The sequence below is a fragment of the Stenella coeruleoalba genome (assembly GCF_951394435.1).
Source record: "Stenella coeruleoalba genome assembly, contig: scaffold_156, whole genome shotgun sequence".
Lineage (NCBI taxonomy): Eukaryota > Metazoa > Chordata > Mammalia > Artiodactyla > Delphinidae > Stenella > Stenella coeruleoalba.
The window spans coordinates 223,834-295,922 of NW_027646422.1; positions in this window are offsets into that span (position 1 = coordinate 223,834).

The following is a 72,089-nucleotide window of genomic DNA, read 5'->3' on the forward strand; positions in this document are numbered from 1 at the left end:
CCCCACTTGGAGAGTCAGTCCCTTTAACCTCCTGTTTGGCCCAGTTTGCAATTTCTGCGGAAGATGAACAGGAATAGCGAGAACCAATGACAGGCTAGCTGGAGGTGTCTGGACGGGCAAATTTAACTCTCATTTCCCAACAGGAAGAGGAATTAACCAAAGGCTCAGCATGCCGGGCCGGAACCAGATTAGGGCCTGAAGCCATCCTGCGGTGTTGCGGCCAGGTCACAAGAAAGTGAGTTGAAGAAAGGAGCTCAGGGGCACTGTAATTCACAAACCTGCAGAGTTATAAATGACAGCTATCGTCCAAAAATAGACTGAAGTAAGGCTGCCAAGAGGACTTGAAAGCGGGGCAGAATTGCAGGAAACCGATTTCAGGAGGTAGACTGGAATTGCATTGAAAGCATAGGAAAAGAGGCAGAACGTCCACAATGATGCACTTGGCCAAAAAGGGCCTATGTGTTTTTTCCTAAATATATTCAGGAAAAAACGCATACGCCCTTTTTGGCCAACCAAGCAAGCTTGCAAAAGAAATCTGCACTACAATGAAGTCTCACTTCCCCCCGGTCAAAAGGGCCATCTGAAAAAAGTGTAAAATCCAGAAAGGCAGGACAGGCCATGGAGAACTGGGAGCCTTGTTATGCTGATGGGCGGGATGTAAATTGCCAACAGACAATTGGGAGAAGTGTATGGTGTTTCCTGAAACATCTAAAAAACAAAGCAACAGAGCCTAGGGCACTGCCACTTATGGTCCTATAGCTTAGGGAAATTAAAATAAAAAAGACACAGCCACCCCAAAGTTTGGAACGGCTCTGTTTACAAGAACCTCGTTTACAGTACAAGTTCAACATCGCAGAAAGTGAAAAATGGATAAAGAAGTTGTGGTATTTACTTACAAAGCAATATCACTCAGCAATGAAATCTATGTCATCAGGCCCTTAGCAGCACAATGAGTGGATTCAGGTATGATGATTCTAACTGAAGTAAGTCACACAGAAAAAGAAACATCATAAGATATCAGTAATACACGGAATGTAAACTTGGCTACACAGGAACTGAATTACAGAACAGAACAGGGTCTCAAATTTAGAAAACCAACTTATTCTTGCTTAAAGGTAAAGGTGAGTTGGGGTGCTGCATAAAACCAGAGATTGAAATGAGCACAGATAAAGTTCCTTAAGCCAAATATGGAATAGACAAGAGCTACTTCTTGCTCAACGATATGGACTCAACACCCCATATTAAACGCCTAAGAATGTACCTGACTAGTAAGTATCTTAAAACCTATGGATTGCTATGTCTCCGAAAGAGAATCAAGCATGTGTACAGGGGCATAAACACAGCAGTGATAGGATTGGAGAGGTTCGGTGAGCAAATGAAGACCCTTTGAAGTCATATTGCATGGTACCCATTACACGGGTCTTAACTTTCCAGGTTTAAGATATTCTTCCTTCAGCTAAAACATGCATGTGGAACCCAAGTATGATCAACCATGTGAACGGGAGACGTGTTCAAATATGTCTCAGTTTTCCTCCCCTGGTACTCGGGTGCAACATTCCAGACGCTTTACTAACACTCTCCCCACTTGGAGAGTCAGCGCCTTTAACCTCCTGTTTGGCCCAGTTTGCAATTTCTGCGGAAGATGAACAGGAATAGCGAGAACCAATGAGAGACTAGCTGGAGGTGTCTGGACGGGCAAATTTAACTCTCATTTCCCACCAGGAAGAGGAAATAACCAAAGGCTCAGCGTGCCGTGCCGGAACCAGATTAGAGCCTGAAGCCATCCTGCGGTGTTGCGGCCAGGTCACAAGAAAGCGAGTTGAAGAAAGGAGCTCAGGGGCACTGTAATTCACAAACCTGCAGAGTTATAAATGACAGCTATCATCAAAAATAGACTGAAGTAAGGCTGCCAAGAGGACTTGAAAGCGGGGCAGAATTGCAGGAAACCGATTTCAGGAGGTAGACTGGAATTGCATTGAAAGCATAGGAAAAGAGGCAGAACGTCCACAATGATGCACTTGGCCAAAAAGGGCGTATGCGTTTTTTCCTGAATATATTCAGGAAAAAACGCATACGCACTTTTTGGCCAACCAAGCAAGCTTGCAAAGGAAATCTGCACTACAATGAAGTCTCACTTCCCCCCGGTCAAAAGGGCCATCTGAAAAAAGTGTAAAATCCAGAAAGGCAGGACAGGCCATGGAGAACTGGGAGCCTTGTTATGCTGATGGGCGGGATGTAAATTGCCAACAGACACTCGGGAGAAGTGTATGATGTTTCCTGAAACATCTAAAAAACAAAGCAACAGAGCCTAGGGCACTGCCACTTATGGTCCTATAGCTTAGGGAAATTAAAATCAAAAAGACACAGCCACCCCAAAGTTTGGGACGCCTCTGTTTACAAGAACCTCGTTTACAGTACAAGTTCAACATCGCAGAAAGTGAAAAATGGATAAAGAAGTTGTGGTATTTACTTACAAAGCAATATCACTCAGCAATGAAATCTATGTCATCAGGCCCTTAGCATCACAATGAGTGGATTCAGGTATGATGATTCTAACTGAAATAAGTCAGACGGAAAAAGAAACATCATAAGATATCAGTAATACACGGAATGTAAACTTGGCTACACAGGAACTGAATTACAGAACAGAAGAGGGTCTCAAATTTAGAAAACCAACTTATGCTTGCTTAAGGGTAAAGGTGAGTTGGGGTGCTGCATAAAACCAGAGATTGAAATGAGCACAGATAAAGTTCCTTAAGCCACATATGGAATAGACAAGAGCTCCTTCTTGCTCAACGATATGGACTCAACACCACATATTAAACGCCTAAGAATGTACCTGACTAGTAAGTATCTTAAAACCTATGGATTGCTATGTCTCCGAAAGAGAATCAAGCATGTGTACAGGGGCATAAACACAGCAGTGATAGGATTGGAGAGGTTCGGTGAGCAAATGAAGACCCTTTGAAGTCATATTGCATGGTACCCATTACACGGGTCTTAACTTTCCAGGTTTAAGATATTCTTCCTTCAGCTAAAACATGCATGTGGAACCCAAGTATGATCAACCATGTGAACGGGAGACGTGTTCAAATATGTCTCAGTTTTCCTCCCCTGGTACTCGGGTGCAATATTCCAGACGCTTTACTAACACTCTCCCCACTTGGAGAGTCAGCGCCTTTAACCTCCTGTTTGGCCCAGTTTGCAATTTCTGCGGAAGATGAACAGGAATAGCGAGAACCAATGAGAGACTAGCTGGAGGTGTCTGGACGGGCAAATTTAACTCTCATTTCCCACCAGGAAGAGGAAATAACCAAAGGCTCAGCGTGCCGTGCCGGAACCAGATTAGAGCCTGAAGCCATCCTGCGGTGTTGCGGCCAGGTCACAAGAAAGCGAGTTGAAGAAAGGAGCTCAGGGGCACTGTAATTCACAAACCTGCAGAGTTATAAATGACAGCTATCATCCAAAAATAGACTGAAGTAAGGCTGCCAAGAGGACTTGAAAGCGGGGCAGAATTGCAGGAAACCGATTTCAGGAGGTAGACTGGAATTGCATTGAAAGCATAGGAAAAGAGGCAGAACGTCCACAATGATGCACTTGGCCAAAAAGGGCGTATGCGTTTTTTCCTGAATATATTCAGGAAAAAACGCATACGCACTTTTTGGCCAACCAAGCAAGCTTGCAAAGGAAATCTGCACTACAATGAAGTCTCACTTCCCCCCGGTCAAAAGGGCCATCTGAAAAAAGTGTAAAATCCAGAAAGGCAGGACAGGCCATGGAGAACTGGGAGCCTTGTTATGCTGATGGGCGGGATGTAAATTGCCAACAGACACTCGGGAGAAGTGTATGGTGTTTCCTGAAACATCTAAAAAACAAAGCAACAGAGCCTAGGGCACTGCCACTTATGGTCGTATAGCTTAGGGAAATTAAAATCAAAAAGACACAGCCACCCCAAAGTTTGGAATGGCTCTGTTTACAAGAACCTCGTTTACAGTACAAGTTCAACATCGCAGAAAGTGAAAAATGGATAAAGAAGTTGTGGTATTTACTTACAAAGCAATATCACTCAGCAATGAAATTTGTGTCATCAGGCCCTTAGCAGCACAATGAGTGCATTCAGGTGTGATGATTCTAACTGAAATAAGTCACACAGAAAAAGAAACATCATAAGATATCAGTAATACACGGAATGTAAACTTGGCTACACAGGAACTGAATTACAGAACAGAACAGGGTCTCAAATTTAGAAAACCAACTTATGCTTGCTTAAGGGTAAAGGTGAGTTGGGGTGCTGCATAAAACCAGAGATTGAAATGAGCACAGATAAAGTTCCTTAAGTCAAATATGGAATAGACAAGAGCTACTCCTTGCTCAACGAAATGGACTCAACACCGCATATTAAACGCCTAAGAATGTACCTGACTAGTAAGTATCGTAAAACCTATGGATTGCTATGTCTCCAAAAGAGAATCAAGCATGTGTACAGGGGCATAAACGCAGCAGTGATAGGATTGGAGAGGTTCGGTGAGCAAATGAAGACCCTTTGAAGTCATATTGCATGGTACCCATTACACGGGTCTCAACTCTCCAGGTTTAAGGTATTCTTCCTTCAGCTAAAACATGCATGTGGAACCCAAGTATGATCAACCATGTGAACGGGAGACGTGTTCAAATATGTCTCAGTTTTCCTTCCCTGGTACTCGGGTGCAACATTCCAGACGCTTTACTAACACTCTCCCCACTTGGAGAGTCAGCGCCTTTAACCTCCTGTTTGGCCCAGTTTGCAATTTCTGCGGAAGATGAACAGGAATAGCGAGAACCAATGAGAGGCTAGCTGGAGGTGTCTGGACGGGCAAATTTAACTCTCATTTCCCACCAGGAAGAGGAATTAACCAAAGGCTCAACATGTCGGGCCGGAACCAGATTAGGGCCTGAAGCCATCCTGCGGTGTTGCGGCCAGGTCACAAGAAAGCGAGTTGAAGAAAGGAGCTCAGGGGCACTGTAATTCACAAACCTGCAGAGTTATAAATGACAGCTATCGTCCAAAAATAGACTGAAGTAAGGCTGCCAAGAGGACTTGAAAGCGGGGCAGAATTGCAGGAAACCGATTTCAGGAGGTAGACTGGAATTGCATTGAAAGCATAGGAAAAGAGGCAGAACGTCCACAATGATGCACTTGGCCAAAAAGGGCGTATGCGTTTTTTCCTGAATATATTCAGGAAAAAACGCATACGCCCTTTTTGGCCAACCAAGCAAGCTTGCAAAGGAAATCTGCACTACAATGAAGTCTCACTTCCCCCCGGTCAAAACGGCCATCTGAAAAAAGTGTAAAATCCAGAAAGGCAACAGGCAATTGAGAACTGGGAGCCTTGTTATGCTGATGGGCGGGATGTAAATTGCCAACAGACACTTGGGAGAAGTGTATGGTGTTTCCTGAAACATCTAAAAAACAAAGCAACAGAGCCTAGGGCACTGCCACTTATGGTCCTATAGCTTAGGGAAATTAAAATCAAAAAGACACAGCCACCCTAAAGTTTGGGACGGCTCTGTTTACAAGAACCTCGTTTACAGTACAAGTTCAACATCGCAGAAAGTGAAAAATGGATAAAGAAGTTGTGGTATTTACTTACAAAGCAATATCACTCAGCAATGAAATCTGTGTCATCAGGCCCTTAGCAGCACAATGAGTGGATTCAGGTATGATGATTCTAACTGAAATAAGTCACACAGAAAAAGAAACATCATAAGATATCAGTAATACACGGAATGTAAACTTGGCTACACAGGAACTGAATTACAGAACAGAACAGGGTCTCAAATTTAGAAAACCAACTTATGCTTGCTTAAGGGGAAAGGTGAGTTGGGGTGCTGCATAAAACCAGAGATTGAAATGAGCACAGATAAAGTTCCTTAAGTCAAATATGGAATAGACAAGAGCTACTCCTTGCTCAACGAAATGGACTCAACACCCCATATTAAACGCCTAAGAATGTACCTGACTAGTAAGTATCTTAAAACCTATGGATTGCTATGTCTCCGAAAGAGAATCAAGCATGTGTACAGGGGCGTAAATGCAGCAGTGATAGGATTGGAGAGGTTCGGTGAGCAAATGAAGACCCTTTGAAGTCATATTGCATGGTACCCATTCCACGGGTTTCAACTACCCAGGTTTAAGGTATTCTTCCTTCAGCTAAAACATGCATGTGGAACCTAGAGTATGATCAACCATGTGATCGGGAGACGTGTTCAAATATGTCTCAGTTTTCCTCCCCTGGTACTCGGGTGCAACATTCCAGACGCTTTACTAACACTCTCCCCACTTGGAGAGTCAGTCCCTTTAACCTCCTGTTTGGCCCAGTTTGCAATTTCTGCGGAAGATGAACAGGAATAGCGAGAACCAATGAGAGGCTAGCTGGAGGTGTCTGGACGGGCAAATTTAACTCTCATTTCCCACCAGGAAGAGGAATTAACCAAAGGCTCAGCATGCCGGGCCGGAACCAGATTAGGGCCTGAAGCCATCCTGCGGTGTTGCGGCCAGCTCAAAAGAAAGCGAGTTGAAGAAAGGAGCTCAGGGGCACTGTAATTCACAAACCTGCAGAGTTATAAATGACAGCTATCATCCAAAAATAGACTGAAGTAAGGCTGCCAAGAGGACTTGAAAGCGGGGCAGAATTGCAGGAAACCGATTTCAGGAGGTAGACTGGAATTGCATTGAAAGCATAGGAAAAGAGGCAGAACGTCCACAATGATGCACTTGGCCAAAAAGGACGTATGCGTTTTTTCCTGAATATATTCAGGAAAAAACGCATACGCCCTTTTTGGCCAACCAAGCAAGCTTGCAAAGGAAATCTGCACTACAATGAAGTCTCACTTCCCCCCGGTCAAAAGGGCCATCTGAAAAAAGTGTAAAATCCAGAAAGGCAGGACAGGCCATGGAGAACTGGGAGCCTTGTTATGCTGATGGGCGGGATGTAAATTGCCAACAGACACTCGGGAGAAGTGTATGGTGTTTCCTGAAACATCTAAAAAACAAAGCAACAGAGCCTAGGGCACTGCCACTTATGGTCGTATAGCTTAGGGAAATTAAAATCAAAAAGACACAGCCACCCCAAAGTTTGGAATGGCTCTGTTTACAAGAACCTCGTTTACAGTACAAGTTCAACATCGCAGAAAGTGAAAAATGGATAAAGAAGTTGTGGTATTTACTTACAAAGCAATATCACTCAGCAATGAAATTTGTGTCATCAGGCCCTTAGCAGCACAATGAGTGCATTCAGGTGTGATGATTCTAACTGAAATAAGTCACACAGAAAAAGAAACATCATAAGATATCAGTAATACACGGAATGTAAACTTGGCTACACAGGAACTGAATTACAGAACAGAACAGGGTCTCAAATTTAGAAAACCAACTTATGCTTGCTTAAGGGTAAAGGTGAGTTGGGGTGCTGCATAAAACCAGAGATTGAAATGAGCACAGATAAAGTTCCTTAAGTCAAATATGGAATAGACAAGAGCTACTCCTTGCTCAACGAAATGGACTCAACACCGCATATTAAACGCCTAAGAATGTACCTGACTAGTAAGTATCGTAAAACCTATGGATTGCTATGTCTCCAAAAGAGAATCAAGCATGTGTACAGGGGCATAAACGCAGCAGTGATAGGATTGGAGAGGTTCGGTGAGCAAATGAAGACCCTTTGAAGTCATATTGCATGGTACCCATTACACGGGTCTCAACTCTCCAGGTTTAAGGTATTCTTCCTTCAGCTAAAACATGCATGTGGAACCCAAGTATGATCAACCATGTGAACGGGAGACGTGTTCAAATATGTCTCAGTTTTCCTTCCCTGGTACTCGGGTGCAACATTCCAGACGCTTTACTAACACTCTCCCCACTTGGAGAGTCAGCGCCTTTAACCTCCTGTTTGGCCCAGTTTGCAATTTCTGCGGAAGATGAACAGGAATAGCGAGAACCAATGAGAGGCTAGCTGGAGGTGTCTGGACGGGCAAATTTAACTCTCATTTCCCACCAGGAAGAGGAATTAACCAAAGGCTCAACATGTCGGGCCGGAACCAGATTAGGGCCTGAAGCCATCCTGCGGTGTTGCGGCCAGGTCACAAGAAAGCGAGTTGAAGAAAGGAGCTCAGGGGCACTGTAATTCACAAACCTGCAGAGTTATAAATGACAGCTATCGTCCAAAAATAGACTGAAGTAAGGCTGCCAAGAGGACTTGAAAGCGGGGCAGAATTGCAGGAAACCGATTTCAGGAGGTAGACTGGAATTGCATTGAAAGCATAGGAAAAGAGGCAGAACGTCCACAATGATGCACTTGGCCAAAAAGGGCGTATGCGTTTTTTCCTGAATATATTCAGGAAAAAACGCATACGCCCTTTTTGGCCAACCAAGCAAGCTTGCAAAGGAAATCTGCACTACAATGAAGTCTCACTTCCCCCCGGTCAAAACGGCCATCTGAAAAAAGTGTAAAATCCAGAAAGGCAACAGGCAATTGAGAACTGGGAGCCTTGTTATGCTGATGGGCGGGATGTAAGTTGCCAACAGACACTTGGGAGAAGTGTATGGTGTTTCCTGAAACATCTAAAAAACAAAGCAACAGAGCCTAGGGCACTGCCACTTATGGTCCTATAGCTTAGGGAAATTAAAATCAAAAAGACACAGCCACCCCAAAGTTTGGGACGCCTCTGTTTACAAGAACCTCGTTTACAGTACAAGTTCAACATCGCAGAAAGTGAAAAATGGATAAAGAAGTTGTGGTATTTACTTACAAAGCAATATCACTCAGCAATGAAATCTGTGTCATCAGGCCCTTAGCAGCACAATGAGTGGATTCAGGTATGATGATTCTAACTGAAATAAGTCACACAGAAAAAGAAACATCATAAGATATCAGTAATACACGGAATGTAAACTTGGCTACACAGGAACTGAATTACAGAACAGAACAGGGTCTCAAATTTAGAAAACCAACTTATGCTTGCTTAAGGGGAAAGGTGAGTTGGGGTGCTGCATAAAACCAGAGATTGAAATGAGCACAGATAAAGTTCCTTAAGCCAAATATGGAATAGACAAGAGCTACTCCTTGCTCAACGAAATGGACTCAACACCGCATATTAAACGCCTAAGAATGTACCTGACTAGTAAGTATCTTAAAACCTATGGATTGCTATGTCTCCGAAAGAGAATCAAGCATGTGTACAGGGGCATAAACGCAGCAGTGATAGGATTGGAGAGGTTCGGTGAGCAAATGAAGACCCTTTGAAGTCATATTGCATGGTACCCATTCCACGGGTCTCAACTACCCAGGTTTAAGGTATTCTTCCTTCAGCTAAAACATGCATGTGGAATCCAAGTATGATCAACCATGTGAACGGGAGACGTGTTCAAATATGTCTCAGTTTTCCTCCCCTGGTACTCGGGTGCAACATTCCAGACGCTTTACTAACACTCTCCCCACTTGGAGAGTCAGCGCCTTTAACCTCCTGTTTGGCCCAGTTTGCAATTTCTGCGGAAGATGAACAGGAATAGCGAGAACCAATGAGAGACTAGCTGGAGGTGTCTGGACGGGCAAATTTAACTCTCATTTCCCACCAGGAAGAGGAAATAACCAAAGGCTCAGCGTGCCGTGCCGGAACCAGATTAGGGCCTGAAGCCATCCTGCGGTGTTGCGGCCAGGTCAAAAGAAAGCAAGTTGAAGAAAGGAGCTCAGGGGCACTGTAATTCACAAACCTGCAGAGTTATAAATGACAGCTATCGTCCAAAAATAGACTGAAGTCAGGCTGCCAAGAGGACTTGAAAGCGGGGCAGAATTGCAGGAAACCGATTTCAGGAGGTAGACTGGAATTGCATTGCAAGCATAGGAAAAGAGGCAGAACGTCCACAATGATGCACTTGGCCAAAAAGGACGTATGCGTTTTTTCCAGAATATATTCAGGAAAAAACGCATACGTCCTTTTTGGCCAACCAAGCAAGCTTGCAAAGGAAATCTGCACTACAATGAAGTCTCACTTCCCCCCGGTCAAAAGGGCCATCTGAAAAAAGTGTAAAATCCAGAAAGGCAGGACAGGCCATGGAGAACTGGGAGCCTTGTTATGCTGATGGGCGGGATGTAAATTGCCAACAGACACTTGGGAGAAGTGTATGGTGTTTCCTGAAACATCTAAAAAACAAAGCAACAGAGCCTAGGGCACTGCCACTTATGGTCCTATAGCTTAGGGAAATTAAAATCAAAAAGACACAGCCACCCCAAAGTTTGGAACGGCTCTGTTTACAAGAACCTCGTTTACAGTACAAGTTCAACATCGCAGAAAGTGAAAAATGGATAAAGAAGTTGTGGTATTTACTTACAAAGCAATATCACTCAGCAATGAAATCTGTGTCATCAGGCCCGTAGCAGCACAATGAGTGGATTCAGGTATGATGATTCTAACTGAAATAAGTCACACAGAAAAGAAACATCATAAGATATCAGTAATACACGGAATGTAAACTTGGCTACACAGGAACTGAATTACAGAACAGAACAGGGTCTCAAATTTAGAAAACCAACTTATGCTTGCTTAAGGGTAAAGGTGAGTTGGGGTGCTGCATAAAACCAGAGATTGAAATGAGCACAGATAAAGTTCCTTAAGCCAAATATGGAATAGACAAGAGCTACTCCTTGCTCAACGAAATGGACTCAACACCCCATATTAAACGCCTAAGAATGTACCTGACTAGTAAGTATCTTAAAACCTATGGATTGCTATGTCTCCAAAAGAGAATCAAGCGTGTGTACAGGGGCATAAACGCAGCAGTGATAGGATTGGAGAGGTGCGGTGAGCAAACGAAGACCCTTTGAAGTCATATTGCATGGTACCCATTCCACGGGTCTCAACTACCCAGGTTTAAGGTATTCTTCCTTCAGCTAAAACATGCATGTGGAACCTAGAGTATGATCAACCATGTGATCGGGAGACGTGTTCAAATATGTCTCAGTTTTCCTCCCCTGGTACTCGGGTGCAACATTCCAGACGCTTTACTAACACTCTCCCCACTTGGAGAGTCAGCGCCTTTAACCTCCTGTTTGGCCCAGTTTGCAATTTCTGCGGAAGATGAACAGGAATAGCGAGAACCAATGAGAGACTAGCTGGAGGTGTCTGGACGGGCAAATTTAACTCTCATTTCCCACCAGGAAGAGGAAATAACCAAAGGCTCAGCGTGCCGTGCCGGAACCAGATTAGGGCCTGAAGCCATCCTGCGGTGTTGCGGCCAGCTCAAAAGAAAGCAAGTTGAAGAAAGGAGCTCAGGGGCACTGTAATTCACAAACCTGCAGAGTTATAAATGACAGCTATCGTCCAAAAATAGACTGAAGTAAGGCTGCCAAGAGGACTTGAAAGCGGGGCAGAATTGCAGGAAACCGATTTCAGGAGGTAGACTGGAATTACATTGAAAGCATAGGAAAAGAGGCAGAACGTCCACAATGATGCACTTGGCCAAAAAGGGCGTATGCGTTTTTTCCTGAATATATTCAGGAAAAAACGCATACGCCCTTTTTGGCCAACCAAGCAAGCTTGCAAAGGAAATCTGCACTACAATGAAGTCTCACTTCCCCCCGGTCAAAAGGGCCATCTGAAAAAAGTGTAAAATCCAGAAAGGCAGGACAGGCCATGGAGAACTGGGAGCCTTGTTATGCTGATGGGCGGGATGTAAATTGCCAACAACCACTCGGGAGAAGTGTATGGTGTTTCCTGAAACATCTAAAAAACAAAGCAACAGAACCTAGGGCACTGCCACTTATGGTCCTATAGCTTAGGGAAATTAAAATAAAAAAGACACAGCCACCCCAAAGTTTGGGACGCCTCTGTTTACAAGAACCTCGTTTACAGTACAAGTTCAACATCGCAGAAAGTGAAAAATGGATAAAGAAGTTGTGGTATTTACTTACAAAGCAATATCACTCAGCAATGAAATCTGTGTCATCAGGCCCGTAGCAGCACAATGAGTGGATTCAGGTATGATGATTCTAACTGAAATAAGTCACACAGAAAAGAAACATCATAAGATATCAGTAATACACGGAATGTAAACTTGGCTACACAGGAACTGAATTACAGAACAGAACAGGGTCTCAAATTTAGAAAACCAACTTATGCTTGCTTAAGGGTAAAGGTGAGTTGGGGTGCTGCATAAAACCAGAGATTGAAATGAGCACAGATAAAGTTCCTTAAGCCAAATATGGAATAGACAAGAGCTACTCCTTGCTCAACGAAATGGACTCAACACCCCATATTAAACGCCTAAGAATGTACCTGACTAGTAAGTATCTTAAAACCTATGGATTGCTATGTCTCCAAAAGAGAATCAAGCGTGTGTACAGGGGCATAAACGCAGCAGTGATAGGATTGGAGAGGTGCGGTGAGCAAACGAAGACCCTTTGAAGTCATATTGCATGGTACCCATTCCACGGGTTTCAACTACCCAGGTTTAAGGTATTCTTCCTTCAGCTAAAACATGCATGTGGAACCTAGAGTATGATCAACCATGTGATCGGGAGACGTGTTCAAATATGTCTCAGTTTTCCTCCCCTGGTACTCGGGTGCAACATTCCAGACGCTTTACTAACACTCTCCCCACTTGGAGAGTCAGTCCCTTTAACCTCCTGTTTGGCCCAGTTTGCAATTTCTGTGGAAGATGAACAGGAATAGCGAGAACCAATGAGAGGCTAGCTGGAGGTGTCTGGACAGGCAAATTTAACTCTCATTTCCCACCAGGAAGAGGAATTAACCAAAGGCTCAGCATGCCGGGCTGGAACCAGATTAGGGCCTGAAGCCATCCTGCGGTGTTGCGGCCAGGTCACAAGAAAGCGAGTTGAAGAAAGGAGCTCAGGGGCACTGTAATTCACAAACCTGCAGAGTTATAAATGACAGCTATCGTCCAAAAATAGACTGAAGTAAGGCTGCCAAGAGGACTTGAAAGCGGGGCAGAATTGCAGGAAACCGATTTCAGGAGGTAGACTGGAATTGCATTGAAAGCATAGGAAAAGAGGCAGAACGTCCACAATGATGCACTTGGCCAAAAAGGGCGTATGCGTTTTTTCCTGAATATATTCAGGAAAAAACGCATATGCCCTTTTTGGCCAACCAAGCAAGCTTGCAAAGGAAATCTGCACTACAATGAAGTCTCACTTCCCCCCGGTCAAAAGGGCCATCTGAAAAAAGTGTAAAATCCAGAAAGGCAGGACTGGCCATGGAGAACTGGGAGCCTTGTTATGCTGATGGGCGGGATGTAAATTGCCAACAGACACTGGGGAGAAGTGTATGGTGTTTCCTGAAACATCTAAAAAACAAAGCAACAGAGCCTAGGGCACTGCCACTTATGGTCCTATAGCTTAGGGAAATTAAAATCAAAAAGACACAGCCACCCCAAAGTTTGGGACGCCTCTGTTTACAAGAACCTCGTTTACAGTACAAGTTCAACATCACAGAAAGTGAAAAATGGATAAAGAAGTTGTGGTATTTACTTACAAAGCAATATCACTCAGCAATGAATTCTATGTCATCAGGCCCTTAGCATCACAATGAGTGGATTCAGGTATGATGATTCTAACTGAAATAAGTCACACAGAAAAAGAAACATCATAAGATATCAGTAATACACGGAATGTAAACTTGGCTACACAGGAACTGAATTACAGAACAGAACAGGGTCTCAAATTTAGAAAACCAACTTATGCTTGCTTAAGGGGAAAGGTGAGTTGGGGTGCTGCATAAAACCAGAGATTGAAATGAGCACAGATAAAGTTCCTTAAGCCAAATATGGAATAGACAAGAGCTACTCCTTGCTCAACGAAATGGACTCAAAACCCCATATTAAACCCCTAAGAATGTACCTGACTAGTAAGTATCTTAAAACCTATGGATTGCTATGTCTCCAAAAGAGAATCAAGCGTGTGTACAGGGGAATAAACACAGCAGTGATAGGATTGGAGAGGTTCGGTGAGCAAATGAAGACCCTTTGAAGTTATATTGCATGGTACCCATTACACGGGTCTCAACTCTCCAGGTTTAAGGTATTCTTCCTTCAGCTAAAACATGCATGTGGAACCCAGAGTATGATCAACCATGTGAACGGGAGACGTGTTCAAATATGTCTCAGTTTTCCTCCCCTGGTACTCGGGTGCAACATTCCAGACGCTTTACTAACACTCTCCCGACTTGGAGAGTCAGTCCCTTTAACCTCCTGTTTGGCCCAGTTTGCAATTTCTGCGGAAGATGAACAGGAATAGCGAGAACCAATGAGAGGCTAGCTGGAGGTGTCTGGACGGGCAAATTTAACTCTCATTTCCCACCAGGAAGAGGAATTAACCAAAGGCTCAGCATGCCGGGCCGGAACCAGATTAGGGCCTGAAGCCATCCTGCGGTGTTGCGGCCAGGTCACAAGAAAGCGAGTTGAAGAAAGGAGCTCAGGGGCACTGTAATTCACAAACCTGCAGAGTTATAAATGACAGCTATCGTCCAAAAATAGACTGAAGTAAGGCTGCCAAGAGGACTTGAAAGCGGGGCAGAATTGCAGGAAACCGATTTCAGGAGGTAGACTGGAATTGCATTGAAAGCATAGGAAAAGAGGCAGAACGTCCACAATGATGCACTTGGCCAAAAAGGGCGTATGCGTTTTTTCCTGAATATATTCAGGAAAAAACGCATACGCCCTTTTTGGCCAACCAAGCAAGCTTGCAAAGGAAATCTGCACTACAATGAAGTCTCACTTCCCCCCGGTCAAAAGGGCCATCTGAAAAAAGTGTAAAATCCAGAAAGGCAACAGGCCATTGAGAACTGGGAGCCTTGTTATGCTGATGGGCGGGATGTAAATTGCCAACAGACACTTGGGAGAAGTGTATGGTGTTTCCTGAAACATCTAAAAAACAAAGCAACAGAGCCTAGGGCACTTCCACTTATGGTCCTATAGCTTAGGGAAATTAAAATCAAAAAGACACAGCCACCCCAAAGTTTGGAACGGCTCTGTTTACAAGAACCTCGTTTACAGTACAAGTTCAACATCGCAGAAAGTGAAAAATGGATAAAGAAGTTGTGGTATTCACTTACAAAGCAATATCACTCAGCAATGAAATCTATGTCATCAGGCCCTTAGAATCGCAATGAGTGGATTCAGGTATGATGATTCTAACTGAAATAAGTCACACAGAAAAAGAAACATCATAAGTTATCAGTAATACACGGAATGTAAACTTGGCTACACAGGAACTGAATTCCAATACAGAACAGGGTCTCAAATTTAGAAAACCAACTTATGCTTGCTTAAGGGTAAAGGTGAGTTGGGTTGCTGCATAAAACCAGAGATTGAAATGAGCACAGATAAAGTTCCTTAAGCCAAATATGGAATAGACAAGAGCTACTCCTTGCTCAACGAAATGGACTCAACACCGCATATTAAACGCCTAAGAATGTACCTGACTAGTAAGTATCTTAAAACCTATGGATTGCTATGTCTCCAAAAGAGAATCAAGCATGTGTACAGGGGCATAAACGCAGCAGTGATAGGATTGGAGAGGTTCGGTGAGCAAATGAAGACCCTTTGAAGTCATATTGCATGGTACCCATTCCACGGGTTTCAACTACCCAGGTTTTAGGTATTCTTCCTTCAGCTAAAACATGCATGTGGAACCCAAGTATGATCAACCATGTGAACGGGAGACGTGTTCAAATATGTCTCAGTTTTCCTCCCCTGGTACTTGGGTGCAACATTCCAGACGCTTTACTAACACTCTCCCCACTTGGAGAGTCAGCGCCTTTAACCTCCTGTTTGGCCCAGTTTGCAATTTCTGCGGAAGATGAACAGGAATAGCGAGAACCAATGAGAGGCTAGCTGGAGGTGTCTGGACGGGCAAATTCAACTCTCATTTCCCACCAGGAAGAGGAAATAACCAAAGGCTCAGCGTGCCGTACCGGAACCAGATTAGGGCCTGAAGCCATCCTGCGGTGTTGCGGCCAGCTCAAAAGAAAGCGAGTTGAACAAAGGAGCTCAGGGGCACTGTAATTCACAAACCTGCAGAGTTATAAATGACAGCTATCGTCCAAAAATAGACTGAAGTAAGGCTGCCAAGAGGACTTGAAAGCGGGGCAGAATTGCAGGAAACCGATTTCAGGAGGTAGACTGGAATTGCATTGAAAGCATAGGAAAAGAGGCAGAACGTCCACAATGATGCACTTGGCCAAAAAGGGCGTATGCGTTTTTTCCTGAATATATTCAGGAAAAAACGCATACGCCCTTTTTGGCCAACCAAGCAAGCTTGCAAAGGAAATCTGCACTACAATGAAGTCTCACTTCCCCCCGGTCAAAAGGGCCATCTGAAAAAAGTGTAAAATCCAGAAAGGCAGGACAGGCCATGGAGAACTGGGAGCCTTGTTATGCTGATGGGCGGGATGTAAATTGCCAACAGACACTCGGGAGAAGTGTATGGTGTTTCCTGAAACATCTAAAAAACAAAGCAACAGAACCTAGGGCACTTCCACTTATGGTCCTATAGCTTAGGGAAATTAAAATCAAAAAGACACAGCCACCCCAAAGTTTGGAACGGCTCTGTTTACAAGAACCTCGTTTACAGTACAAGTTCAACATCGCAGAAAGTGAAAAATGGATAAAGAATTTGTGGTATTCACTTACAAAGCAATATCACTCAGCAATGAAATCTATGTCATCAGGCCCTTAGCATCACAATGAGTGGATTCAGGTATGATGATTCTAACTGAAATAAGTCACACAGAAAAAGAAACATCATAAGATATCACTAATACACGGAATGTAAACTTGCCTACACAGGAACTGAATTACAGAACAGAACAGGGTCTCAAATTTAGAAAACCAACTTATGCTTGCTTAAGGGTAAAGGTGAGTTGGGGTGCTGCATAAAACCAGAGATTGAAATGAGCACAGATAAAGTTCCTTAAGCCAAATATGGAATAGACAAGAGCTACTCCTTGCTCAACGAAATGGACTCAACTCCCCATATTAAACGCCTAAGAATGTTCCTGACTAGTAAGTATCTTAAAACGTATGGATTGTTATGTCTCCAAAAGAGAATCAAGCATGTGTACAGGGGCATAAACGCAGCAGTGATAGGATTGGAGAGGTTCGGTGAGCAAATGAAGACCCTTTGAAGTCATATTGCATGGTACCCATTCCACGGGTTTCAACTACCCAGGTTTTAGGTATTCTTCCTTCAGCTAAAACATGCATGTGGAACCCAAGTATGATCAACCATGTGAACGGAAGACGTGTTCAAATATGTCTCAGATTTCCTCCCCTGGTACTCGGGTGCAACATTCCAGACGCTTTACTAACACTCTCCCCACTTGGAGAGTCAGCGCCTTTAACCTCCTGTTTGGCCCAGTTTGCAATTTCTGCGGAAGATGAACAGGAATAGCGAGAACCAATGAGAGGCTAGCTGGAGGTGTCTGGACGGGCAAATTTAACTCTCATTTCCCACCAGGAAGTGGAAATAACCAAAGGCTCAGCGTGCCGTACCGGAACCAGATTAGGTCCTGAAGCCATCCTGCGGTGTTGCGGCCAGCTCAAAAGAAAGCGAGTTGAAGAAAGGAGCTCAGGGGCACTGTAATTCACAAACCTGCAGAGTTATAAATGACAGCTATCGTCCAAAAATAGACTGAAGTAAGGCTGCCAAGAGGACTTGAAAGCGGGGCAGAATTGCAGGAAACCGATTTCAGGAGGTAGACTGGAATTGCATTGAAAGCATAGGAAAAGAGGCAGAACGTCCACAATGATGCACTTGGCCAAAAAGGGCGTATGCGTTTTTTCCTGAATATATTCAGGAAAAAACGCATACGCCCTTTTTGGCCAACCAAGCAAGCTTGCAAAGGAAATCTGCACTACAATGAAGTCTCACTTCCCCCCGGTCAAAAGGGCCATCTGAAAAAAGTGTAAAATCCAGAAAGGCAGGACAGGCCATGGAGAACTGGGAGCCTTGTTATGCTGATGGGCGGGATGTAAATTGCCAACAACCACTCGGGAGAAGTGTATGGTGTTTCCTGAAACATCTAAAAAACAAAGCAACAGAACCTAGGGCACTTCCACTTATGGTCCTATAGCTTAGGGAAATTAAAATCAAAAAGACACAGCCACCCCAAAGTTTGGAACGGCTCTGTTTACAAGAACCTCGTTTACAGTACAAGTTCAGCATCGCAGAAAGTGAAAAATGGATAAAGAAGCTGTGGTATTTACTTACAAAGCAATATCACTCAGCAATGAAATCTGTGTCATCAGGCCCGTAGCAGCACAATGAGTGGATTCAGGTATGATGATTGTAACTGAAGTAAGTCACACAGAAAAAGAAACATCATAAGATATCAGTAATACACGGAATGTAAACTTGGCTACACAGGAACTGAATTACAGAACAGAACAGGGACTCAAATTTAGAAAACCAACTTATGCTTGCTTAAGGGTAAAGGTGAGTTGGGGTGCTGCATAAAACCAGAGATTGAAATGAGCACAGATAAAGTTCCTTAAGTCAAATATGGAATAGACAAGAGCTACTCCTTGCTCAACGAAATGGACTCAACACCGCATATTAAACGCCTAAGAATGTACCTGACTAGTAAGTATCTTAAAACCTATGGATTGCTATGTCTCCGAAAGAGAATCAAGCATGTGTACAGGGGCATAAACGCAGCAGTGATAGGATTGGAGAGGTTCGGTGAGCAAATGAAGACCCTTTGAAGTCATATTGCATGGTACCCATTCCACGGGTTTCAACTACCCAGGTTTAAGGTATTCTTCCTTCAGCTAAAACATGCATGTGGAACCTAGAGTATGATCAACCATGTGATCGGGAGACGTGTTCAAATATGTCTCAGTTTTCGTACCCTGGTACTTGGGTGCAACATTCCAGACGCTTTACTAACACTCTCCCGACTTGGAGAGTCAGTCCCTTTAACCTCCTGTTTGGCCCAGTTTGCAATTTCTGCGGAAGATGAACAGGAATAGCGAGAACCAATGAGAGGCTAGCTGGAGGTGTCTGGACGGGCAAATTTAACTCTCATTTCCCACCAGGAAGAGGAATTAACCAAAGGCTCAGCGTGCCGTGCCGGAACCAGATTAGGGCCTGAAGCCATCCTGCGGTGTTGCGGCCAGGTCACAAGAAAGCGAGTTGAAGAAAGGAGCTCAGGGGCACTGTAATTCACAAACCTGCAGAGTTATAAATGACAGCTATCGTCCAAAAATAGACTGAAGTAAGGCTGCCAAGAGGACTTGAAAGCGGGGCAGAATTGCAGGAAACCGATTTCAGGAGGTAGACTGGAATTGCATTGAAAGCATAGGAAAAGAGGCAGAACGTCCACAATGATGCACTTGGCCAAAAAGGGCGTATGCGTTTTTTCCTGAATATATTCAGGAAAAAACGCATACGCCCTTTTTGGCCAACCAAGCAAGCTTGCAAAGGAAATCTGCACTACAATGAAGTCTCACTTCCCCCCGGTCAAAAGGGCCATCTGAAAAAAGTGTAAAATCCAGAAAGGCAGGACATGCCATGGAGAACTGGGAGCCTTGTTATGCTGATGGGCGGGATGTAAATTGCCAACAACCACTCGGGAGAAGTGTATGGTGTTTCCTGAAACATCTAAAAAACAAAGCAACAGAGCCTAGGGCACTTCCACTTATGGTCCTATAGCTTAGGGAAATTAAAATCAAAAAGACACAGCCACCCCAAAGTTTGGAACGGCTCTGTTTACAAGAACCTCGTTTACAGTACAAGTTCAACATCGCAGAAAGTGAAAAATGGATAAAGAACTTGTGGTACTTACGTACAATGCAGTATCACTCAGCAATGAAATCTATGTCATCAGGCCCGTAGCAGCATAATGAGTAGATTCAGGTACGATGATTCTAACTGAAATAAGTCACACAGAAAAAGAAACATCATAAGTTATCAGTAATACACGGAATGTAAACTTGGCTACACAGGAACTGAATTCCAATACAGAACAGGGTCTCAAATTTAGAAAACCAACTTATGCTTGCTTAAGGGTAAAGGTGAGTTGGGTTGCTGCATAAAACCAGAGATTGAAATGAGCACAGATAAAGTTCCTTAAGCCAAATATGGAATAGACAAGAGCTACTCCTTGCTCAACGAAATGGACTCAACACCGCATATTAAACGCCTAAGAATGTACCTGACTAGTAAGTATCTTAAAACCTATGGATTGCTATGTCTCCAAAAGAGAATCAAGCATGTGTACAGGGGCATAAACGCAGCAGTGATAGGATTGGAGAGGTTCGGTGAGCAAATGAAGACCCTTTGAAGTCATATTGCATGGTACCCATTCCACGGGTTTCAACTACCCAGGTTTTAGGTATTCTTCCTTCAGCTAAAACATGCATGTGGAACCCAAGTATGATCAACCATGTGAACGGGAGACGTGTTCAAATATGTCTCAGTTTTCCTCCCCTGGTACTCGGGTGCAACATTCCAGATGCTTTACTAACACTCTCCCCACTTGGAGAGTCAGCGCCTTTAACCTCCTGTTTGGCCCAGTTTGCAATTTCTGCGGAAGATGAACAGGAATAGCGAGAACCAATGAGAGGCTAGCTGGAGGTGTCTGGACGGGCAAATTTAACTCTCATTTCCCACCAGGAAGAGGAAATAACCAAAGGCTCAGCGTGCCGTACCGGAACCAGATTAGGGCCTGAAGCCATCCTGCGGTGTTGCGGCCAGCTCAAAAGAAAGCGAGTTGAACAAAGGAGCTCAGGGGCACTGTAATTCACAAACCTGCAGAGTTATAAATGACAGCTATCGTCCAAAAATAGACTGAAGTAAGGCTGCCAAGAGGACTTGAAAGCGGGGCAGAATTGCAGGAAACCGATTTCAGGAGGTAGACTGGAATTGCATTGAAAGCATAGGAAAAGAGGCAGAACGTCCACAATGATGCACTTGGCCAAAAAGGGCGTATGCGTTTTTTCCTGAATATATTCAGGAAAAAACGCATACGCCCTTTTTGGCCAACCAAGCAAGCTTGCAAAGGAAATCTGCACTACAATGAAGTCTCACTTCCCCCCGGTCAAAAGGGCCATCTGAAAAAAGTGTAAAATCCAGAAAGGCAGGACAGGCCATGGAGAACTGGGAGCCTTGTTATGCTGATGGGCGGGATGTAAATTGCCAACAGACACTCGGGAGAAGTGTATGGTGTTTCCTGAAACATCTAAAAAACAAAGCAACAGAACCTAGGGCACTTCCACTTATGGTCCTATAGCTTAGGGAAATTAAAATCAAAAAGACACAGCCACCCCAAAGTTTGGAACGGCTCTGTTTACAAGAACCTCGTTTACAGTACAAGTTCAACATCGCAGAAAGTGAAAAATGGATAAAGAATTTGTGGTATTCACTTACAAAGCAATATCACTCAGCAATGAAATCTATGTCATCAGGCCCTTAGCATCACAATGAGTGGATTCAGGTATGATGATTCTAACTGAAATAAGTCACACAGAAAAAGAAACATCATAAGATATCACTAATACACGGAATGTAAACTTGCCTACACAGGAACTGAATTACAGAACAGAACAGGGTCTCAAATTTAGAAAACCAACTTATGCTTGCTTAAGGGTAAAGGTGAGTTGGGGTGCTGCATAAAACCAGAGATTGAAATGAGCACAGATAAAGTTCCTTAAGCCAAATATGGAATAGACAAGAGCTACTCCTTGCTCAACGAAATGGACTCAACTCCCCATATTAAACGCCTAAGAATGTTCCTGACTAGTAAGTATCTTAAAACCTATGGATTGCTATGTCTCCAAAAGAGAATCAAGCATGTGTACAGGGGCATAAACGCAGCAGTGATAGGATTGGAGAGGTTCGGTGAGCAAATGAAGACCCTTTGAAGTCATATTGCATGGTACCCATTCCACGGGTTTCAACTACCCAGGTTTTAGGTATTCTTCCTTCAGCTAAAACATGCATGTGGAACCCAAGTATGATCAACCATGTGAACGGGAGACGTGTTCAAATATGTCTCAGTTTTCCTCCCCTGGTACTCGGGTGCAACATTCCAGATGCTTTACTAACACTCTCCCCACTTGGAGAGTCAGCGCCTTTAACCTCCTGTTTGGCCCAGTTTGCAATTTCTGCGGAAGATGAACAGGAATAGCGAGAACCAATGAGAGGCTAGCTGGAGGTGTCTGGACGGGCAAATTTAACTCTCATTTCCCACCAGGAAGAGGAAATAACCAAAGGCTCAGCGTGCCGTACCGGAACCAGATTAGGGCCTGAAGCCATCCTGCGGTGTTGCGGCCAGCTCAAAAGAAAGCGAGTTGAACAAAGGAGCTCAGGGGCACTGTAATTCACAAACCTGCAGAGTTATAAATGACAGCTATCGTCCAAAAATAGACTGAAGTAAGGCTGCCAAGAGGACTTGAAAGCGGGGCAGAATTGCAGGAAACCGATTTCAGGAGGTAGACTGGAATTGCATTGAAAGCATAGGAAAAGAGGCAGAACGTCCACAATGATGCACTTGGCCAAAAAGGGCGTATGCGTTTTTTCCTGAATATATTCAGGAAAAAACGCATACGCCCTTTTTGGCCAACCAAGCAAGCTTGCAAAGGAAATCTGCACTACAATGAAGTCTCACTTCCCCCCGGTCAAAAGGGCCATCTGAAAAAAGTGTAAAATCCAGAAAGGCAGGACAGGCCATGGAGAACTGGGAGCCTTGTTATGCTGTTGGGCGGGATGTAAATTGCCAACAGACACTCGGGAGAAGTGTATGGTGTTTCCTGAAACATCTAAAAAACAAAGCAACAGAGCCTAGGGCACTTCCACTTATGGTCCTATAGATTAGGGAAATTAAAATCAAAAAGACACAGCCACCCCAAAGTTTGGAACGGCTCTGTTTACAAGAACCTCGTTTACAGTACAAGTTCAACATCGCAGAAAGTGAAAAATGGATAAAGAAGTTGTGGTATTCACTTACAAAGCAATATCACTCAGCAATGAAATCTATGTCATCAGGCCCGTAGCAGCATAATGAGTAGATTCAGGTACGATGATTCTAACTGAAATAAGTCACACAGAAAAAGAAACATCATAAGATATCAGTAATACACGGAATGTAAACTTGGCTACACAGGAACTGAATTCCAAAACAGAACAGGGTCTCAAATTTAGAAAACCAACTTATGCTTGCTTAAGGGTAAAGGTGAGTTGGGTTGCTGCATAAAACCAGAGATTGAAATGAGCACAGATAAAGTTCCTTAAGCCAAATATGGAATAGACAAGAGCTACTCCTTGCTCAACGAAATGGACTCAACACCGCATATTAAACGCCTAAGAATGTACCTGACTTGTAAGTATCTTAAAACCTATGGATTGCTATGTCTCCAAAAGAGAATCAAGCATGTGTACAGGGGCATAAACGCAGCAGTGATAGGATTGGAGAGGTTCGGTGAGCAAATGAAGACCCTTTGAAGTCATATCTCATGGTACACATTCCACGGGTTTCAACTACCCAGGTTTTAGGTATTCTTCCTTCAGCTAAAACATGCATGTGGAACCCAAGTATGATCAACCATGTGAACGGGAGACGTGTTCAAATATGTCTCAGTTTTCGTACCCTGGTACTCGGGTGCAACATTCCAGACGCTTTACTAACACTCTCCCCACTTGGAGAGTCAGTGCCTTTAACCTCCTGTTTGGCCCAGTTTGCAATTTCTGCGGAAGATGAACAGGAATAGCGAGAACCAATGAGAGGCTAGCTGGAGGTGTCTGGACGGGCAAATTTAACTCTCATTTCCCACCAGGAAGAGGAAATAACCAAAGGCTCAGCGTGCCGTACCGGAACCAGATTAGGGCCTGAAGCCATCCTGCGGTGTTGCGGCCAGCTCAAAAGAAAGCGAGTTGAACAAAGGAGCTCAGGGGCACTGTAATTCACAAACCTGCAGAGTTATAAATGACAGCTATCGTCCAAAAATAGACTGAAGTAAGGCTGCCAAGAGGACTTGTAAGCGGGGCAGAATTGCAGGAAACCGATTTCAGGAGGTAGACTGGAATTGCATTGAAAGCATAGGAAAAGAGGCAGAACGTCCACAATGATGCACTTGGCCAAAAAGGGCGTATGCGTTTTTTCCTGAATATATTCAGGAAAAAACGCATACGCCCTTTTTGGCCAACCAAGCAAGCTTGCAAAGGAAATCTGCACTACAATGAAGTCTCACTTCCCCCCGGTCAAAAGGGCCATCTGAAAAAAGTGTAAAATCCAGAAAGGCAGGACAGGCCATGGAGAACTGGGAGCCTTGTTATGCTGATGGGCGGGATGTAAATTGCCAACAACCACTCGGGAGAAGTGTATGGTGTTTCCTGAAACATCTAAAAAACAAAGCAACAGAACCTAGGGCACTTCCACTTATGGTCCTATAGCTTAGGGAAATTAAAATCAAAAAGACACAGCCACCCCAAAGTTTGGAACGGCTCTGTTTACAAGAACCTCGTTTACAGTACAAGTTCAACATCGCAGAAAGTGAAAAATGGATAAAGAAGTTGTGGTATTTACTTACAAAGCAATATCACTCAGCAATGAAATCTGTGTCATCAGGCCCGTAGCAGCACAATGAGTGGATTCAGGTATGATGATTCTAACTGAAGTAAGTCACACAGAAAAAGAAACATCATAAGATATCAGTAATACACGGAATGTAAACTTGGCTACACAGGAACTGAATTACAGAACAGAACAGGGACTCAAATTTAGAAAACCAACTTATGCTTGCTTAAGGGGAAAGGTGAGTTGGGGTGTTGCATAAAACCAGAGATTGAAATGAGCACAGATAAAGTTCCTTAAGTCAAATATGGAATAGACAAGAGCTACTCCTTGCTCAACGAAATGGACTCAACACCGCATATTAAACGCCTAAGAATGTATCTGACTAGTAAGTATCTTAAAACCTATGGATTGCTATGTCTCCGAAAGAGAATCAAGCATGTGTACAGGGGCATAAACGCAGCAGTGATAGGATTGGAGAGGTTCGGTGAGCAAATGAAGACCCTTTGAAGTCATATTGCATGGTACCCATTCCAAGGGTTTCAACTACCCAGGTTTAAGGTATTCTTCCTTCAGCTAAAACATGCATGTGGAACCTAGAGTATGATCAACCATGTGATCGGGAGACGTGTTCAAATATGTCTCAGTTTTCGTACCCTGGTACTCGGGTGCAACATTCCAGACGCTTTACTAACACTCTCCCGACTTGGAGAGTCAGTCCCTTTAACCTCCTGTTTGGCCCAGTTTGCAATTTCTGCGGAAGATGAACAGGAATAGCGAGAACCAATGAGAGACTAGCTGGAGGTGTCTGGACGGGCAAATTTAACTCTCATTTCCCACCAGGAAGAGGAAATAACCAAAGGCTCAGCGTGCCGTGCCGGAACCAGATTAGGGCCTGAAGCCATCCTGCGGTGTTGCGGCCAGGTCACAAGAAAGCGAGTTGAAGAAAGGAGCTCAGGGGCACTGTAATTCACAAACCTGCAGAGTTATAAATGACAGCTATCGTCCAAAAATAGACTGAAGTAAGGCTGCCAAGAGGACTTGAAAGCGGGGCAGAATTGCAGGAAACCGATTTCAGGAGGTAGACTGGAATTGCATTGAAAGCATAGGAAAAGAAGCAGAACGTCCACAATGATGCACTTGGCCAAAAAGGGCGTATGCGTTTTTTCCTGAATATATTCAGGAAAAAACGCATACGCCCTTTTTGGCCAACCAAGCAAGCTTGCAAAGCAAATCTGCACTACAATGAAGTCTCACTTCCCCCCGGTCAAAAGGGCCATCTGAAAAAAGTGTAAAATCCAGAAAGGCAGGACAGGCCATGGAGAACTGGGAGCCTTGTTATGCTGATGGGCGGGATGTAAATTGCCAACAACCATTCGGGAGAAGTGTATGGTGTTTCCTGAAACATCTAAAAAACAAAGCAACAGAGCCTAGGGCACTTCCACATATGGTCCTATAGCTTAGGGAAATTAAAATCAAAAAGACACAGCCACCCCAAAGTTTGGAACGGCTCTGTTTACAAGAACCTCGTTTACAGTACAAGTTCAATATCGCAGAAAGTGAAAAATGGATAAAGAAGTTGTGGTATTCACTTACAAAGCAATATCACTCAGCAATGAAATCTATGTCATCAGGCCCGTAGCAGCATAATGAGTAGATTCAGGTACGATGATTCTAACTGAAATAAGTCACACAGAAAAAGAAACATCATAAGATATCAGTAATACACGGAATGTAAACTTGGCTACACAGGAACTGAATTCCAAAACAGAACAGGGTCTCAAATTTAGAAAACCAACTTATGCTTGCTTAAGGGTAAAGGTGAGTTGGGTTGCTGCATAAAACCAGAGATTGAAATGAGCACAGATAAAGTTCCTTAAGCCAAATATGGAATAGACAAGAGCTACTCCTTGCTCAATGAAATGGACTCAACACCGCATATTAAACGCCTAAGAATGTACCTGACTAGTAAGTATCTTAAAACCTATGGATTGCTATGTCTCCAAAAGAGAATCAAGGATGTGTACAGGGGCATAAACGCAGCAGTGATAGGATTGGAGAGGTTCGGTGAGCAAATGAAGACCCTTTGAAGTCATATCACATGGTACACATTCCACGGGTTTCAACTACCCAGGTTTTAGGTATTCTTCCTTCAGCTAAAACATGCATGTGGAACCCAAGTATGATCAACCATGTGAACGGGAGACGTGTTCAAATATGTCTCAGTTTTCCTCCCCTGGTACTCGGGTGCAACATTCCAGACGCTTTACTAACACTCTCCCCACTTGGAGAGTCAGCGCCTTTAACCTCCTGTTTGGCCCAGTTTGCAATTTCTGCGGAAGATGAACAGGAATAGCGAGAACCAATGAGAGGCTAGCTGGAGGTGTCTGGACGGGCAAATTTAACTCTCATTTCCCACCAGGAAGAGGAATTAACCAAAGGCTCAGCGTGCCGTACCGGAACCAGATTAGAGCCTGAAGCCATCCTGCGGTGTTGCGGCCAGCTCAAAAGAAAGCGAGTTGAAGAAAGGAGCTCAGGGGCACTGTAATTCACAAACCTGCAGAGTTATAAATGACAGCTATCGTCCAAAAATAGACTGAAGTAAGGCTGCCAAGAGGACTTGAAAGCGGGGCAGAATTGCAGGAAACCGATTTCAGGAGGTAGACTGGAATTGCATTGAAAGCATAGGAAAAGAGGCAGAACGTCCACAATGATGCACTTGGCCAAAAAGGGTGTATGCGTTTTTTCCTGAATATATTCAGGAAAAAACGCATACGCCCTTTTTGGCCAACCAAGCAAGCTTGCAAAGGAAATCTGCACTACAATGAAGTCTCACTTCCCCCCGGTCAAAAGGGCCATCTGAAAAAAGTGTAAAATCCAGAAAGGCAGGACAGGCCATGGAGAACTGGGAGCCTTGTTATGCTGATGGGCGGGATGTAAATTGCCAACAACCACTCGGGAGAAGTGTATGGTGTTTCCTGAAACATCTAAAAAACAAAGCAACAGAGCCTAGGGCACTTCCACTTATGGTCCTATAGCTTAGGGAAATTAAAATCAAAAAGACACAGCCACCCCAAAGTTTGGAACGGCTCTGTTTACAAGAACCTCGTTTACAGTACAAGTTCAACATCGCAGAAAGTGAAAAATGGATAAAGAACTTGTGGTACTTACGTACAATGCAGTATCACTCAGCAATGAAATCTATGTCATCAGGCCCGTAGCAGCATAATGAGTAGATTCAGGTACGATGATTCTAACTGAAATAAGTCACACAGAAAAAGAAACATCATAAGATATCAGTAATACACGGAATGTAAACTTGGCTACACAGGAACTGAATTCCAAAACAGAACAGGGTCTCAAATTTAGAAAACCAACTTATGCTTGCTTAAGGGTAAAGGTGAGTTGGGTTGCTGCATAAAACCAGAGATTGAAATGAGCACAGATAAAGTTCCTTAAGCCAAATATGGAATAGACAAGAGCTACTCCTTGCTCAACGAAATGGACTCAACACCGCATATTAAACGCCTAAGAATGTACCTGACTAGTAAGTATCTTAAAACCTATGGATTGCTATGTCTCCAAAAGAGAATCAAGCATGTGTACAGGGGCATAAACGCAGCAGTGATAGGATTGGAGAGGTTCGGTGAGCAAATGAAGACCCTTTGAAGTCATATTGCATGGTACCCATTCCACGGGTTTCAACTACCCAGGTTTTAGGTATTCTTCCTTCAGCTAAAACATGCATGTGGAACCCAAGTATGATCAACCATGTGAACGGGAGACGTGTTCAAATATGTCTCAGTTTTCCTCCCCTGGTACTCGGGTGCAACATTCCAGACGCTTTACTAACACTCTCCCCACTTGGAGAGTCAGCGCCTTTAACCTCCTGTTTGGCCCAGTTTGCAATTTCTGCGGAAGATGAACAGGAATAGCGAGAACCAATGAGAGGCTAGCTGGAGGTGTCTGGACGGGCAAATTTAACTCTCATTTCCCACCAGGAAGAGGAAATAACCAAAGGCTCAGCGTGCCGTACTGGAACCAGATTAGGGCCTGAAGCCATCCTGCGGTGTTGCGGCCAGCTCAAAAGAAAGCGAGTTGAACAAAGGAGCTCAGGGGCACTGTAATTCACAAACCTGCAGAGTTATAAATGACAGCTATCGTCCAAAAATATACTGAAGTAAGGCTGCCAAGAGGACTTGAAAGCGGGGCAGAATTGCAGGAAACCGATTTCAGGAGGTAGACTGGAATTGCATTGAAAGCATAGGAAAAGAGGCAGAACGTCCACAATGATGCACTTGGCCAAAAAGTGCGTATGCGTTTTTTCCTGAATATATTCAGGAAAAAACGCATACGCCCTTTTTGGCCAACCAAGCAAGCTTGCAAAGGAAATCTGCACTACAATGAAGTCTCACTTCCCCCCGGTCAAAAAGGCCATCTGAAAAAACTGTAAAATCCAGAAAGGCAGGACAGGCCATGGAGAACTGGGAGCCTTGTTATGCTGATGGGCGGGATGTAAATTGCCAACAACCACTCGGGAGAAGTGTATGGTGTTTCCTGAAACATCTAAAAAACAAAGCAACAGAACCTAGGGCACTTCCACTTATGGTCCTATAGCTTAGGGAAATTAAAATCAAAAAGACACAGCCACCCCAAAGTTTGGAACGGCTCTGTTTACAAGAACCTCATTTACAGTACAAGTTCAACATCGCAGAAAGTGAAAAATGGATAAATAAGTTGTGGTATTTACTTACAAAGCAATATCACTCAGCAATGAAATCTGTGTCATCAGGCCCTTAGCAGCACAATGAGTGGATTCAGGTATGATGATTCTAACTGAAGTAAGTCACACAGAAAAAGAAACATCATAAGATATCAGTAATACACGGAATGTAAACTTGGCTACACAGGAACTGAATTACAGAACAGAACAGGGTCTCAAATTTAGAAAACCCACTTATGCTTGCTTAAGGGGAAAGGTGAGTTGGGTTGCTGCATAAAACCAGAGATTGAAATGAGCACAGATAAAGTTCCTTAAGCCAAATATGGAATAGACAAGAGCTACTCCTTGCTCAACGAAATGGACTCAACACCGCATATTAAACGCCTAAGAATGTACCTGACTAGTAAGTATCTTAAAACCTATGGATTGCTATGTCTCCGAAAGAGAATCAAGCATGTGTACAGGGGCATAAACACAGCAGTGATAAGATTGGAGAGGTTCGGTGAGCAAATGAAGACCCTTTGAAGTCATATTGCATGGTACCCATTCCACGGGTTTCAACTACCCAGGTTTAAGGTATTCTTCCTTCAGCTAAAACATGCATGTGGAACCCAAGTATGATCAACCATGTGAACGGGAGACGTGTTCAAATATGTCTCAGTTTTCCTCCCCTGGTACTCGGGTGCAACATTCCAGACGCTTTACTAACACTCTCCCCACTTGGAGAGTCAGCGCCTTTAACCTCCTGTTTGGCCCAGTTTGCAATTTCTGCGGAAGATGAACAGGAATAGCGAGAACCAATGAGAGGCTAGCTGGAGGTGTCTGGACGGGCAAATTTAACTCTCATTTCCCACCAGGAAGAGGAATTAACCAAAGGCTCAGCGTGCCGTACCGGAACCAGATTAGAGCCTGAAGCCATCCTGCGGTGTTGCGGCCAGCTGAAAAGAAAGCGAGTTGAAGAAAGGAGCTCAGGGGCACTGTAATTCACAAACCTGCAGAGTTATAAATGACAGCTATCGTCCAAAAATAGACTGAAGTAAGGCTGCCAAGAGGACTTGAAAGCGGGGCAGAATTGCAGGAAACCGATTTCAGGAGGTAGACTGGAATTGCATTGAAAGCATAGGAAAAGAGGCAGAACGTCCACAATGATGCACTTGGCCAAAAAGGGTGTATGCGTTTTTTCCTGAATATATTCAGGAAAAAACGCATACGCCCTTTTTGGCCAACCAAGCAAGCTTGCAAAGGAAATCTGCACTACAATGAAGTCTCACTTCCCCCCGGTCAAAAGGGCCATCTGAAAAAAGTGTAAAATCCAGAAAGGCAGGACAGGCCATGGAGAACTGGGAGCCTTGTTATGCTGATGGGCGGGATGTAAATTGCCAACAACCACTCGGGAGAAGAGTATGGTGTTTCCTGAAACATCTAAAAAACAAAGCAACAGAACCTAGGGCACTTCCACTTATGGTCCTATAGCTTAGGGAAATTAAAATCAAAAAGACACAGCCACCCCAAAGTTTGGGACGCCTCTGTTTACAAGAACCTCGTTTACAGTACAAGTTCAACATCGCAGAAAGTGAAAAATGGATAAAGAAGTTGTGGTATTTACTTACAAAGCAATATCACTCAGCAAGGAAATCTGTGTCATCAGGCCCTTAGCAGCACAATGAGTGGATTCAGGTATGATGATTCTAACTGAAGTAAGTCACACAGAAAAAGAAACATCATAAGATATCAGTAATACACGGAATGTAAACTTGGCTACACAGGAACTGAATTACAGAACAGAACAGGGTCTCAAATTTAGAAAACCAACTTATGCTTGCTTAAGGGTAAAGGTGAGTTGGGGTGCTGCATAAAACCAGAGATTGAAATGAGCACAGATAAAGTTCCTTAAGTCAAATATGGAATAGACAAGAGCTACTCCTTGCTCAACGAAATGGACTCAACACCGCATATTAAACGCCTAAGAATGTACCTGACTAGTAAGTATCTTAAAAACCTATGGATTGCTTTGTCTCCAAAAGAGAATCAAGCATGTGTACAGGGGCATAAACGCAGCAGTGATAGGATTGGAGAGGTTCGGTGAGCAAATGAAGACCCTTTGAAGTCATATTGCATGGTACCCATTACACGGGTCTTAACTCTCTAGGTTTAAGGTATTCTTCCTTCAGCTAAAACATGCATGTGGAACCCAAGTATGGTCAACCATGTGAACGGGAGACGTGTTCAAATATGTCTCAGTTTTCCTCCCCTGGTACTCGGGTGCAACATTCCAGACGCTTTACTAACACTCTCCCCACTTGGACAGTCAGCGCCTTTAACCTCCTGTTTGGCCCAGTTTGCAATTTCTGCGGAAGATGAACAGGAATAGCGAGAACCAATGAGAGACTAGCTGGAGGTGTCTGGACGGGCAAATTTAACTCTCATTTCCCACCAGGAAAAGGAAATAACCAAAGGCTCAGCGTGCCGTGCCGGAACCATATTAGGGCCTGAAGCCATCCTGCGGTGTTGCGGCCAGGTCACAAGAAAGCAAGTTGAAGAAAGGAGATCAGGGGCACTGTAATGTACAAACCTGCAGAGTTATAAATGACAGCTATCGTCCAAAAATAGACTGAAGTAAGGCTGCCAAGAGGACTTGAAAGCGGGGCAGAATTGCAGGAAACCGATTTCAGGAGGTAGACTGGAATTGCATTGAAAGCATAGGAAAAGAGGCAGAACGTCCACAATGATGCACTTGGCCAAAAAGGGCGTATGCGTTTTTTCCTGAATATATTCAGGAAAAAACGCATACGCCCTTTTTGGCCAACCAAGCAAGCTTGCAAAGGAAATCTGCACTACAATGAAGTCTCACTTCCCCCCGGTCAAAAGGGCCATCTGAAAAAAGTGTAAAATCCAGAAAGGCAGGACAGGTCATGGAGAACTGGGAGCCTTGTTATGCTGATGGGCGGGATGTAAACTGCCAACAACCACTTGGGAGAAGTGTATGGTGTTTCCTGAAACATCTAAAAAACAAAGCAACAGAACCTAGGGCACTTCCACTTATGGTCCTATAGCTTAGGGAAATTAAAATCAAAAAGACACAGCCACCCCAAAGTTTGGAACGGCTCCGTTTACAAGAACCTCGTTTACAGTACAAGTTCAACATCGCAGAAAGTGAAAAATGGATAAAGAAGTTGTGGTATTTACTTACAAAGCAATATCACTCAGCAATGAAATCTATGTCATCAGGCCCTTAGCAGCACAATGAGTGGATTCAGGTATGATGATTCTAACTGAAGTAAGTCACACAGAAAAAGAAACATCATAAGATATCAGTAATACACGGAATGTAAACTTGGCTACACAGGAACTGAATTACAGAACAGAACAGGGTCTCAAATTTAGAAAACCAACTTATGCTTGCTTAAGGGGAAAGGTGAGTTGGGGTGCTGCATAAAACCAGAGATTGAAATGAGCACAGATAAAGTTCCTTAAGTCAAATATGGAATAGACAAGAGCTACTCCTTGCTCAACGAAATGGACTCAACACCGCATATTAAACGCCTAAGAATGTACCTGACTAGTAAGTATCTTAAAACCTATGGTTTGCTATGTCTCCGAAAGAGAATCAAGCATGTGTACAGGGGCATAAACGCAGCAGTGATAGGATTGGAGAGGTTCGGTGAGCAAATGAAGACCCTTTGAAGTCATATTGCATGGTACCCATTCCACGGGTTTCAACTACCCAGGTTTAAGGTATTCTTCCTTCAGCTAAAACATGCATGTGGAACCTAGAGTATGATCAACCATTTGATCGGGAGACGTGTTCAAATATGTCTCAGTTTTCCTCCCCTGGTACTCGGGTGCAACATTCCAGACGCTTTACTAACACTCTCCCGACTTGGAGAGTCAGTCCCTTTAACCTCCTGTTTGGCCCAGTTTGCAATTTCTGAGGAAGATAAACAGGAATAGCGAGAACCAATGAGAGACTAGCTGGAGGTGTCTGGACGGGCAAATTTAACTCTCATTTCCCACCAGGAAGAGGAAATAACCAAAGGCTCAGCGTGCCGTGCCGGAACCAGATTAGGGCCTGAAGCCATCCTGCGGTGTTGCGGCCAGGTCACAAGAAAGCGAGTTGAAGAAAGGAGCTCAGGGGCACTGTAATTCACAAACGCTCAGAGTTATAAATGACAGCTATCGTCCAAAAATAGACTGAAGTAAGGCTGCCAAGAGGACTTGAAAGCGGGGCAGAATTGCAGGAAACCGATTTCAGGAGGTAGACTGGAATTGCATTGAAAGCATAGGAAAAGAGGCAGAACGTCCACAATGATGCACTTGGCCAAAAAGGGCGTATGCGTTTTTTCCTGAATATATTCAGGAAAAAACGCATACGCCCTTTTTGGCCAACCAAGCAAGCTTGCAAAGGAAATCTGCACTACAATGAAGTCTCACTTCCCCCCGGTCAAAAGGGCCATCTGAAAAAAGTGTAAAATCCAGAAAGGCAGGACAGGCCATGGAGAACTGGGAGCCTTGTTATGCTGATGGGCGGGATGTAAATTGCCAACAGACACTCGGGAGAAGTGTATGGTGTTTCCTGAAACATCTAAAAAACAAAGCAACAGAGCCTAGGGCACTGCCACTTATGGTCCTATAGCTTAGGGAAATTAAAATCAAAAAGACACAGCCACCCCAAAGTTTGGGACGCCTCTGTTTACAAGAACCTCGTTTACAGTACAAGTTCAACATCGCAGAAAGTGAAAAATGGATAAAGAAGTTGTGGTATTTACTTACAAAGCAATATCACTCAGCAATGAATTCTATGTTATCAGGCCCTTAGCATCACAATGAGTGGATTCAGGTATGATGATTCTAACTGAAATAAGTCACACAGAAAAAGAAACATCATAAGATATCAGTAATACACGGAATGTAAACTTGGCTACACAGGAACTGAATTACAGAACAGAACAGGGTCTCAAATTTAGAAAACCAACTTATGCTTGCTTAAGGGGAAAGGTGAGTTGGGGTGCTGCATAAAACCAGAGATTGAAATGAGCACAGATAAAGTTCCTTAAGCCAAATATGGAATAGACAAGAGCTACTCCTTGCTCAACGAAATGGACTCAAAACCCCATATTAAACCCCTAAGAATGTACCTGACTAGTAAGTATCTTAAAACCTATGGATTGCTATGTCTCCAAAAGAGAATCAAGCGTGTGTACAGGGGAATAAACACAGCAGTGATAGGATTGGAGAGGTTCGGTGAGCAAATGAAGACCCTTTGAAATTATATTGCATGGTACCCATTACACGGGTCTCAACTCTCCAGTTTTAAGGTATTCTTCCTTCAGCTAAAACATGCATGTGGAACCCAGAGTATGATCAACCATGTGAACGGGAGACGTGTTCAAATATGTCTCAGTTTTCCTCCCCTGGTACTCGGGTGCAACATTCCAGACGCTTTACTAACACTCTCCCGACTTGGAGAGTCAGTCCCTTTAACCTCCTGTTTGGCCCAGTTTGCAATTTCTGCGGAAGATGAACAGGAATAGCGAGAACCAATGAGAGGCTAGCTGGAGGTGTCTGGACGGGCAAATTTAACTCTCATTTCCCACCAGGAAGAGGAATTAACCAAAGGCTCAGCATGCCGGGCCGGAACCAGATTAGGGCCTGAAGCCATCATGCGGTGTTGCAGCCAGGTCACAAGAAAGCGAGTTGAAGAAAGGAGCTCAGGGGCACTGTAATTCACAAACCTGCAGAGTTATAAATGACAGCTATCGTCCAAAAATAGACTGAAGTAAGGCTGCCAAGAGGACTTGAAAGCGGGGCAGAATTGCAGGAAACCAATTTCAGGAGGTAGACTGGAATTGCATTGAAAGCATAGGAAAAGAGGCAGAACGTCCACAATGATGCACTTGGCCAAAAAGGGCGTATGCGTTTTTTCCTGAATATATTCAGGAAAAAACGCATACGCCCTTTTTGGCCAACCAAGCAAGCTTGCAAAGGAAATCTGCACTACAATGAAGTCTCACTTCCCCCCGGTCAAACGGGCCATCTGAAAAAAGTGTAAAATCCAGAAAGGCAACAGGCCATGGAGAACTGGGAGCCTTGTTATGCTGATGAGCGGGATGTAAATTGCCAACAGACACTTGGGAGAAGTGTATGGTGTTTCCTGAAACATCTAAAAAACAAAGCAACAGAGCCTAGGGCACTTCCACTTATGGTCCTATAGCTTAGGGAAATTAAAATCAAAAAGACACAGCCACCCCAAAGTTTGGAACGGCTCTGTTTACAAGAACCTCGTTTACAGTACAAGTTCAACATCGCAGAAAGTGAAAAATGAATAAAGAAGTTGTGGTATTCACTTACAAAGCAAAATCACTCAGCAATGAAATCTATGTCATCAGGCCCTTAGCATCGCAATGAGTGGATTCAGGTATGATGATTCTAACTGAAATAAGTCACACAGAAAAAGAAACATCATAAGATATCACTAATACACGGAATGTAAACTTGCCTACACAGGAACTGAATTACAGAACAGAACAGGGTCTCAAATTTAGAAAACCAACTTATGCTTGCTTAAGGGTAAAGGTGAGTTGGGGTGCTGCATAAAACCAGAGGTTGAAATGAGCACAGATAAAGTTCCTTAAGCCAAATATGGAATAGACAAGAGCTACTCCTTGCTCAACGAAATGGACTCAACACCCCATATTAAACGCCTAAGAATGTTCCTGACTAGTAAGTATCTTAAAACCTATGGATTGCTATGTCTCCAAAAGAGAATCAAGCATGTGTACAGGGGCATAAACGCAGCAGTGATAGGATTGGAGAGGTTCGGTGAGCAAATGAAGACCCTTTGAAGTCATATTGCATGGTACCCATTCCACGGGTTTCAACTACCCAGGTTTAAGGTATTCTTCCTTCAGCTAAAACATGCATGTGGAACCTAGAGTATGATCAACCATGTGATCGGGAGACGTGTTCAAATATGTCTCAGTTTTCGTACCCTGGTACTTGGGTGCAACATTCCAGACGCTTTACTAACACTCTCCCGACTTGGAGAGTCAGTCCCTTTAACCTCCTGTTTGGCCCAGTTTGCAATTTCTGCGGAAGATGAACAGGAATAGCGAGAACCAATGAGAGGCTAGCTGGAGGTGTCTGGACGGGCAAATTTAACTCTCATTTCCCACCAGGAAGAGGAATTAACCAAAGGCTCAGCGTGCCGTGCCGGAACCAGATTAGGTCCTGAAGCCATCCTGCGGTGTTGCGGCCAGGTCACAAGAAAGCGAGTTGAAGAAAGGAGCTCAGGGGCACTGTAATTCACAAACCTGCAGAGTTATAAATGACAGCTATCGTCCAAAAATAGACTGAAGTAAGGCTGCCAAGAGGACTTGAAAGCGGGGCAGAATTGCAGGAAACCGATTTCAGGAGGTAGACTGGAATTGCATTGAAAGCATAGGAAAAGAGGCAGAACGTCCACAATGATGCACTTGGCCAAAAAGGGCGTATGCGTTTTTTCCTGAATATATTCAGGAAAAAACGCATACGCCCTTTTTGGCCAACCAAGCAAGCTTGCAAAGGAAATCTGCACTACAATGAAGTCACACTTCCCCCCGGTCAAAAGGGCCATCTGAAAAAAGTGTAAAATCCAGAAAGGCAGGACAGACCATGGAGAACTGGGAGCCTTGTTATGCTGATGGGCGGGATGTAAATTGCCAAGAGACACTCGGGAGAAGTGTATGGTGTTTCCTGAAACATCTAAAAAACAAAGCAACAGAGCCTAGGGCACTTCCACTTATGGTCCTATAGCTTAGGGAAATTAAAATCAAAAAGACACAGCCACCCCAAAGTTTGCAACGGCTCTGTTTACAAGAACCTCGTTTACAGTACAAGTTCAACATCGCAGAAAGTGAAAAATGGATAAAGAACTTGTGGTACTTACGTACAATGCAGTATCACTCAGCAATGAAATCTATGTCATCAGGCCCGTAGCAGCATAATGAGTAGATTCAGGTACGATGATTCTAACTGAAATAAGTCACACAGAAAAAGAAACATCATAAGATATCACTAATACACGGAATGTAAACTTGGCTACACAGGAACTGAATTCCAAAACAGAACAGGGTCTCAAATTTAGAAAACCCACTTATGCTTGCTTAAGGGGAAAGGTGAGTTGGGGTGCTGTATAAAACCAGAGATTGAAATGAGCACAGATAAAGTTCCTTAAGCCAAATATGGAATAGACAAGAGCTACTCCTTGCTCAACGAAATGGACTCAACACCGCATATTAAACGCCTAAGAATGTACCTGACTAGTAAGTATCTTAAAACCTATGGATTGCTATGTCTCCGAAAGAGAATCAAGCATGTGTACAGGGGCATAAACGCAGCAGTGATAGGATTGGAGAGGTTCGGTGAGCAAATGAAGACCCTTTGAAGTCATATTGCATGGTACCCATTCCACGGGTTTCAACTACCCAGGTTTAAGGTATTCTTCCTTCAGCTAAAACATGCATGTGGAACCCAAGTATGATCAACCATGTGAACGGGAGACGTGTTCAAATATGTCTCAGTTTTCCTCCCCTGGTACTCAGGTGCAACATTCCAGACGCTTTACTAACACTCTCCCCACTTGGAGAGTCAGCGCCTTTAACCTCCTGTTTGGCCCAGTTTGCAATTTCTGCGGAAGATGAACAGGAATAGCGAGAACCAATGAGAGGCTAGCTGGAGGTGTCTGGACGGGCAAATTTAACTCTCATTTCCCACCAGGAAGAGGAAATAACCAAAGGCTCAGCGTGCCGTACGGGAAACAGATTAGAGCCTGAAGCCATCCTGCGGTGTTGCGGCCAGCTCAAAAGAAAGCGAGTTGAAGAAAGGAGCTCAGGGGCACTGTAATTCACAAACCTGCAGAGTTATAAATGACAGCTATCGTCCAAAAATAGACTGAAGTAAGGCTGCCAAGAGGACTTGAAAGCGGGGCAGAATTGCAGGAAACCGATTTCAGGAGGTAGACTGGAATTGCATTGAAAGCATAGGAAAAGAGGCAGAACGTCCACAATGATGCACTTGGCCAAAAAGGGCGTATGCGTTTTTTCCTGAATATATTCAGGAAAAAACGCATACGCCCTTTTTGGCCAACCAAGCAAGCTTGCAAAGGAAATCTGCACTACAATGAAGTCTCACTTCCCCCCGGTCAAAAGGGCCATCTGAAAAAAGTGTAAAATCCAGAAAGGCAGGACAGGCCATGGAGAACTGGGAGCCTTGTTATGCTGATGGGCGGGATGTAAATTGCCAACAACCACTCGGGAGAAGTGTATGGTGTTTCCTGAAACATCTAAAAAACAAAGCAACAGAACCTAGGGCACTTCCACTTATGGTCCTATAGCTTAGGGAAATTAAAATCAAAAAGACACAGCCACCCCAAAGTTTGGGACGCCTCTGTTTACAAGAACCTCGTTTACAGTACAAGTTCAACATCGCAGAAAGTGAAAAATGGATAAAGAAGTTGTGGTATTTACTTACAAAGCAATATCACTCAGCAATGAAATCTGTGTCATCAGGCCCTTAGCAGCACAATGAGTGGATTCAGGTATGATGATTCTAACTGAAGTAAGTCACACAGAAAAAGAAACATCATAAGATATCAGTAATACACGGAATGTAAACTTGGCTACACAGGAACTGAATTACAGAACAGAACAGGGTCTCAAATTTAGAAAACCAACTTATGCTTGCTTAAGGGGAAAGGTGAGTTGGGGTGCTGCATAAAACCAGAGATTGAAATGAGCACAGATAAAGTTCCTTAAGTCAAATATGGAATAGACAAGAGCTACTCCTTGCTCAACGAAATGGACTCAACACCGCATATTAAACGCCTAAGAATGTACCTGACTAGTAAGTATCTTAAAAACCTATGGATTGCTATGTCTGCGAAAGAGAATCAAGCATGTGTACAGGGGCATAAACGCAGCAGTGATAGGATTGGAGAGGTTCGGTGAGCAAATGAAGACCCTTTGAAGTCACATTGCATGGTACCCATTACACGGGTCTTAACTCTCCAGGTTTAAGGTATTCTTCCTTCAGCTAAAACATGCATGTGGAACCCAAGTATGATCAACCATGTGAACGGGAGACGTGTTCAAATATGTCTCAGTTTTCCTCCCCTGGTACTCGGGTGCAACATTCCAGACGCTTTACTAACACTCTCCCCACTTGGAGAGTCAGCGCCTTTAACCTCCTGTTTGGCCCAGTTTGCAATTTCTGCGGAAGATGAACAGGAATAGCGAGAACCAATGAGAGACTAGCTGGAGGTGTCTGGACGGGCAAATTTAACTCTCATTTCCCACCAGGAACAGGAAATAACCAAAGGCTCAGCGTGCCGTGCCGGAACCAGATTAGGGCCTGAAGCCATCCTGCGGTGTTGCGGCCAGGTCACAAGAAAGCAAGTTGAAGAAAGGAGCTCAGGGGCACTGTAATGCACAAACCTGCAGAGTTATAAATGACAGCTATCGTCCAAAAATAGACTGAAGTAAGGCTGCCAAGAGGACTTGAAAGCGGGGCAGAATTGCAGGAAACCGATTTCAGGAGGTAGACTGGAATTGCATTGAAAGCATAGGAAAAGAGGCAGAACGTCCACAATGATGCACTTGGCCAAAAAGGGCGTATGCGTTTTTTCCTGAATATATTCAGGAAAAAACACATACGCCCTTTTTGGCCAACCAAGCAAGCTTGCAAAGGAAATCTGCACTACAATGAAGTCTCACTTCCCCCCGGTCAAAAGGGCCATCTGAAAAAAGTGTAAAATCCAAAAAGGCAGGACAGGCCATGGAGAACTGGGAGCCTTGTTATGCTGATGGGCGGGATGTAAATTGCCAACAACCACTCCGGAGAAGTGTATGGTGTTTCCTGAAACATCTAAAAAACAAAGCAACAGAACCTAGGGCACTTCCACTTATGGTCCTATAGCTTAGGGAAATTAAAATCAAAAAGACACAGCCACCCCAAAGTTTGGGACGCCTCTGTTTACAAGAACCTCATTTACAGTACAAGTTCAACATCGCAGAAAGTGAAAAATGGATAAAGAAGTTGTGGTATTTACTTACAAAGCAATATCACTCAGCAATGAAATCTGTGTCATCAGGCCCTTAGCAGCACAATGAGTGGATTCAGGTATGATGATTCTAACTGAAGTAAGTCACACAGAAAAAGAAACATCATAAGATATCAGTAATACACGGAATGTAAACTTGGCTACACAGGAACTGAATTACAGAACAGAACAGGGTCTCAAATTTAGAAAACCAACTTATGCTTGCTTAAGGGTAAAGGTGAGTTGGGGTGCTGCATAAAACCAGAGATTGAAATGAGCACAGATAAAGTTCCTTAAGTCAAATATGGAATAGACAAGAGCTACTCCTTGCTCAACGAAATGGACTCAACACCGCATATTAAACGCCTAAGAATGTACCTGACTAGTAAGTATCTAAAAACCTATGGTTTGCTATGTCTCCGAAAGAGAATCAAGCATGTGTACAGGGGCATAAACGCAGCAGTGATAGGATTGGAGAGGTTCGGTGAGCAAATGAAGACCCTTTGAAGTCATATTGCATGGTACCCATTCCACGGGTTTCAACTACCCAGGTTTAAGGTATTCTTCCTTCAGCTAAAACATGCATGTGGAACCTAGAGTATGATCAACCATTTGATCGGGAGACGTGTTCAAATATGTCTCAGTTTTCGTACCCTGGTACTCGGGTGCAACATTCCAGACGCTTTACTAACACTCTCCCGACTTGGAGAGTCAGTCCCTTTAACCTCCTGTTTGGCCCAGTTTGCAATTTCTGCGAAAGATGAACAGGAATAGCGAGAACCAATGAGAGACTAGCTGGAGGTGTCTGGACGGGCAAATTTAACTCTCATTTCCCACCAGGAAGAGGAAATAACCAAAGGCTCAGCGTGCCGTGCCGGAACCAGATTAGGGCCTGAAGCCATCCTGCGGTGTTGCGGCCAGGTCACAAGAAAGCGAGTTGAAGAAAGGAGCTCAGGGGCACTGTAATTCACAAACCTGCAGAGTTATAAATGACAGCTATCGTCCAAAAATAGACTGAAGTAAGGCTGCCAAGAGGACTTGAAAGCGGGGCAGAATTGCAGGAAACCGATTTCAGGAGGTAGACTGGAATTGCATTGAAAGCATAGGAAAAGAGGCAGAACGTCCACAATGATGCACTTGGCCAAAAAGGGCGTATGCGTTTTTTCCTGAATATATTCAGGAAAAAACGCATACGCCCTTTTTGGCCAACCAAGCAAGCTTGCAAAGGAAATCTGCACTACAATGAAGTCTCACTTCCCCCCGGTCAAAAGGGCCATCTGAAAAAAGTGTAAAATCCAGAAAGGCAACAGGCCATTGAGAACTGGGAGCCTTGTTATGCTGATGGGCGGGATGTAAATTGCCAACAGACACTTGGGAGAAGTGTATGGTGTTTCCTGAAACATCTAAAAAACAAAGCAACAGAGCCTAGTGCACTTCCACTTATGGTCCTATAGCTTAGGGAAATTAAAATCAAAAAGACACAGCCACCCCAAAGTTTGGAACGGCTCTGTTTACAAGAACCTCGTTTACAGTACAAGTTCAACATCGCAGAAACTGAAAAATGGATAAAGAAGTTGTGGTATTCACTTACAAAGCAATATCACTCAGCAATGAAATCTATGTCATCAGGCCCTTAGCATCGCAATGAGTGGATTCAGGTATGATGATTCTAACTGAAATAAGTCACACAGAAAAAGAAACATCATAACATATCACTAATACACGGAATGTAAACTTGCCTACACAGGAACTGAATTACAGAACAGAACAGGGTCTCAAATTTAGAAAACCAACTTATGCTTGCTTAAGGGTAAAGGTGAGTTGGGGTGCTGCATAAAACCAGAGATTGAAATGAGCACAGATAAAGTTCCTTAAGCCAAATATGGAATAGACAAGAGCTACTCCTTGCTCAACGAAATGGACTCAACACCCCATATTAAACGCCTAAGAATGTTCCTGACTAGTAAGTATCTTAAAACCTATGGATTGCTATGTCTCCAAAAGAGAATCAAGCATATGTACAGGGGCATAAACGCAGCAGTGATAGGATTGGAGAGGTTCGGTGAGCAAATGAAGACCCTTTGAAGTCATATTGCATGGTACCCATTCCACGGGTTTCAACTACCCAGGTTTAAGGTATTCTTCCTTCAGCTAAAACATGCATGTGGAACCAAGAGTATGATCAACCATGTGATCGGGAGACGTGTTCAAATATGTCTCAGTTTTCGTACCCTGGTACTTGGGTGCAACATTCCAGACGCTTTACTAACACTCTCCCGACTTGGAGAGTCAGTCCCTTTAACCTCCTGTTTGGCCCAGTTTGCAATTTCTGCGGAAGATGAACAGGAATAGCGAGAACCAATGAGAAGCTAGCTGGAGGTGTCTGGACGGGCAAATTTAACTCTCATTTCCCACCAGGAAGAGGAATTAACCAAAGGCTCAGCGTGCCGTGCCGGAACCAGATTAGGTCCTGAAGCCATCCTGCGGTGTTGCGGCCAGGTCACAAGAAAGCGAGTTGAAGAAAGGAGCTCAGGGGCACTGTAATTCACAAACCTGCAGAGTTATAAATGACAGCTATCGTCCAAAAATAGACTGAAGTAAGGCTGCCAAGAGGACTTGAAAGCGGGGCAGAATTGCAGGAAACCGATTTCAGGAGGTAGACTGGAATTGCATTGAAAGCATAGGAAAAGAGGCAGAACGTCCACAATGATTCACTTGGCCAAAAAGGGCATATGCGTTTTTTTCCTGAATATATTCAGGAAAAAACGCATACGCCCTTTTTGGCCAACCAAGCAAGCTTGCAAAGGAAATCTGCACTACAATGAAGTCTCACTTCCCCCCGGTCAAAAGGGCCATCTGAAAAAAGTGTAAAATCCAGAAAGGCAGGACAGGCCATGGAGAACTGGGAGCCTTGTTATGCTGATGGGCGGGATGTAAATTGCCAACAACCACTCGGGAGAAGTGTATGGTGTTTCCTGAAACATCTAAAAAACAAAGCAACAGAGCCTAGGGCACTTCCACTTATGGTCCTATAGCTTAGGGAAATTAAAATCAAAAAGACACAGCCACCCCAAAGTTTGGAACGGCTCCGTTTACAAGAACGTCGTTTACAGTACAAGTTCAACATCGCAGAAAGTGAAAAATGGATAAAGAAGTTGTGGTATTTACTTACAAAGCAATATCACTCAGCAATGAAATCTGTGTCATCAGGCCCGTAGCAGCATAATGAGTGGATTCAGGTACAATGATTCTAACTGAAATAAGTCACACAGAAAAAGAAACATCATAAGATATCACTAATACACGGAATGTAAACTTGGCTACACAGGAACTGCATTCCAAAACAGAACAGGGTCTCAAATTTAGAAAACCAACTTATGCTTGCTTAAGGGGAAAGGTGAGTTGGGGTGCTGCATAAAACCAGAGATTGAAATGAGCACAGATAAAGTTCCTTAAGTCAAATATGGAATAGACAAGAGCTACTCCTTGCTCAACGAAATGGACTCAACACCGCATATTAAACGCCTAAGAATGTACCTGACTAGTAAGTATCTTAAAAACCTATGGATTGCTATGTCTCCGAAAGAGAATCAAGCATGTGTACAGGGGCATAAACGCAGCAGTGATAGGATTGGAGAGGTTCGGTGAGCAAATGAAGACCCTTTGAAGTCATATTGCATGGTACCCATTACACGGGTCATAACTCTCCAGGTTTAAGGTATTCTTCCTTCAGCTAAAACATGCATGTGGAACCCAAGTATGATCAACCATGTGAACGGGAGACGTGTTCAAATATGTCTCAGTTTTCCTCCCCTGGTACTCGGGTGCAACATTCCAGACGCTTTACTAACACTCTCCCCACTTGGAGAGTCAGCGCCTTTAACCTCCTGTTTGGCCCAGTTTGCAATTTCTGCGGAAGATGAACAGGAATAGCGAGAACCAATGAGAGACTAGCTGGAGGTGTCTGGACGGGCAAATTTAACTCTCATTTCCCACCAGGAAGAGGAAATAACCAAAGGCTCAGCGTGCCATGCCGGAACCAGATTAGGGCCTGAAGCCATCCTGCGGTGTTGCGGCCAGGTCACAAGAAAGCAAGTTGAAGAAAGGAGCTCAGGGGCACTGTAATGCACAAACCTGCAGAGTTATAAATGACAGCTATCGTCCAAAAATAGACTGAAGTAAGGCTGCCAAGAGGACTTGAAAGCGGGGCAGAATTGCAGGAAACCGATTTCAGGAGGTAGACTGGAATTGCACTGAAAGCATAGGAAAAGAGGCAGAACGTCCACAATGATGCACTTGGCCAAAAAGGGCGTATGCGTTTTTTCCTGAATATATTCAGGAAAAAACGCATACGCCCTTTTTGGCCAACCAAGCAAGCTTGCAAAGGAAATCTGCACTACAATGAAGTCTCACTTCCCCCCGGTCAAAAGGGCCATCTGAAAAAAGTGTAAAATCCAGAAAGGCAGGACAGGCCATGGAGAACTGGGAGCCTTGTTATGCTGATGGGCGGGATGTAAATTGCCAACAGACACTCAGGAGAAGTGTATGGTGTTTCCTGAAACATCTAAAAAACAAAGCAACAGAGCCTAGGGCACTGCCACTTATGGTCCTATAGCTTAGGGAAATTAAAATCAAAAAGACACAGCCACCCCAAAGTTTGGAACGGCTCTGTTTACAAGAACCTCGTTTACAGTACAAGTTCAACATCGCAGAAAGTGAAAAATGGATAAAGAAGTTGTGGTATTTACTTACAAAGCAATATCACTCAGCAATGAAATCTGTGTCATCAGGCCGTTAGCAGCACAATGAGTGGATTCAGGTACGATGATTCTAACTGAAATAAGTCACACAGGAAAAGAAACATCATAAGATATCACTAATACACGGAATGTAAACTTGGCTACACAGGAACTGAATTCCAAAACAGAACAGGTTCTCAAATTTAGAAAACCAACTTATGCTTGCTTAAGGGTAAAGGTGAGTTGGGGTGCTGCATAAAACCAGAGATTGAAATGAGCACAGATAAAGTTCTTTAAGCCAAATATGGAATAGACAAGAGCAACTCCTTGCTCAACGAAATGGACTCAACACCCCATATTAAACACCTAAGAATGTACCTGACTAGTAAGTATCTTAAAACCTATGGATTGCTATGTCTCCAAAAGAGAATCAAGCGTGTGTACAGGGGAATAAACGCAGCAGTGATAGGATTGGAGAGGTTCGGTGAGCAAATGAAGACCCTTTGAAGTCATATTGAATGGTACCCATTCCACGGGTCTCAACTCTCCATGTTTAAGGTATTCTTCCTTCAGCTAAAACATGCATGTGGAACCCAGAGTATGATCAACCATGTGAACGGGAGACGTGTTCAAATATGTCTCAGTTTTCCTCCCCTGGTACTCGGGTGCAACATTCCAGACGCTTTACTAACACTCTCCCGACTTGGAGAGTCAGTCCCTTTAACCTCCTTTTTGGCCCAGTTTGCAATTTCTGCGGAAGATGAACAGGAATAGCGAGAACCAATGAGAGGCTAGCTGGAGGTGTCTGGACGGGCAAATTTAACTCTCATTTCCCACCAGGAAGAGGAAATAACCAAAGGCTCAGCGTGCCGTACCGGAACCAGATTAGGGCCTGAAGCCATCCTGCGGTGTTGCGGCCAGCTCAAAAGAAAGCGAGTTGAAGAAAGGAGCCCAGGGGCACTGTAATTCACAAACCTGCAGAGTTATAAATGACAGTTATCGTCCAAAAATACACTGAAGTAAGGCTGCCAAGAGGACTTGAAAGCGGGGCAGAATTGCAGGAAACCGATTTCAGGAGGTAGACTGGAATTGCATTGAAAGCATAGGAAAAGAGGCAGAACGTCCACAATGATGCACTTGGCCAAAAAGGGCGTATGCGTTTTTTCCTGAATATATTCAGGAAAAAACGCATACGCCCTTTTTGGCCAACCAAGCAAGCTTGCAAAGGAAATCTGCACTACAATGAAGTCTCACTTCCCCCCGGTCAAAAGGGCCATCTGAAAAAAGTGTAAAATCCAGAAAGGCAGGACAGGCCATGGAGAACTGGGAGCCTTGTTATGCTGATGGGCGGGATGTAAATTGCCAACAGACACTCGGGAGAAGTGTATGGTGTTTCCTGAAACATCTAAAAAACAAAGCAACAGAGCCTAGGGCACTGCCACTTATGGTCCTATAGCTTAGGGAAATTAAAATCAAAAAGACACAGCCACCCCAAAGTTTGGAACGGCTCTGTTTACAAGAACCTCGTTTACAGTACAAGTTCAACATCGCAGAAAGTGAAAAATGGATAAAGAAGTTGTGGTATTTACTTACAAAGCAATATCACTCAGCAATGAAATCTATGTCATCAGGCCCTTAGCATCACAATGAGTGGATTCAGGTATGATGATTCTAACTGAAATAAGTCACACAGAAAAAGAAACATCATAAGATATCAGTAATACACGGAATGTAAACTTGGCTACACAGGAACTGAATTACAGAACAGAACAGGGTCTCAAATTTAGAAAACCAACTTATGCTTGCTTAAGGGGAAAGGTGAGTTGGGGTGCTGCATAAAACCAGAGATTGAAATGAGCACAGATAAAGTTCCTTAAGTCAAATATGGAATAGACAAGAGCTACTCCTTGCTCAACGAAATGGACTCAACACCGCATATGAAACGCCTAAGAATGTACCTGACTAGTAAGTATCGTAAAACCTATGGATTGCTATGACTCCAAAAGAGAATCAAGCATGTGTACAGGGGCATAAACGCAGCAGTGATAGGATTGGAGAGGTTCGGTGAGCAAATGAAGACCCTTTGAAGTCATATTGCATGGTACCCATTACACGGGTCTCAACTCTCCAGGTTTAAGGTATTCTTCCTTCAGCTAAAACATGCATGTGGAACCCAAGTATGATCAACCATGTGAACGGGAGACGTGTTCAAATATGTCTCAGTTTTCCTCCCCTGGTACTCGGGTGCAACATTCCAGACGCTTTACTAACACTCTCCCCACTTGGAGAGTCAGCGCCTTTAACCTCCTGTTTGGCCCAGTTTGCAATTTCTGCGGAAGATGAACAGGAATAGCGAGAACCAATGAGAGGCTAGCTGGAGGTGTCTGGACGGGCAAATTTAACTCTCATTTCCCACCAGGAAGAGGAAATAACCAAAGGCTCAGCATGCCGTACCGGAACCAGATTAGAGCCTGAAGCCATCCTGCGGTGTTGCGGCCAGGTCACAAGAAAGCGAGTTGAACAAAGGAGCTCAGGGGCACTGTAATTCACAAACCTGCAGAGTTATAAATGACAGCTATCGTCCAAAAATAGACTGAAGTAAGGCTGCCAAGAGGACTTGAAAGCGGGGCAGAATTGCAGGAAACCGATTTCAGGAGGTAGACTGGAATTGCATTGAAAGCATAGGAAAAGAGGCAGAACGTCCACAATGATGCACTTGGCCAAAAAGGGCGTATGCGTTTTTTCCTGAATATATTCAGGAAAAAACGCATACGCCCTTTTTGGCCAACCAAGCAAGCTTGCAAAGGAAATCTGCACTACAATGAAGTCTCACTTCCCCCCGGTCAAAAGGGCCATCTGAAAAAAGTGTAAAATCCAGAAAGGCAGGACAGGCCATGGAGAACTGGGAGCCTTGTTATGCTGATGGGCGGGATGTAAATTGCCAACAACCACTCGGGAGAAGTGTATGGTGTTTCCTGAAACATCTAAAAAACAAAGCAACAGAACCTAGGGCACTTCCACTTATGTTCCTATAGCTTAGGGAAATTAAAATCAATAAGACACAGCCACCCCAAAGTTTGGGACGCCTCTGTTTACAAGAACCTCGTTTACAGTACAAGTTCAACATCGCAGAAAGTGAAAAATGGATAAAGAAGTTGTGGTATTTACTTACAAAGCAATATCACTCAGCAATGAAATCTGTGTCATCAGGCCCGTAGCAGCACAATGAGTGGATTCAGGTATGATGATTCTAACTGAAGTAAGTCACACAGAAAAAGAAACATCATAAGATATCAGTAATACACGGAATGTAAACTTGGCTACACAGGAACTGAATTACAGAACAGAACAGGGTCTCAAATTTAGAAAACCAACTTATGCTTGCTTAAGAGTAAAGGTGAGTTGGGGTGCTGCATAAAACCAGAGATTGAAATGAGCACAGATAAAGTTCCTTAAGTCAAATATGGAATAGACAAGAGCTACTCCTTGCTCAATGAAATGGACTCAACACCGCATATTAAACGCCTAAGAATGTACATGACTAGTAAGTATCTTAAAAACCTATGGATTGCTATGTCTCCGAAAGAGAATTAAGCATGTGTACAGGGGCATAAACGCAGCAGTGATAGGATTGGAGAGGTTCGGTGAGCAAATGAAGACCCTTTGAAGTCATATTGCATGGTACCCATTACACGGGTCTTAACTCTCCAGGTTTAAGGTATTCTTCCTTCAGCTAAAACATGCATGTGGAACCCAAGTATGATCAACCATGTGAACGGGAGACGTGTTCAAATATGTCTCAGTTTTCCTCCCCTGGTACTCGGGTGCAACATTCCAGACGCTTTACTAACACTCTCCCCACTTGGAGAGTCAGCGCCTTTAACCTCCTCTTTGGCCCAGTTTGCAATTTCTGCGGAAGATGAACAGGAATAGCGAGAACCAATGAGAGACTAGCTGGAGGTGTCTGGACGGGTAAATTTAACTCTCATTTCCCACCAGGAAAAGGAAATAACCAAAGGCTCAGCGTGCCGTGCCGGAACCAGATTAGGGCCTGAAGCCATCCTGTGGTGTTGCGGCCAGGTCACAAGAAAGCAAGTTGAAGAAAGGAGCTCAGGGGCACTGTAATGCACAAACCTGCAGAGTTATAAATGACAGCTATCGTCCAAAAATAGACTGAAGTAAGGCTGCCAAGAGGACTTGAAAGTGGGGCAGAATTGCAGGAAACCGATTTCAGGAGGTAGACTGGAATTGCATTGAAAGCATAGGAAAAGAGGCAGAACGTCCACAATGATGCACTTGGCCAAAAAGGGCGTATGCGTTTTTTCCTGAATATATTCAGGAAAAAACGCATACGCCCTTTTTGGCCAACCAAGCAAGCTTGCAAAGGAAATCTGCACTACAATGAAGACTCACTTCCCCCCGGTCAAAAGGGCCATCTGAAAAAAGTGTAAAATCCAGAAAGGCAGGACAGGCCATGGAGAACTGGGAGCCTTGTTATGCTGATGGGCGGGATGTAAATTGCCAACAACCACTCGGGAGAAGTGTATGGTGTTTCCTGAAACATCTAAAAAACAAAGCAACAGAGCCTAGGGCACTGCAACTTATGGTCCTATAGCTTAGGGAAATTAAAATCAAAAAGACACAGCCACCCCAAAGTTTGGAACGGCTCTGTTTACAAGAACCTCGTTTACAGTACAAGTTCAACATCGCAGAAAGTGAAAAATGGATAAAGAAGTTGTGGTATTTACTTACAAAGCAATATCACTCAGCAATGAAATCTGTGTCATCAGGCCCGTAGCAGCACAATGAGTGGATTCAGGTATGATGATTCTAACTGAAGTAAGTCACACAGAAAAAGAAACATCATAAGATATCAGTAATACACGGAATGTAAACTTGGCTACACAGGAACTGAATTACAGAACAGAACAGGGTCTCAAATTTAGAAAACCAACTTATGCTTGCTTAAGGGTAAAGGTGAGTTGGGGTGCTGCATAAAACCAGAGATTGAAATGAGCACAGATAAAGTTCCTTAAGTCAAATATGGAATAGACAAGAGCTACTCCTTGCTCAATGAAATGGACTCAACACCGCATATTAAACGCCTAAGAATGTACCTGACTAGTAAGTATCGGAAAACCTATGGATTGCTATGTCTCCAAAAGAGAATCAAGCATGTGTACAGGGGCATAAACGCAGCAGTGATAGGATTGGAGAGGTTCGGTGAGCAAATGAAGACCCTTTGAAGTCATATTGCATGGTACCCATTACACGGGTCTTAACTCTCCAGGTTTAAGGTATTCTTCCTTCAGCTAAAACATGCATGTGGAACCCAAGTATGATCAACCATGTGAACGGGAGACGTGTTCAAATATGTCTCAGTTTTCCTCCCCTGGTACTCGGGTGCAACATTCCAGACGCTTTACTAACACTCTCCCCACTTGGAGAGTCAGCGCCTTTAACCTCCTGTTTGGCCCAGTTTGCAATTTCTGCGGAAGATGAACAGGAATAGCGAGAACCAATGAGAGACTAGCTGGAGGTGTCTGGACGGGCAAATTCAACTCTCATTTCCCACCAGGAAGAGGAAATAACCAAAGGCTCAGCGTGCCGTGCCGGAACCAGATTAGGGCCTGAAGCCATCCTGCGGTGTTGCGGCCAGGTCACAAAAAAGCGAGTTGAAGAAAGGAGCTCAGGGGCACTGTAATTCACAAACCTGCAGAGTTATAAATGACAGCTATCGTCCAAAAATAGACTGAAGTAAGGCTGCCAAGAGGACTTGAAAGCGGGGCAGAATTGCAGGAAACCGATTTCAGGAGGTAGACTGGAATTGCACTGAAAGCATAGGAAAAGAGGCAGAACGTCCACAATGATGCACTTGGCCAAAAAGGGCGTATGCGTTTTTTCCTGAATATATTCAGGAAAAAACGCATACGCCCTTTTTGGCCAACCAAGCAAGCTTGCAAAGGAAATCTGCACTACAATGAAGTCTCACTTCCCCCCGGTCAAAAGGGCCATCTGAAAAAAGTGTAAAATCCAGAAAGGCAGGACAGGCCATGGAGAACTGGGAGCCTTGTTATGCTGATGGGCGGGATGTAAATTGCCAACAACCACTCGGGAGAAGTATATGGTGTTTCCTGAAACATCTAAAAAACAAAGCAACAGAACCTAGGGCACTTCCACTTATGGTCCTATAGCTTAGGGAAATGAAAATCAAAAAGACACAGCCACCCCAAAGTTTGGAATGGCTCTGTTTACAAGAACCTCGTTTACAGTACAAGTTCAACATTGCAGAAAGTGAAAAATGGATAAAGAACTTGTGGTATTTACTTACAAAGCAATATCACTCAGCAATGAAATCTATGTCATCAGGCCCTTAGCAGCACAATGAGTGGATTCAGGTATGATGATTCTAACTGAAATAAGTCACGCAGAAAAAGAAACATCATAAGATATCACTAATACACGGAATGTAAACTTGGCTACACAGGAACTGAATTCCAAAACAGAACAGGGTCTCAAATTTAGAAAACCAACTTATGCTTGCTTAAGTGTAAAGGTGAGTTGGGGTGCTGCATAAAACCAGAGATTGAAATGAGCACAGATAAAGTTCCTTAAGTCAAATATGGAATAGACAAGAGCTACTCCTTGCTCAACGAAATGGACTCAACACCGCATATTAAACGCCTAAGAATGTACCTGACTAGTAAGTATCTTAAAACCTATGGATTGCTATGTCTCCGAAAGAGAATCAAGCATGTGTACAGGGGCATAAACGCAGCAGTGATAGGATTGGAGAGGTTCGGTGAGCAAATGAAGACCCTTTGAAGTCATATTGCATGGTACCCATTCCACGGGTTTCAACTACCCAGGTTTAAGGTATTCTTCCTTCCGCTAAAACATGCATGTGGAACCTAGAGTATGATCAACCATGTGATTGGGAGACGTGTTCAAATATGTCTCAGTTTTCCTCCCCTGGTACTCGGGTGCAACATTCCAGACGCTTTACTAACACTCTCCCCACTTGGAGAGTCAGCGCCTTTAACCTCCTGTTTGGCCCAGTTTGCAATTTCTGCGGAAGATGAACAGGAATAGCGAGAACCAATGAGAGACTAGCTGGAGGTGTCTGGACGGGCAAATTTAACTCTCATTTCCCACCAGGAAGAGGAAATAACCAAAGGCTCAGCGTGCCGTGCCGGAACCAGATTAGGGCCTGAAGCCATCCTGCGGTGTTGCGGCCAGGTCACAAGAAAGCGAGTTGAAGAAAGGAGCTCAGGGGCACTGTAATTCACAAACCTGCAGAGTTATAAATGACAGCTATCGTCCAAAAATAGACTGAAGTAAGGCTGCCAAGAGGACTTGAAAGCGGGGCAGAATTGCAGGAAACCGATTTCAGGAGGTAGACTGGAATTGCATTGAAAGCATAGGAAAAGAGGCAGAACGTCCACAATGATGCACTTGGCCAAAAAGGGCGTATGCGTTTTTTCCTGAATATATTCAGGAAAAAACGCATACGCCCTTTTTGGCCAACAAAGCAAGCTTGCAAAGGAAATCTGCACTACAATGAAGTCTCACTTCCCCCCGGTCAAAAGAGCCATCTGAAAAAAGTGTAAAATCCAGAAAGGCAGGACAGGCCATGGAGAACTGGGAGCCTTGTTATGCTGATGGGCGGGATGTAAATTGCCAACAGACACTCGGGAGAAGTGTATGGTGTTTCCTGAAACATCTAAAAAACAAAGCAACAGAGCCTAGGGCACTGCCACTTATGGTCCTATAGCTTAGGGAAATTAAAATCAAAAAGACACAGCCACCCCAAAGTTTGGGATGCCTCTGTTTACAAGAACCTCGTTTACAGTACAAGTTCAACATCGCAGAAAGTGAAAAATGGATAAAGAAGTTGTGGTATTTACTTACAAAGCAATATCACTCAGCAATGAATTCTATGTCATCAGGCCCTTAGCAGCACAATGAGTGGATTCAGGTATGATGATTCTAACTGAAATAAGTCAAACAGAAAAAGAAACATCATAAGATATCACTAATACACGGAATGTAAACTTGGCTACACAGGAACTGAATTACAGAACAGAACAGGGTCTCAAATTTAGAAAACCAACTTATGCTTGCTTAAGGGTAAAGGTGAGTTGGGGTGCTGCATAAAACCAGAGATTGAAATGAGCACAGATAAAGTTCCTTAAGTCAAATATGGAATAGACAAGAGCTACTCCTTGCTCAACGAAATGGACTCAAAACCCCATATTAAACCCCTAAGAATGTACCTGACTAGTAAGTATCTTAAAACCTATGGATTGCTATGTCTCCAAAAGAGAATCAAGCGTGTGTACAGGGGAAGAAACGCAGCAGTGATAGGATTGGAGAGGTTCGGTGAGCAAATGAAGACCCTTTGAAGTCATATTGCATGGTACCCATTACACGGGTCTCAACTCTCCAGGTTTAAGGTATTCTTCCTTCAGCTAAAACATGCATGTGGAATCCAGAGTATGATCAACCATGTGATCGGGAGACGTGTTCAAATATGTCTCAGTTTTCCTCTCCTGGTACTCGGGTGCAACATTCCAGACGCTTTACTAACACTCTCCCGACTTGGAGAGTCAGTCCCTTTAACCTCCTGTTTGGCCCAGTTTGCAATTTCTGCGGAAGATGAACAGGAATAGCGAGAACCAATGAGAGGCTAGCTGGAGGTGTCTGGACGGGCAAATTTAACTCTCATTTCCCACCAGGAAGAGGAATTAACCAAAGGCTCAGCATGCCGGGCCGGAACCAGATTAGGGCCTGAAGCCATCCTGCGGTGTTGCGGCCAGGTCACAAGAAAGCGAGTTGAAGAAAGGAGCTCAGGGGCACTGTAATTCACAAACCTGCAGAGTTATAAATGACAGCTATCGTCCAAAAATAGACTGAAGTAAGGCTGCCAAGAGGACTTGAAAGCGGGGCAGAATTGCAGGAAACCGATTTCAGGAGGTAGACTGGAATTGCATTGAAAGCATAGGAAAAGAGGCAGAACGTCCACAATGATGCACTTGGCCAAAAAGGGCGTATGCGTTTTTTCCTGAATATATTCAGGAAAAAACGCATACGCTCTTTTTGGCCAACCAAGCAAGCTTGCAAAGGAAATCTGCACTACAATGAAGTCTCACTTCCCCCCGGTCAAAAGGGCCATCTGAAAAAAGTGTAAAATCCAGAAAGGCAGGACAGGCCATGGAGAACTGGGAGCCTTGTTATGCTGATGGGCGGGATGTAAATTGCCAACAACCACTCGGGAGAAGTGTATGGTGTTTCCTGAAACATCTAAAAAACAAAGCAACAGAACCTAGGGCACTTCCACTTATGGTCCTATAGCTTAGGGAAATTAAAATCAAAAAGACACAGCCACCCCAAAGTTAGGAACGGCTCTGTTTACAAGAACCTCGTTTACAGTACAAGTTCAACATCGCAGAAAGTGAAAAATGGATAAAGAAGTTGTGGTATTTACTTACAAAGCAATATCACTCAGCAATGAAATCTGTGTCATCAGGCCCTTAGCAGCACAATGAGTGGATTCAGGTATGATGATTCTAACTGAAATAAGTCACACAGAAAAAGAAACATCATAAGATATCAGTAATACACGGAATGTAAACTTGGCTACACAGGAACTGAATTACAGAACAGAACAGGGTCTCAAATTTAGAAAACCAACTTATGCTTGCTTAAGGGTAAAGGTGAGTTGGGGTGCTGCATAAAACCAGAGATTGAAATGAGCACAGATAAAGTTCCTTAAGTCAAATATGGAATAGACAAGAGCTACTCCTTGCTCAACGAAATGGACTCAACACCGCATATTAAACGCCTAAGAATGTACCTGACTAGTAAGTATCTTAAAACCTATGGATTGCTATGTCTCCGAAAGAGAATCAAACATGTGTACAGGGGCATAAACGCAGCAGTGATAGGATTGGAGAGGTTCGGTGAGCAAATGAAGACCCTTTGAAGTCATATTGCATGGTACCCATTACACGGGTCTCAACTCTCCAGGTTTAAGGTATTCTTCCTTCAGCTAAAACATGCATGTGGAACCCAGAGTATGATCAACCATGTGATCGGGAGACGTGTTCAAATATGTCTCAGTTTTCGTACCCTGGTACTCGGGTGCAACATTCCAGACGCTTTACTAACACTCTCCCGACTTGGAGAGTCAGTCCCTTTAACCTCCTGTTTGGCCCAGTTTGCAATTTCTGCGGAAGATGAACAGGAATAGCGAGAACCAATGAGAGGCTAGCTGGAGGTGTCTGGACGGGCAAATTTAACTCTCATTTCCCACCAGGAAGAGGAAATAACCAAAGGCTCAGCATGCCGGGCCGGAACCAGATTAGGGCCTGAAGCCATCCTGCGGTGTTGCGGCCAGGTCACAAGAAAGCGAGTTGAAGAAAGGAGCTCAGGGGCACTGTAATTCACAAACCTGCAGAGTTATAAATGACAGCTATCGTCCAAAAATAGACTGAAGTAAGGCTGCCAAGAGGACTTGAAAGCGGGGCAGAATTGCAGGAAACCGATTTCAGGAGGTAGACTGGAATTGCATTGAAAGCATAGGAAAAGAGGCAGAACGTCCACAATGATGCACTTGGCCAAAAAGGGCGTATGCGTTTTTTCCTGAATATATTCAGGAAAAAACGCATACGCCCTTTTTGGCCAACCAAGCAAGCTTGCAAAGGAAATCTGCACTACAATGAAGTCTCACTTCCCCCCGGTCAAAAGGGCCATCTGAAAAAAGTGTAAAATCCAGAAAGGCAAGACAGGCCATGGAGAACTGGGAGCCTTGTTATGCTGATGGGCGGGATGTAAATTGCCAACAGACACTCAGGAGAAGTGTATGGTGTTTCCTGAAACATCTAAAAAACAAAGCAACAGAGCCTAGGGCACTGCCACTTATGGTCCTATAGCTTAGGGAAATTAAAATCAAAAAGATACAACCACCCCAAAGTTTGGGATGCCTCTGTTTACAAGAACCTCGTTTACAGTACAAGTTCAACATCGCAGAAAGTGAAAAATGGATAAAGAAGTTGTGGTATTTACTTACAAAGCAATATCACTCAGCAATGAATTCTATGTCATCAGGCCCTTAGCAGCACAATGAGTGGATTCAGGTATGATGATTCTAACTGAAATAAGTCACACAGAAAAAGAAACATCATAAGATATCACTAATACACGGAATGTAAACTTGGCTACACAGGAACTGAATTACAGAACAGAACAGGGTCTCAAATTTAGAAAACCAACTTATGCTTGCTTAAGGGGAAAGGCGAGTTGGGGTGCTGCATAAAACCAGAGATTGAAATGAGCACAGATAAAGTTCCTTAAGTCAAATATGGAATAGACAAGAGCTACTCCTTGCTCAACGAAATGGACTCAAAACCCCATATTAAACCCCTAATAATGTACCTGACTAGTAAGTATCTTAAAATCTATGGATTGCTATGTCTCCAAAAGAGAATCAAGCGTGTGTACAGGGGAATAAACGCAGCAGTGATAGGATTGGAGAGGTTCGGTGAGCAAATGAAGACCCTTTGAAGTCATATTGCATGGTACCCATTCCACGGGTCTCAACTCTCCAGGTTTAAGGTATTCTTCCTTCAGCTAAAACATGCATGTGGAACCCAGAGTATGATCAACCATGTGATCGGGAGACGTGTTCAAATATGTCTCAGTTTTCCTCCCCTGGTACTCGGGTGCAACATTCCAGACGCTTTACTAACACTCTCCCGACTTGGAGAGTCAGTCCCTTTAACCTCCTGTTTGGCCCAGTTTGCAATTTCTGTGGAAGATGAACAGGAATAGCGAGAACCAATGAGAGGCTAGCTGGAGGTGTCTGGACGGGCAAATTTAACTCTCATTTTCCACCAGGAAGAGGAATTAACCAAAGGCTCAGCATGCCGGGCCGGAACCAGATTAGGGCCTGAAGCCATCCTGCGGTGTTGCGGCCAGGTCACAAGAAAGCGAGTTGAAGAAAGGAGCTCAGGGGCACTGTAATTCACAAACCTGCAGAGTTATAAATGACAGCTATCGTCCAAAAATAGACTGAAGTAAGGCTGCCAAGAGGACTTGAAAGCGGGGCAGAATTGCAGGAAACCGATTTCAGGAGGTAGACTGGAATTGCATTGAAAGCATAGGAAAAGAGGCAGAACGTCCACAATGATGCACTTGGCCAAAAAGGGCGTATGCGTTTTTTCCTGAATATATTCAGGAAAAAACGCATACGCCCTTTTTGGCCAACCAAGCAAGCTTGCAAAGGAAATCTGCACTACAATGAAGTCTCACTTCCCCCCGGTCAAAAGGGCCATCTGAAAAAAGTGTAAAATCCAGAAAGGCAGGACAGGCCATGGAGAACTGGGAGCCTTGTTATGCTGATGGGCGGGATGTAAATTGCCAACAACCACTCGGGAGAAGTGTATGGTGTTTCCTGAAACATCTAAAAAACAAAGCAACAGAACCTAGGGCACTTCCACTTATGGTCCTATAGCTTAGGGAAATTAAAATCAAAAAGACACAGCCACCCCAAAGTTTGGAACGGCTCTGTTTACAAGAACCTCGTTTACAGTACAAGTTCAACATCGCAGAAAGTGAAAAATGGATAAAGAAGTTGTGGTATTTACTTACAAAGCAATATCACTCAGCAATGAAATCTGTGTCATCAGGCCCTTAGCAGCACAATGAGTGGATTCAGGTATGATGATTCTAACTGAAATAAGTCACACAGAAAAAGAAACGTCATAAGATATCAGTAATACACGGAATGTAAACTTGGCTACACAGGAACTGAATTACAGAACAGAACAGGGTCTCAAATTTAGAAAACCAACTTATGCTTGCTTAAGGGGAAAGGTGAGTTGGGGTGCTGCATAAAACCAGAGATTGAAATGAGCACAGATAAAGTTCCTTAGGCCAAATATGGAATAGACAAGAGCTACTCCTTGCTCAACGAAATGGACTCAACACCGCATATTAAACGCCTAAGAATGTACCTGACTAGTAAGTATCTTAAAACCTATAGATTGCTATGTCTCCGAAAGAGAATCAAGCATGTGTACAGGGGCATAAACGCAGCAGTGATAGGATTGGAGAGGTTCGGTGAGCAAATGAAGACCCTTTGAAGTCATATTGCATGGTACCCATTCCACGGGTTTCAACTACCCAGGTTTTAGGTATTCTTCCTTCAGATAAAACATGCATGTGGAACCCAGAGTATGATCAACCATGTGATCGGGAGACGTGTTCAAATATGTCTCAGTTTTCCTCCACTGGTACTCGGGTGCAACATTCCAGACGCTTTACTAACACTCTCCCCACTTGGAGAGTCAGCGCCTTTAACCTCCTGTTTGTCACAGTTTGCAATTTCTGCGGAAGATGAACAGGAATAGCGAGAACCAATGAGAGGCTAGCTGGAGGTGTCTGGACGGGCTAATTTAACTCTCATTTCCCACCAGGAAGAGGAAATAACCAAAGGCTCAGCGTGCCGTGCCAGAACCAGATTAGGGCCTGAAGCCATCCTGTGGTGTTGCGGCCAGGTCACAAGAAAGCGAGTTGAAGAAAGGAGCTCAGGGGCACTGTAATTCACAAACCTGCAGAGTTATAAATGACAGCTATCGTCCAAAAATAGACTGAAGTAAGGCTGCCAAGAGGACTTGAAAGCGGGGCAGAATTGCAGGAAACCGATTTCAGGAGGTAGACTGAAATTGCATTGAAAGCATAGGAAAAGAGGCAGAACGTCCACAATGATGCACTTGGCCAAAAAGGGCATATGCGTTTTTTCCTGCATATATTCAGGAAAAAACGCATATGCCCTTTTTGGCCAACCAAGCAAGCTTGCAAAGGAAATCTGCACTACAATGAAGTCTCACTTCCCCACGGTCAAAAGGGCCATCTGAAAAAAGTGTAAAATCCAGAAAGGCAGGACAGGCCATGGAGAACAGGGAGCCTTGTTATGCTGATGGGCGGGATGTAAATTGCCAACAGACACTCGGGAGAAGTGTATGGTGTTTCCTGAAACATCTAAAAAACAAAGCAACAGAGCCTAGGGCACTGCCACTTACGGCCCTATAGCTTAGGGAAATTAAAATCAGAAGGACACAGCCACCCCAAAGTTTGGGACGGCTCTGTTTACAAGAACCGCGTTTACAGTACAAGTTCAACATCGCAGAAAGTGAAAAATGGATAAAGAAGTTGTGGTATTTACTTACAAAGCAATATCACTCAGCAATGAAATCTGTGTCATCAGGCCCTTAGCATCACAATGAGTGGATTCAGGTATGATGATTCTAACTGAAATAAGCCACACAGAAAAAGAAACATCATAAGATATCAGTAATACACGGAATGTAAACTTGGCTACACAGGAACTGAATTACAGAACAGAACAGGGTCTCAAATTTAGAAAACCAACTTATGCTTGCTTAAGGGGAAAGGTGAGTTGGGGTGCTGCATAAAACCAGAGATTGAAATGAGCACAGATAAAGTTCCTTAAGTCAAATATGGAATAGACAAGAGCTACTCCTTGCTCAACGAAATGGACTCAACACCGCATATTAAACGCCTAAGAATGTACCTGACTAGTAAGTATCTTAAAACCTATGGATTGCTATGTCTCCGAAAGAGAATCAAGCATGTGTACAGGGGCATAAACGCAGCAGTGATAGGATTGGAGAGGTTCGGTGAGCAAATGAAGACCCTTTGAAGTCATATTGCATGGTACCCATTACACGGGTCTTAACTCTCCAGGTTTAAGGTATTCTTCCTTCAGCTAAAACATGCATGTGGAACCCAAGTATGATCAACCATGTGAACGGGAGATGTGTTCAAATATGTCTCAGTTTTCCTTCCCTGGTACTCGGGTGCAACATTCCACACGCTTTACTAACACTCTCCCCACTTGGAGAGTCAGTCCCTTTAACCTCCTGTTTGGCCCAGTTTGCAATATCTGCGGAAGATGAACAGGAATAGCGAGAACCAATGAGAGACTAGCTGGAGGTGTCTGGACGGGCAAATTTAACTCTCATTTCCCACCAGGAAGAGGAATTAACCAAAGGCTCAGCGTGCCGTGCCGGAACCAGATTAGGGCCTGAAGCCATCCTGCGGTGTTGCGGCCAGGTCACAAGAAAGCGAGTTGAAGAAAGGAGCTCAGGGGCACTGTAATTCACAAACCTGCAGAGTTATAAATGACAGCTATCGTCCAAAAATAGACTGAAGTAAGGCTGCCAAGAGAACTTGAAAGCGGGGCAGAATTGCAGGAAACCGATTTCAGGAGGTAGACTGGAATTGCATTGAAAGCATAGGAAAAGAGGCAGAACGTCCACAATGATGCACTTGGCCAAAAAGGGCGTATGCTTTTTTTCCTGAATATATTCAGGAAAAAACGCATACGCCCTTTTTGGCCAACCAAGCAAGCTTGCAAAGGAAATCTGCACTACAATGAAGTCTCACTTCCCCCCGGTCAAAAGGGCCATCTGAAAAAAGTGTAAAATCCAGAAAGGCAGGACAGGCCATGGAGAACTGGGAGCCTTGTTATGCTGATGGGCGGGATGTAAATTGCCAACAGACACTCGGGAGAAGTGTATGGTGTTTCCTGAAACATCTAAAAAACAAAGCAACAGAGCCTAGGGCACTGCCACTTATGGTCCTATAGCTTAGGGAAATTAAAATAAAAAAGACACAGCCACCCCAAACTTTCAAACGGCTCTGTTTACAAGAACCTCGTTTACAGTACAAGTTCAACATCGCAGAAAGTGAAAAATGGATAAAGAAGTTGTGGTATTTACTTACAAAGCAATATCACTCAGCAATGAAATCTGTGTCATCAGGCCCTTAGCAGCACAATGAGTGGATTCAGGTATGATGATTCTAACTGAAATAAGTCACACAGAAAAGAAACATCATAAGATATCAGTAATACACGGAATGTAAACTTGGCTACACAGGAACTGAATTACAGAACAGAACAGGGTCTCAAATTTAGAAAACCAACTTATGCTTGCTTAAGGGGAAAGGTGAGTTGGGGTGCTGCATAAAACCAGAGATTGAAATGAGCACAGATAAAGTTCCTTAAGTCAAATATAGAATAGACAAGAGCTACTCCTTGCTCAAAGAAATGTACTCAACACCGCATATTAAACGTCTAAGAATGTACCTGACTAGTAAGTATCGGAAAACCTATGGATTGCTATGTCTCCAAAAGAGAATCAAGCATGTGTACAGGGGCATAAACGCAGCAGTGATAGGATTGGAGAGGTTCGGTGAGCAAATGAAGACCCTTTGAAGTCATATTGCATGGTACGCATTACAAGGGTCTCAACTCTCCAGGTTTAAGGTATTCTTCCTTCAGCTAAAACATGCATGTGGAACCTAGAGTATGATCAACCATGTGATCGGGAGACGTGTTCAAATATGTCTCAGTTTTCCTCCCCTGGTACTCGGGTGCAACATTCCAGACGCTTTACTAACACTCTCCCGACTTGGAGAGTCAGTCCCTTTAACCTCCTGTTTGGCCCAGTTTGCAATTTCTGCGGAAGATGAACAGGAATAGCGAGAACCAATGAGAGACTAGCTGGAGGTGTCTGGACGGGCAAATTTAACTCTCATTTCTCACCAGGAAGAGGAATTAACCAAAGGCTCAGCGTGCCGTGCCAGAACCAGATTAGGGCCTGAAGCCATCCTGCGGTGTTGCGGCCAGGTCACAAGAAAGCGAGTTGAAGAAAGGAGCTCAGGGGCACTGTAATTCACAAACCTGCAGACTTATAAATGACAGCTATCGTCCAAAAATAGACTGAAGTAAGGCTGCCAAGAGGACTTGAAAGCGGGGCAGAATTGCAGGAAACCGATTTCAGGAGGTAGACTGGAATTGCATTGAAAGCATAGGAAAAGAGGCAGAACGTCCACAATGATGCACTTGGCCAAAAAGTGCGTATGCGTTTTTTCCTGAATATATTCAGGAAAAAACGCATACGCCCTTTTTGGCCAACCAAGCAAGCTTGCAAAGGAAATCTGCACTACAATGAAGTCTCACTTCCCCCCGGTCAAAAGGGCCATCTGAAAAAAGTGTAAAATCCAGAAAGGCAACAGGCCATTGAGAACTGGGAGCCTTGTTATGCTGATGGGCGGGATGTAAATTGCCAACAGACACTCGGGAGAAGTGTATGGTGTTTCCTGAAACATCTAAAAAACCAAGCAACAGAACCTAGGGCACTTCCACTTATGGTCCTATAGCTTAGGGAAATTAAAATCAAAAAGACACAGCTTCCCCAAAGTTTGGAACGGCTCTGTTTACAAGAACCTCGTGTACAGTACAAGTTCAACATCGCAGAAAGTGAAAAATGGATAAAGAAGTTGTGGTATTTACTTACAAAGCAATATCACTCAGCAATGAAATCTGTGTCATCAGGCCCTTAGCAGCACAATGAGTGCATTCAGGTACGATGATTCTAACTGAAATAAGTCACACAGAAAAAGAAACATCATAAGATATCACTAATACACGGAATGTAAACTTGGCTACACAGGAACTGAATTACAGAACAGAACAGTGTCTCAAATTTAGAAAAGCAACTTATGCTTGCTTAAGGGGAAAGGTGAGTTGGGGTGCTGCATAAAACCAGAGATTGAAATGAGCACAGATAAAGTTCCTTAAGCCAAATATGGAATAGACAAGAGCTACTCCTTGCTCAACGAAATGGACTCAACACCCCATATTAAACGCCTAAGAATGTACCTGACTAGTAAGTATCTTAAAACCTATGGATTGCTATGTCTCCGAAAGAGAATCAAGCGTGTGTGCAGGGGCATAAACGCAGCAGTGATAGGATTGGAGAGGTTCGGTGAGCAAATGAAGACCCTTTGAAGTCATATTGCATGGTACCCATTCCACGGGTCTCAACTCTCCAGGTTTAAGGTATTCTTCCTTCAGCTAAAACATGCATGTGGAACCCAGAGTATGATCAACCATGTGAACGGGAGACGTGTTCAAATATGTCTCAGTTTTCCTCCCCTGGTACTCGGGTGCAACATTCCAGACGCTTTACTAACACTCTCCCGACTTGGAGAGTCAGTCCCTTTAACCTCCTGTTTGGCCCAGTTTGCAATTTCTGCGGAAGATGAACAGGAATAGCGAGAACCAATGAGAGACTAGCTGGAGGTGTCTGGACGGGCAAATTTAACTCTCATTTCTCACCAGGAAGAGGAATTAACCAAAGGCTCAGCGTGCCGTGCCAGAACCAGATTAGGGCCTGAAGCCATCCTGCGGTGTTGCGGCCAGGTCACAAGAAAGCGAGTTGAAGAAAGGAGCTCAGGGGCACTGTAATTCACAAACCTGCAGAGTTATAAATGACAGCTATCGTCCAAAAATAGACTGAAGTAAGGCTGCCAAGAGGACTTGAAAGCGGGGCAGAATTGCAGGAAACCGATTTCAGGAGGTAGACTGGAATTGCATTGAAAGCATAGGAAAAGAGGCAGAACGTCCACAATGATGCACTTGGCCAAAAAGTGCGTATGCGTTTTTTCCTGAATATATTCAGGAAAAAACGCATACGCCCTTTTTGGCCAACCAAGCAAGCTTGCAAAGGAAATCTGCACTACAATGAAGTCTCACTTCCCCCCGGTCAAAAGGGCCATCTGAAAAAAGTGTAAAATCCAGAAAGGCAACAGGCCATTGAGAACTGGGAGCCTTGTTATGCTGATGGGCGGGATGTAAATTGCCAACAGACACTCGGGAGAAGTGTATGGTGTTTCCTGAAACATCTAAAAAACAAAGCAACAGAACCTAGGGCACTTCCACTTATGGTCCTATAGCTTAGGGAAATTAAAATCAAAAAGACACAGCTTCCCCAAAGTTTGGAACGGCTCTGTTTACAAGAACCTCGTGTACAGTACAAGTTCAACATCGCAGAAAGTGAAAAATGGATAAAGAAGTTGTGGTATTTACTTACAAAGCAATATCACTCAGCAATGAAATCTGTGTCATCAGGCCCTTAGCAGCACAATGAGTGCATTCAGGTACGATGATTCTAACTGAAATAAGTCACACAGAAAAAGAAACATCATAAGATATCACTAATACACGGAATGTAAACTTGGCTACACAGGAACTGAATTACAGAACAGAACAGTGTCTCAAATTTAGAAAAGCAACTTATGCTTGCTTAAGGGTAAAGGTGAGTTGGGGTGCTGCATAAAACCAGAGATTGAAATGAGCACAGATAAAGTTCCTTAAGCCAAATATGGAATAGACAAGAGCTACTCCTTGCTCAACGAAATGGACTCAACACCGCATATTAAACGCCTAAGAATGTACCTGACTAGTAAGTATCTTAAAACCTATGGATTGCTATGTCTCCGAAAGAGAATCAAACATGTGTACAGGGGCATAAACGCAGCAGTGATAGGATTGGAGAGGTTCGGTGAGCAAATGAAGACCCTTTGAAGTCATATTGCATGGTACCCATTCAACGGGTTTCAACTACCCAGGTTTAAGGTATTCTTCCTTCAGCTAAAACATGCATGTGGAACCCAGAGTATGATCAACCATGTGATCGGGAGACGTGTTCAAATATGTCTCAGTTTTCGTACCCTGGTACTCGGGTGCAACATTCCAGACGCTTTACTAACACTCTCCCGACTTGGAGAGTCAGTCCCTTTAACCTCCTGTTTGGCCCAGTTTGCAATTTCTGCGGAAGATGAACAGGAATAGCGAGAACCAATGAGAGGCTAGCTGGAGGTGTCTGGACGGGCAAATTTAACTCTCATTTCCCACCAGGAAGAGGAAATAACCAAAGGCTCAGCATGCCGGGCCGGAACCAGATTAGGGCCTGAAGCCATCCTGCGGTGTTGCGGCCAGGTCACAAGAAAGCGAGTTGAAGAAAGGAGCTCAGGGGCACTGTAATTCACAAACCTGCAGAGTTATAAATGACAGCTATCGTCCAAAAATAGACTGAAGTAAGGCTGCCAAGAGGACTTGAAAGCGGGGCAGAATTGCAGGAAACCGATTTCAGGAGGTAGACTGGAATTGCATTGAAAGCATAGGAAAAGAGGCAGAACGTCCACAATGATGCACTTGGCCAAAAAGGGCGTATGCGTTTTTTCCTGAATATATTCAGGAAAAAACGCATACGCCCTTTTTGGCCAACCAAGCAAGCTTGCAAAGGAAATCTGCACTACAATGAAGTCTCACTTCCCCCCGGTCAAAAGGGCCATCTGAAAAAAGTGTAAAATCCAGAAAGGCAAGACAGGCCCTGGAGAACTGGGAGCCTTGTTATGCTGATGGGCGGGATGTAAATTGCCAACAGACACTCGGGAGAAGTGTATGGTGTTTCCTGAAACATCTAAAAAACAAAGCAACAGAGCCTAGGGCACTGCCACTTATGGTCCTATAGCTTAGGGAAATTAAAATCAAAAAGATACAACCACCCCAAAGTTTGGGATGCCTCTGTTTACAAGAACCTCGTTTACAGTACAAGTTCAACATCGCAGAAAGTGAAAAATGGATAAAGAAGTTGTGGTATTTACTTACAAAGCAATATCACTCAGCAATGAATTCTATGTCATCAGGCCCTTAGCAGCACAATGAGTGGATTCAGGTATGATGATTCTAACTGAAATAAGTCACACAGAAAAAGAAACATCATAAGATATCACTAATACACGGAATGTAAACTTGGCTACACAGGAACTGAATTACAGAACAGAACAGGGTCTCAAATTTAGAAAACCAACTTATGCTTGCTTAAGGGGAAAGGCGAGTTGGGGTGCTGCATAAAACCAGAGATTGAAATGAGCACAGATAAAGTTCCTTAAGTCAAATATGGAATAGACAAGAGCTACTCCTTGCTCAACGAAATGGACTCAAAACCCCATATTAAACCCCTAATAATGTACCTGACTAGTAAGTATCTTAAAATCTATGGATTGCTATGTCTCCAAAAGAGAATCAAGCGTGTGTACAGGGGAATAAACGCAGCAGTGATAGGATTGGAGAGGTTCGGTGAGCAAATGAAGACCCTTTGAAGTCATATTGCATGGTACCCATTCCACGGGTCTCAACTCTCCAGGTTTAAGGTATTCTTCCTTCAGCTAAAACATGCATGTGGAACCCAGAGTATGATCAACCATGTGATCGGGAGACGTGTTCAAATATGTCTCAGTTTTCCTCCCCTGGTACTCGGGTGCAACATTCCAGACGCTTTACTCACACTCTCCCGACTTGGAGAGTCAGTCCCTTTAACCTCCTGTTTGGCCCAGTTTGCAATTTCTGTGGAAGATGAACAGGAATAGCGAGAACCAATGAGAGGCTAGCTGGAGGTGTCTGGACGGGCAAATTTAACTCTCATTTTCCACCAGGAAGAGGAATTAACCAAAGGCTCAGCATGCCGGGCCGGAACCAGATTAGGGCCTGAAGCCATCCTGCGGTGTTGCGGCCAGGTCACAAGAAAGCGAGTTGAAGAAAGGAGCTCAGGGGCACTGTAATTCACAAACCTGCAGAGTTATAAATGACAGCTATCGTCCAAAAATAGACTGAAGTAAGGCTGCCAAGAGGACTTGAAAGCGGGGCAGAATTGCAGGAAACCGATTTCAGGAGGTAGACTGGAATTGCATTGAAAGCATAGGAAAAGAGGCAGAACGTCCACAATGATGCACTTGGCCAAAAAGGGCGTATGCGTTTTTTCCTGAATATATTCAGGAAAAAACGCATACGCCCTTTTTGGCCAACCAAGCAAGCTTGCAAAGGAAATCTGCACTACAATGAAGTCTCACTTCCCCCCGGTCAAAAGGGCCATCTGAAAAAAGTGTAAAATCCAGAAAGGCAGGACAGGCCATGGAGAACTGGGAGCCTTGTTATGCTGATGGGCGGGATGTAAATTGCCAACAACCACTCGGGAGAAGTGTATGGTGTTTCCTGAAACATCTAAAAAACAAAGCAACAGAACCTAGGGCACTTCCACTTATGGTCCTATAGCTTAGGGAAATTAAAATCAAAAAGACACAGCCACCCCAAAGTTTGGAACGGCTCTGTTTACAAGAACCTCGTTTACAGTACAAGTTCAACATCGCAGAAAGTGAAAAATGGATAAAGAAGTTGTGGTATTTACTTACAAAGCAATATCACTCAGCAATGAAATCTGTGTCATCAGGCCCTTAGCAGCACAATGAGTGGATTCAGGTATGATGATTCTAACTGAAATAAGTCACACAGAAAAAGAAACGTCATAAGATATCAGTAATACACGGAATGTAAACTTGGCTACACAGGAACTGAATTACAGAACAGAACAGGGTCTCAAATTTAGAAAACCAACTTATGCTTGCTTAAGGGGAAAGGTGAGTTGGGGTGCTGCATAAAACCAGAGATTGAAATGAGCACAGATAAAGTTCCTTAGGCCAAATATGGAATAGACAAGAGCTACTCCTTGCTCAACGAAATGGACTCAACACCGCATATTAAACGCCTAAGAATGTACCTGACTAGTAAGTATCTTAAAACCTATAGATTGCTATGTCTCCGAAAGAGAATCAAGCATGTGTACAGGGGCATAAACGCAGCAGTGATAGGATTGGAGAGGTTCGGTGAGCAAATGAAGACCCTTTGAAGTCATATTGCATGGTACCCATTCCACGGGTTTCAACTACCCAGGTTTTAGGTATTCTTCCTTCAGATAAAACATGCATGTGGAACGCAGAGTATGATCAACCATGTGATCGGGAGACGTGTTCAAATATGTCTCAGTTTTCCTCCACTGGTACTCGGGTGCAACATTCCAGACGCTTTACTAACACTCTCCCCACTTGGAGAGTCAGCGCCTTTAACCTCCTGTTTGTCACAGTTTGCAATTTCTGCGGAAGATGAACAGGAATAGCGAGAACCAATGAGAGGCTAGCTGGAGGTGTCTGGACGGGCTAATTTAACTCTCATTTCCCACCAGGAAGAGGAAATAACCAAAGGCTCAGCGTGCCGTGCCAGAACCAGATTAGGGCCTGAAGCCATCCTGTGGTGTTGCGGCCAGGTCACAAGAAAGCGAGTTGAAGAAAGGAGCTCAGGGGCACTGTAATTCACAAACCTGCAGAGTTATAAATGACAGCTATCGTCCAAAAATAGACTGAAGTAAGGCTGCCAAGAGGACTTGAAAGCGGGGCAGAATTGCAGGAAACCGATTTCAGGAGGTAGACTGAAATTGCATTGAAAGCATAGGAAAAGAGGCAGAACGTCCACAATGATGCACTTGGCCAAAAAGGGCATATGCGTTTTTTCCTGCATATATTCAGGAAAAAACGCATATGCCCTTTTTGGCCAACCAAGCAAGCTTGCAAAGGAAATCTGCACTACAATGAAGTCTCACTTCCCCACGGTCAAAAGGGCCATCTGAAAAAAGTGTAAAATCCAGAAAGGCAGGACAGGCCATGGAGAACAGGGAGCCTTGTTATGCTGATGGGCGGGATGTAAATTGCCAACAGACACTCGGGAGAAGTGTATGGTGTTTCCTGAAACATCTAAAAAACAAAGCAACAGAGCCTAGGGCACTGCCACTTATGGCCCTATAGCTTAGGGAAATTAAAATCAGAAGGACACAGCCACCCCAAAGTTTGGGACGGCTCTGTTTACAAGAACCGCGTTTACAGTACAAGTTCAACATCGCAGAAAGTGAAAAATGGATAAAGAAGTTGTGGTATTTACTTACAAAGCAATATCACTCAGCAATGAAATCTGTGTCATCAGGCCCTTAGCATCACAATGAGTGGATTCAGGTATGATGATTCTAACTGAAATAAGCCACACAGAAAAAGAAACATCATAAGATATCAGTAATACACGGAATGTAAACTTGGCTACACAGGAACTGAATTACAGAACAGAACAGGGTCTCAAATTTAGAAAACCAACTTATGCTTGCTTAAGGGGAAAGGTGAGTTGGGGTGCTGCATAAAACCAGAGATTGAAATGAGCACAGATAAAGTTCCTTAAGTCAAATATGGAATAGACAAGAGCTACTCCTTGCTCAACGAAATGGACTCAACACCGCATATTAAACGCCTAAGAATGTACCTGACTAGTAAGTATCTTAAAACCTATGGATTGCTATGTCTCCGAAAGAGAATCAAGCATGTGTACAGGGGCATAAACGCAGCAGTGATAGGATTGGAGAGGTTCGGTGAGCAAATGAAGACCCTTTGAAGTCATATTGCATGGTACCCATTACACGGGTCTTAACTCTCCAGGTTTAAGGTATTCTTCCTTCAGCTAAAACATGCATGTGGAACCCAAGTATGATCAACCATGTGAACGGGAGATGTGTTCAAATATGTCTCAGTTTTCCTTCCCTGGTACTCGGGTGCAACATTCCACACGCTTTACTAACACTCTCCCCACTTGGAGAGTCAGTCCCTTTAACCTCCTGTTTGGCCCAGTTTGCAATATCTGCGGAAGATGAACAGGAATAGCGAGAACCAATGAGAGACTAGCTGGAGGTGTCTGGACGGGCAAATTTAACTCTCATTTCCCACCAGGAAGAGGAATTAACCAAAGGCTCAGCGTGCCGTGCCGGAACCAGATTAGGGCCTGAAGCCATCCTGCGGTGTTGCGGCCAGGTCACAAGAAAGCGAGTTGAAGAAAGGAGCTCAGGGGCACTGTAATTCACAAACCTGCAGAGTTATAAATGACAGCTATCGTCCAAAAATAGACTGAAGTAAGGCTGCCAAGAGAACTTGAAAGCGGGGCAGAATTGCAGGAAACCGATTTCAGGAGGTAGACTGGAATTGCATTGAAAGCATAGGAAAAGAGGCAGAACGTCCACAATGATGCACTTGGCCAAAAAGGGCGTATGCTTTTTTTCCTGAATATATTCAGGAAAAAACGCATACGCCCTTTTTGGCCAACCCAGCAAGCTTGCAAAGGAAATCTGCACTACAATGAAGTCTCACTTCCCCCCGGTCAAAAGGGCCATCTGAAAAAAGTGTAAAATCCAGAAAGGCAGGACAGGCCATGGAGAACTGGGAGCCTTGTTATGCTGATGGGCGGGATGTAAATTGCCAACAGACACTCGGGAGAAGTGTATGGTGTTTCCTGAAACATCTAAAAAACAAAGCAACAGAGCCTAGGGCACTGCCACTTATGGTCCTATAGCTTAGGGAAATTAAAATAAAAAAGACACAGCCACCCCAAACTTTCAAACGGCTCTGTTTACAAGAACCTCGTTTACAGTACAAGTTCAACATCGCAGAAAGTGAAAAATGGATAAAGAAGTTGTGGTATTTACTTACAAAGCAATATCACTCAGCAATGAAATCTGTGTCATCAGGCCCTTAGCAGCACAATGAGTGGATTCAGGTATGATGATTCTAACTGAAATAAGTCACACAGAAAAGAAACATCATAAGATATCAGTAATACACGGAATGTAAACTTGGCTACACAGGAACTGAATTACAGAACAGAACAGGGTCTCAAATTTAGAAAACCAACTTATGCTTGCTTAAGGGGAAAGGTGAGTTGGGGTGCTGCATAAAACCAGAGATTGAAATGAGCACAGATAAAGTTCCTTAAGTCAAATATAGAATAGACAAGAGCTACTCCTTGCTCAAAGAAATGTACTCAACACCGCATATTAAACGTCTAAGAATGTACCTGACTAGTAAGTATCGGAAAACCTATGGATTGCTATGTCTCCAAAAGAGAATCAAGCATGTGTACAGGGGCATAAACGCAGCAGTGATAGGATTGGAGAGGTTCGGTGAGCAAATGAAGACCCTTTGAAGTCATATTGCATGGTACGCATTACAAGGGTCTCAACTCTCCAGGTTTAAGGTATTCTTCCTTCAGCTAAAACATGCATGTGGAACCTAGAGTATGATCAACCATGTGATCGGGAGACGTGTTCAAATATGTCTCAGTTTTCCTCCCCTGGTACTCGGGTGCAACATTCCAGACGCTTTACTAACACTCTCCCGACTTGGAGAGTCAGTCCCTTTAACCTCCTGTTTGGCCCAGTTTGCAATTTCTGCGGAAGATGAACAGGAATAGCGAGAACCAATGAGAGACTAGCTGGAGGTGTCTGGACGGGCAAATTTAACTCTCATTTCTCACCAGGAAGAGGAATTAACCAAAGGCTCAGCGTGCCGTGCCAGAACCAGATTAGGGCCTGAAGCCATCCTGCGGTGTTGCGGCCAGGTCACAAGAAAGCGAGTTGAAGAAAGGAGCTCAGGGGCACTGTAATTCACAAACCTGCAGACTTATAAATGACAGCTATCGTCCAAAAATAGACTGAAGTAAGGCTGCCAAGAGGACTTGAAAGCGGGGCAGAATTGCAGGAAACCGATTTCAGGAGGTAGACTGGAATTGCATTGAAAGCATAGGAAAAGAGGCAGAACGTCCACAATGATGCACTTGGCCAAAAAGTGCGTATGCGTTTTTTCCTGAATATATTCAGGAAAAAACGCATATGCCCTTTTTGGCCAACCAAGCAAGCTTGCAAAGGAAATCTGCACTACAATGAAGTCTCACTTCCCCCCGGTCAAAAGGGCCATCTGAAAAAAGTGTAAAATCCAGAAAGGCAACAGGCCATTGAGAACTGGGAGCCTTGTTATGCTGATGGGCGGGATGTAAATTGCCAACAGACACTCGGGAGAAGTGTATGGTGTTTCCTGAAACATCTAAAAAACAAAGCAACAGAACCTAGGGCACTTCCACTTATGGTCCTATAGCTTAGGGAAATTAAAATCAAAAAGACACAGCTTCCCCAAAGTTTGGAACGGCTCTGTTTACAAGAACCTCGTGTACAGTACAAGTTCAACATCGCAGAAAGTGAAAAATGGATAAAGAAGTTGTGGTATTTACTTACAAAGCAATATCACTCAGCAATGAAATCTGTGTCATCAGGCCCTTAGCAGCACAATGAGTGCATTCAGGTACGATGATTCTAACTGAAATAAGTCACACAGAAAAAGAAACATCATAAGATATCACTAATAC